The 72,089-nt window shown below is 34.1% G+C and overlaps 2 protein-coding genes and 1 non-coding gene across 4 annotated transcripts; 2 read left to right on the forward strand and 1 right to left on the reverse strand.

Moving 5' to 3' along the window:
- Window positions 1–12,667: 12,667 nt before the first annotated feature.
- On the reverse strand, window positions 12,668–13,285 carry LOC102664845 (uncharacterized). Its single transcript, XM_006579246.1, has one exon. It carries the CDS (start codon window positions 13,283–13,285, stop codon window positions 12,668–12,670), a length of 618 nt encoding a protein of 205 aa, XP_006579309.1.
- Window positions 13,286–52,192: 38,907 nt separating this feature from the next.
- Window positions 52,193–52,314, forward strand: MIR10416 (microRNA MIR10416). Its single transcript, NR_161681.1, has one exon. It is a non-coding gene; the product is annotated as a microRNA MIR10416 (primary transcript).
- A 2,384-nt stretch (window positions 52,315–54,698) lies between these two features.
- On the forward strand, window positions 54,699–60,692 carry LOC100793554 (boron transporter 1). 2 transcript variants are annotated; one of them, XM_003523034.5, is made up of 12 exons: window positions 54,699–56,110; window positions 56,457–56,539; window positions 56,628–56,820; window positions 56,924–57,062; window positions 57,199–57,370; window positions 57,576–57,742; window positions 57,857–58,030; window positions 58,163–58,258; window positions 58,761–58,898; window positions 58,980–59,299; window positions 59,540–59,810; window positions 60,217–60,692. In XM_003523034.5, exons 1-12 carry the CDS (start codon window positions 56,007–56,009, stop codon window positions 60,520–60,522), a joined length of 2,163 nt encoding a protein of 720 aa, XP_003523082.1. In that variant the 5' UTR covers window positions 54,699–56,006; the 3' UTR covers window positions 60,523–60,692. The 2 variants fall into 2 exon arrangements, with proteins under 2 accessions (XP_003523082.1, XP_014630277.1); XM_014774791.3 differs by lacking the exon at window positions 56,457–56,539 and having other exon boundaries at window positions 55,978–56,110.
- Window positions 60,693–72,089: the final 11,397 nt, after the last annotated feature.

Consider the following 72,089-nt stretch of genomic DNA (forward strand, 5'->3'; position numbering starts at 1 on the left):
GAAATTAATGCATGGAAACTCTAATATAGAAAGCTTGTCTGTCAAACTGTAGAATAGAAGAATGCGGAAACATAAATTAAAATAAAATAAAAAAGAGAAAAAGAAACATGACCATAGCTAAATATAGCTCTCCTAAGAGAGTCACTCCTAATTTTCCTAGTTTAAGGCTTTTAGCTTCTACCAGTTACATGTTCCATAATGAAATGACCTTCAATACACATCTACTGGCAACAACAATTTCAATGTCTCTTATATCCTCAAAAGTGGGAGACTTTGAACAGATACAACCAAAAAAGGAATGTCTCTAATATACTCAGATAGAACCATCCACAAATTGAAAGGCAACACTCAATCAGAAGCACTTATGGATCATATCAAATCTCAAAATCAAGGCCCTCTACTTGGTTATATCATTGCTTCATTTCCAGTCTTCTAAAATAAAGGCTCACAATCTCAGATAAAAACACAGCTTTCTATTAAAGATGAGAGAGACCCAGTCGAGCTATGGTCTGCTCCGCTTTAAGCCTAAAAGTATTTTAAATATGATTTCAACAGAAGCCAGGGGATGCGGTCATTAGAAGGACATACCTGTGGATGTTCTACAGTAAATGAGTACAAAGACTAGCAAATTGTACCCAGAAGATATTGTGCCGATAAGCTCAAAAAATGGCAGTACCCAAGACATGGAGGAGCATGATAGCAGAGTGGGTTTGCAAGAAGAGCAGTGACAACAGTACTCTAGACACGACGGTGAGTGTGACTTCCGGTGAGCACGAAGGTGGACACAGGGTTGGAGAAGCGCAATGACAGCAGAGTGGGTTTGCGAGATTGAGCATAAGCAGAAAAGGGTTTTGGGCTTTTAATTTAAGTAAAACACAACATCGGTTTTTTGACAAAACCGATGTTAACATGCCCTCGTTAACATCGGTTTTTCAAAAAACCAATGTTAACATTCCCTCGTTAACATCGGTTTTGACAAAATCAATGTTAATAAACTCATTTTATTTACAAGAATGCCACCATATTTTTGTTAACATCGGTTTTGGATACCACCACATTTTTGTTAACATAGGTTTTATCCAAAACCGATGTTAATGTAGCGATGTTAAAACCTTATTTTCTAGTAGTGTGTCACATTACATGTCCGTAACTAATAGCCTACTATTATATGGTTAAAGAATGGTCATAGTTATTAACTATATTTTTATTATTGTTCATGATGAAACCTATTTGCTCTATATCTAAAAGTAATGGCCGACCTTGGGGATTGATTTGTGGTACAATCACCCATGATGGGACTTCTTCCTGCACCATCCAAACTTCTTATGCACCCAACATGTTAAGTGAAGTGGCGAAATTGCCATTCACTTAAAATTTTAAAACGAGTCTCCTCCTCCCTACACCTAACCCATCTTGTGCATGTGTTGCTGTTTCAATCTTCATTTTTCCTACTATTGCCGTTACCATGAGTCCCTTTGTCTGAGTTTATTTTCTCTATGTTGATAGAAAATGGAAATCCATAACAACCTTATGGATTGTCAATCCATAAAATTCATACGGATTTTCAATCTATATAATTGTTTTTTATTTTATTTTTAATAATAAATTATTATTTGAATTAATTTATTTATTTAAAAATAAATTTGTAATTTTTTGTTATTTTTATTATTTTATAATTTATTTTAAAAATTTATCTATCTAATTATTTATATTTTTTATTTAAGTTGTTTTTAATAATTAATTAATTTAATAAATAATTTATTTATGAATTTTGTTTATTTAAAAATCAATGAATAAATTTTATCGTTATTTAATTATTTTCAAAATAACTAATTTAATTCATTTTTATATTTAAAATAGTTATTTATAAAACTGTGAAATAAAAAAAATTCATTTTTTTATAACAATATATTGTAGAATTTAGTTAAACAAGAAAAGATAATATTGCATATGACAAATGTTTTTTTATTGATATACTCGTATCAATATTATTACACTAGTAGTATTAAATATTTATATAAATAGTGTTTGAAAGTAAAAATAAAGAATTTCTTCATTTATTTATAAATATTTACAAGTATTAAAATACTTATTTGTAAAATAATGAAGTAGTTATTTGTTAGAAATAAAAAAGAAAATTGTACTTAGATTTTGATGACATATTTTTGTTTACTAGAATTAGTGATGTGCAATATAAAAATTTAAAAAAGAATTTCTATATTGATTTATGAATATATAAAAGTATTAAAATAGTTATTTAAAAAATATTAAAATATGTATTTATGAATTATTAAATAGTATTATATAAAAAAATTAAATTAAATTGTAGTTTTATTTTCATGATATATTTTAGTTTGTTACATTAATAATTTAATGTTAATTTAAATGTTGTTATTACCTTTGTTAAAATATACTACATTGTATAATATAATAGGGTTTTACAAGATTTACTAATCAATTTGTTAGTTAGTTTTTTTTATTAATATAATGAAAAAATTTCTACCAAAAGTCAATTATTATTTGGATGACGACATTAATTGTTAGTACTGTTTAAATTTGTAGATTATGGTTAGAACTAGAGGATTACATCGGGCCTTAGACAAAGTTTTAGGAAGAGCATTAACCATGGTGAGCAATCAATTTCAAACTGCATAAGGTAGTCATTGAACTCTTGCTCAGAAGGACAATTCACCAGACTCTCCCATGCTTCCATGACATAATCCTATGCATTTCTTTTACCCACAAGGGTTTTAAATTTTGCCTTCACATTCTTATCAATGTGAAACTGACACAACAAATTGGTTAACTCGGGGAAACAGTTTTTACTGCATTTAGGTAACAATAACTTTAGGGAGTGCATCTCATCTTAGAAAAATATCTCAAAACTGTTCCAGAGTCCAAACAACATTGTTTATAAGTTCTCCCTCCAAATAGGGAAATACAGTTGAAAATGTCATCCCAGTTGGTGTCATACCAACAATTTCAAGTAATGTCAGTTTGTATATGTTTGTTTTATAGATACTATCTACAAGAAATACCATATTACAAGCATTGGTTAATTTAACTGCATCAGGATGACTCCAAAATATATCACGTACAACATCTTCATCCTTCAATCTATGCCAGTGAATATACTAATCCCTTCAAGAAGTTTCATTAGTTGTTGCATTTCAATATTATTGTCTCTTATAGAAAAATGGTATGTACATCTTGCATTGTATACTTACTTCATTGTTGTAGAACTGTTGGCATTGTGCTCCTTCAATGTTAGAAGAATATTTTTTGGTTTGACCATTGACTTTGTCATATCACCAATAATAATCTTCTCATCCTTAGTTAGTCAACCAACATATGGATATCCAACTAATGACTTAGCCAATGCATGATTATGACTCCCACATATTAACTTCACCATCTATCTTTCACCTCCCACCACTGATTTTCCCTCGCAGCTTAAGAGGACACCCACATTTTTTACTGTCAGTAACTTGTTAGAGCTACTCTCTCTGTGATGCTATTCGACAAGTGCACTAAGTCGCGCAAGTAATATAAAATGGTAAGAACCGAGTATCGTATCCACAGGGAATTTGTTTCACCCAGAAAATGTATGTTCAGTGAGCAAACATTTGTACACAATCAAAAACAAAATAAATATCAAGTTGGGTTTTTGTGTGAAAATCTAGTTAACTATAAACTAAATATCTACGGTTTGAGAAGTAAAAATAGTCAAGTTAGAAAGTGTTGCGTCATTCTACTGAATCTACCTTGATGTTGCTATATATTTCTCTATTTAATGTTATCCTAGTGTTCTTATGCTGAGAAATTACCCAAACCAAGATCCCTCGAGTGAATGGGCCTAACTTTATTTAAACCTCATCCTTGATCCCTCAACAAACTCAGCCTAAAAGAGTTGCATTAAGTCTATAACATAATATGGACTAGATAGCTGTACTTCATTCCTAGACATACAGTTTTCTAGCTTGCTTTATCAAGTTTTAAGGCTTTAAAACACTTCCCAATGCTAAAAATCCTAACTATACGTACAAATGGGTGATCAAGCCACAAACATATAAAAATAAGCATGTATAGAAGCAATGAACACATAAAAACAACATTAAATAGATAGTGAAAGAATATTACATCAAAGGTTCAGTAGAACTTCCCAACCAAGAGGTTTAGCCTTCCATTACAAGTAATGAGCTTTCAATACAAATGACAAATTTTGAGGGAAGAAAATGGCTAAGAATGGTTGAGGATGTCTCCTTTAACCTCTATAACCCTAATCTCACCCCTTTTACCTAGACTCTCTTGGTTGCTTCATTTCTATCGCTCTAGCTTATCCCTTGGCTTTGTTTTTCGACTCCTCTCTCTAGTTTCTGCCAACTTCAGTGTTTTAAAGGCCCCTTGACGTTTCTGTTGGATCGAGTGGTCTCAGAATAATTAAGAATAGGGGTTGAATTAATTATTCCTAAACCTTTACTAATTAAAAATTTACTCTTCTAAGGATTTTACTATGTTGTTAAGTGAATAAGGAGTAGAAGAGAAACTTAACCAAAAGTAAAAGCAGAAATTAAATGCACAGCGGAAATTAAAAGAGTAGGGAAGAATGAGATAAACACACAAGAGTTTTTATACTGGTTCGGCAACAACCCGTGCCTACATCCAGTCCCCAAGCGACTTGCGGTCCTTGAGATTTCTTTCAACCTTGTAAAAATCCTTTTACAAGCAAAGATCCACATGGGATGTACCCTCCCTTGTTCTCTTTGAAACCCTAGTGGATGTACCCTCCACTAGAACTGATCCACAAGAAGTGTACCCTCTCTTGTTCTCAGTCAAACCCAAGTAGATGTACCCTCTACTTGTACCACAAAGGATGTACCCTCCAATGTGTTAAGACAAAGATCTCAGGCTGTTAAACCTTTGATACTTTGTGAATGGGGATACAAAAGAATTCTCAGGCGGTTAGTCCTTTGAACACTTTTATATTAGGGAAAGGGAAGAATCAAAAGTATTCTCAGATTGTGTCGTTTTGAATTCTTTGACAAGGGAGAAGGGAGACACAAAAGAATTCAGGCGGTTAGTCCTTTGTTCTTTTGGAAAATGGAGAAGAGAGACACAAAAAGAATTTAGGCGGTTAGTCCTTGGCGAATTCTTTTTGGCAGAGGGAGAAGAGAATGAAAAGATGAATAGCACAAGTTTTCAAGGTTTAGACAACCAGATAACTTTGGAAAGCTTTTGGTACAAAGAAGAAGAAGAAGTTCAAAGAGATTCAAGGCTTGTAAAGGATTGTATGAATAAGTGTTCAAGATACTTGAAATGCAAAACAAAGCCTTACTTTTATAGACTCTTCATGTCTGGTCAAGACAACCATTAGAAGAGTTATGACTTTTAGAAAAACTTAAAAACCAATTTGAAAAAGTCAAAAACTGTTTGAAGAGTTACATCTTTTGATTTATTCAGAAACAATCACTGGTAATCGATTACCAAATTAGTGTAATCGATTACACAAGGCTTTTATGTGAAAGGATGTGACTCTTCACATTTAAATTTGAATTTCAACGTTCAAATGCACTGGTAATCAATTACCAAAACATTGTAATCGATTACAACTTTTTGAAATTAATTAGAACGTTGTAAATTCAATTTGAAAACTTTTTCAAAAACATTTTGCTACTGGTAATCGATTACAACAATCTGATAATCGATTACCAGAGAGTAAAAACTCTTTGGTAAACATGTTTTTGTGAAAAATCCATGTGCTACTCAGTTTTTGAAAAATCCTTTTCATACTTATCTTGATTAAGTCTTCTCTTGATTCTTGAATCTTGAATCTTGATCTTGATTCTTGAAGCTTGATCCTTGAATCTTGATTCTTGAATTCATCCTTCTTCTTGAATCTTGAAGTGTTCTTCAACTTTTCCTCTTGAGTCTTGAATTTGCTCTTGATTTCTTCTTGAATATCTTGAACTCATCCTTTGATTGACCTTTGAGCTTTTTGTCATCACCTTTGTCATCATCTTTTGTTATCATCATTTTTATCATCAAAACATCTTTGAATCACTTTTGATTCACCATGAAGCTTTGCTTCTACAGTTTCAAATTCTGAAGGCTCGCTAAGCGAAAGTAAGTGAATTTTGGCTTAGCGAGCTGGGCGCACTGAGTGTGGGAAGAGATAAATGACTCGCTGGGTGAGCTTGCGGCGCACTGAGTGAGGACATCTCTGACTAATCCTCTTCTAGGATTTCTCAGCATGCTAAGCGAGCTGCATGCCTCGCTTAACGGATGTCACTCGCTAAGCGCATATGCCTCGCTTAGCGAGACAACAACTGCTTGAACCGTCTCTTCTTTTAGCCTGAAATTGAAGTGGTTTCAACATTAATTTACAAAATGGAAGTATTCACTATATAAAATCAAACTAAACATGAGAATATGTACATCATACAAAAAGAACCATAAATTGGGGGAAAGAGGTTAATTTTATGTAACTATTCAATACAAAAGTTAGTCGTAAATAACGACTAACAAACTCCCCCAAATTTACAATTTTGCTTGTCCTCAAACAAAGAAATAACAGTTTACTTGTCCTCAAGTGACAGAGTTCACAGTGGTTAATCAAAAGATGTGTTTGTTCCAAAACTTTCAATCACATGATATAAGCGGCAAGCAATACTTCAACCAACAACTCTTCTTAAAGATATGCAGAATTTCAAAGTTATGAACATGATCATTAAGTAGCACAAGTGGAATAAGCTAGCAAGCAAGACAATTATCAAGGAAGGTTCATCAAGCCTAATCCTCACGGTCACTATTTCTCTCATAAGCACAAGTGTTTAAGGTAATTCTTAAAATTAACAACCAACACAAGTCTCAACTTTTGCATTTCATCTCATGCCATACAATCACAAACAGACAAATTGAATCTGAAGGACTTTCTTGGCTTGTAATAAGGCTGGGCTACAAACAATTCATGGTTTTTCTAGGATGCAAAATTTAGGTTCTAGGAGAGCATTCATCCTTAGATCAACTCTTTCCCTTTTATTCATAGCTTCTATTGAAATGCCCCAATCATAAGGCACTTAGCTTAAGCAACAACACACACAAACTTGCTTATTCTTGAAACTTTTTTTTATTATTTTATTTTAGCAGTTTTTACTTACTACTTCTTTACATAATTTTCCTGTGTGGCTGTTACTTGTCTTACCATAATTATCATCACCCAATATCTTCCCCCCAATTTGGGACAAATTTTCTTTGAACCATGATGCTCTCCTAAACCTAAAGAAAGGTAGATGGAGATTATAATTCAATTGGCTTAGGGTTCAACTCAATAAATCATATCTAAGCTCAACATGGGTGCAAAGAATTCATTATTCATGAACAGGGTAAGCTGTTTGGCTAAGTGGTTAATTCAATCAATCACGGCCTTCATCATTTCCAAAATCATGCATTCATTCAATATTCAAAGATTCATGCAAAAATCGGTACTCAATGCTAGTCATTCTCTCACAATTAAGGTTCATACAACTCACCGGGTTATGGTTAATGATTACCTTCACAATTTACCTGTCAAACAAACTAACATTTTCACTCACGCCCTTAATTCATGTTCTTTCTCTTCTAATTACCACATACTTATTCAAAGCACGTGATCTAACATCACAATTCACTCAAGTCATGCAATCAACCAATTCCAACATCAATCACAAACACCAGAATTTTAAAACCAAAACAAACCACTGCATAAGATTTAAAAACTGTAAACTGTTCAAAAAGATGTAAATTTTGCTAAATATGTAAATAAACTAAAACTAAAATTTAAAAACTGTATCTAAAAAGTAGAAAATAAATAAAGTCTTGTCTTTAGCCCTCCTATGTTGGTGTCAGCTCATCATGAGGTGAGGAGGGAGCATCCTAGGCTGGCAAAGATGTATTTGGTGCTGGAGTGGGCCAGGGATCCTAGGAACTCTATGCCGCCGCCATATCAGCTGCATAATCTGTGTCCTCAGTAGGTGTGGCAGCAGGATTATCCTCCGGTGTCTCCTCTGGTGTGGCCTCGAGTGTCGCCTCCGGCTCTAGCAGCGGCTCTTGGGCTGTAGGAGCCTCACCTCCCCCCAAAGAAGAAGGCTGGACTCCTGGCCAGGCCACCTGAGCCCTGAAATCCTCCATGCTAATGATGGGCCGATGTTGAGCCAGGTCGTGTATACTCTGCATCACCAGGCATAAGGCATGGTGAAGGCTCTCCAGCATCAACATGATTGCATCTGAGCTCTGAGCGGAGGTGCCGAAGGGTGCTGGAGGTGATGGTGGTGATGGAGCTGGAGCAGGTGGAGCAGAAGAAGAAACAGGAGTGTCTGAGGGTCCCCGAGTTAATGGCATGGATCAAAGACTCGAAAGTTAGAGAATCTGGAACAACTCCCTGTGTGATGCATAAGGCAATGATAAGCGCTGGAAATTCGAGCCTGGAGGAGTTGGACTGGGCTATCTGCGAGATTTGACCTAAAATGAATGAGCCCACATCCATGTCCATCTTCTTCACAAGTCCATAAACCAACCTCGCACTATCCATATTAAGATCAAACGTATGAGAGGTGGGGGCGAGGTTAGAGTAGGAAAAGACACTCCAGGTCTGAGCCAGAGTAGTCAAATCCTTCCTCAGGAGCTTCCAGGGCACTCCCTCAGTATTTAAAACAAAACCACACCCTGGGATACAGAGCTTGGAAGCAAGCTCCTGAGAATCTGGGTGCGTGTGGCAGAACCTGGAGTAGGTGGTGTAATGTTCCCCTGGCTCCAAAACCACGGGGGTCTCCAGGAAAGCATTCAACGATTCTCCATTAAACTTTATCAGCTTGCCCCAAACTCTGACTTGCCTTGGGGACTTATCGTCAAGATCATATAGATTGGCATAAAACTCCTTGACCAGGGCCACATCAATGCGACCATCAGGCTGCCTGGTCAAGGCTTTATGCCACCGCCTCCTCTCGAACTCCCGGCGGAACTCTTCGTACTCTGTGACATATAAAGTGATGTTCCTCACCGGAAGGATGTTTCGGGAGTGAACGTTCTGCTCGTAACACTCCCAAGCGACCTCATAAATAAATCTGGTCATGTCATATGGTTCCCGAAGTCGAGAGGCGGTTGCTTTCCTTTTTCTAGAGGCCATCTACATCAAAAGAATCACATGAAATGAAATTAGACAGGTTTTATTCAAAATTGAAAGTAGAAAAATAAAACAGAAAAATTGACTAGGCGCTTAGTGAGATGGCTCGCTTAGCGCGCCTTCAGAAAATAACAAGATACGCTAAGCACACAGGACGCGCTTAGCGCGACTACAGAAAAATAAACACTCTGGCTAAGCGAGACATCCTCGCTTAGCTGACACAGTCGCAACCAGCAAGTGTATCAGATTGCACAAGTAGTATAAAACGGTAAGAATCGAGTATCGAACTCTCAGGGAACTTGTGTTATCTGGCAAGCTATTTCGATAAATAGGCGTCTGGTATGGAAATATGACTGTGGTTATGAACAGGTATTTAAACTATCTAGGCAAAAAAGAAAGAAAATCACGCAAGAGAAATACTGTGTAAAAACAAGTAGAGAATGCGTTGGTCTTCCTCATAGGTTCCTGATGCTAAAAAGGATGTTCTCTATCTAACAATGCTCATGCATTCTTATATTGTCTCCTCGACTGCTAGACCCCGATTGCTCATGATAGCCTAGCCTAATCTTGATTAAGCCTCGTTCGCAAATTCCTCTTGTAAGACTAAACTCAACCAAGACCGCATTAAGACACACATACACAACTAAGTTCTTGTACCCCGATTCCTCATGATAGCACAATAACTTAGTCCTGTACTATCAAGGACTTTAGAATCAGACCAGTTCCCACTGTTGAATGACCCTAACAAAGCATGCATCTACGTGATCAAGGTAAAAGAACATTGGAATGAAAAGCAGATAGCACAGAGAACACACAAAACATCATTACATTGATAGAAATATATTTACATCAGGTACCTACAGGGAAGATCCAACAGAGGATTTAGCTTTCCATAGTCCGAAAACCTCCTTTACAACAAAAAGAAAAACAAGATGAAAGACTACAAAAACACAAGTGGTGAGGATGTCTCCTTCACCTCTAGGATCTCACAATCACTCACAAACTCATCTCAAGCTCTCAGAACGGCTTCCGCTTCGAACTCGCGTCTCTGCAGATCTTCACACAGCAAAATCTCTCAGAACTCTCTGGAACATGGACCTTTCTCTCTCTAGAACCTTCGTGCATGCAGAGCTTCTCAAGAAAAGTGCCAAACTCCCTTTGCAAATCTGATTTCAGACTTAAATAGGTGGCCTTGTTTGTGCTCATGCGCTTAGCACATATCTGGATCGCTTAGCGCACATAAGTGAATTTTGGCTTAGCGCGCTTATTTCGCTTAGTGGATGAGCTGAAGCAGTGCACTTGATGACCTGGAGCAGTGCACTTAGCGAACTTGACAACTCATCTTCTTCTAGAGTCTTCCTCGCGTTTAGCCATTGAAGGTTGCGCTTAGCGAATTCTCGCTAAGCCAACAGCTTGGCTTAGCGAAAGAGTGAAAAATAGCACTTTGCCAAAGTTGCCTATTTAACCTGAAATTGAGAGAAATTGATTATTAAATGCACAAAAAAAAAAGTATAAATAATCTATTACCTATATTTAACAAAAAGTACTTATAGTATTACAAAACAACCATAAATTGGGAAAGTTTGATACAATATACATAGGTTTTATACATAAAAGTTAGTTGTATTCATCGACTAACACACAACATAATGGCTAAGCGAGCATGGCTCGCTAAGTCTTATTCCCCAACAAAGAGCTAATTGTGCTTAGCGAGACAGCCTCGCTTAGCACGACACACAACACAGGCTTAGCGCTAGCAGGCGCTTAGCCCAACTTGACCACTGAAACATAATTGGCTTAACGAGCAGGCTCACTAAGCCATATTCGAAAATAGAGAAGAAATTGTGCTTAGCGAGTGGGACTCGCTTAGCGCATGAACAAAATTCCAGAACACTAAATTGACTTGGGCTTAGCGAGACTGACTCGCTGAGCCCAGGCTTATTCAAACATAAGAGGCATGGTGGCTTAGTGAGTGTGGCTCGCTTAGACGTAAATAGAATACCAAAAGCCTCATAGACTCTGACCCAAGTAAACTAACTTGCTTAGCGCAACATGTCGGCTTAGCGAGTTCATACAAACTCAGAAATTAAAACTGGAAATTTAAATGCTCGCTAAGCCTATGCGCAGTGGCTTAGCGAGTTCATACATATAAGCATAAATTTAAACAAAAATGACGAATGCGCTTAGCGGGATGGGCCGGCTTAGCAAGTTCATCAGAAAACCCAGAAATTCATCCAAAAATTGATGAACTCAATTAGCGAGTACATCAAAATTTCCAGAAAAATTGGGGCTTCGAAGCCTCAACTTTCCAGCCCCTATCAAGCCTAACAACTCTAATCAAAACACATCAAATGGACTTACATTATATGCGAAATTAAAGCCCTAACAACATATAATCAAACAACTAAGCAATGCACAACAAGATCAACAGGAAATTGCAATTCACAGAGCAAACAAAATGTCTTCTATCCTAGGGTTCAAAAACAGAAATTAAAAAGTGAAGTAAGAGGTACTTACTTGGATTGCAAAGGTTGGTGAGTAAAAATGAGAGCAAAAGAAGCAGAAGATGCAATGTATTGTGAGTATAGTGCAGATGGTGAGTAAGAAGTGTCAATGATGAAGATGGAGGAAGTTATAGTTTGCACAAAGTAACTGCCCAAGGCAGTTAAGTGTTATTTTTGGCTATTTCGACTGTCTCGCTTATCGTGAGTGACTCGCTAAGCGAGCACTCAGTGACTTTTGAATTTTCAAATTTTAAATTCACACGCTTAGCGGGACAGACTCGCTTAGCCCAATTCGAGAATTAGAAAACCCGAGAAGGATTTGGGCTTAGCGCACAGATGCGTGCTTAGCGAGTTCTACAACTCTGATTGGTTTGTAACTTTTGCTAAGCGGGACATGACTGGCTTAGCGAATTAAATGCCTCAAGATGTAGTAATGGGGTTGCGCTTAGCGAGATGGTCTCGCTTAGCATAATTCCATTCTAGAGAGATAATTAGGCTTAGTTGGTATGACCTACTTAGCCCAATTGGCATGCGGGTCTAAACAGAGAATTATTTGCACTTAGTGCATGGATGCGCTTAGCGAGACTATGTGTTGGGCTTAGCGAGCGAACTCGCGTAGCCCAATTCCAATAAATGAAATTCCAGAGAAGTTTTTGGGCTTGGTGCAGCTGTCTCGCTTAGCGAGACCCTTTCAGCCAATGGGTAGGGGTTAGCGCGCTTAGCACGAGTGAGTACTTTCTCAGCGCATGAAGGATGATTCACTTAGCACACAGGTCGCGCTGAGCGAGTGGATGACTGAAATTTTTTTCTAAGTTATTTCTCATCCACAACTTCAAAGAAGCTTAAGCAACCTCTTTTCTCATACAAAACATGTTGATGTTTTACTCTAGCAATCACAAACAAGTTGAAACCTAACTATATGCAATGATTAAGAAAACAAAGAAAAAGAGCTGGGTTGCCTCCTAGTAAGCGCTTCTTTAACGTCACTAGCTTGACGCATGTTACCTCAAGGGTCTAGACCAAGCTTGGCTCTAGCCATCAAAACCATCTCATTCTTAACTTCATCCATCTTTGAACAAATATTCAGATCAAGTGAGTGCTTTTCGGCATCAAACAAATCAAATGTGATCTTCTGATAATCTATTCCTATTTGCAGATTACCTTTCCCCATATCCACCACACAATTGGTGGTTAACATGAAGGGAGGGCCCAAGATCAATGGGACTTCAGCATCCTCTTCAATATCCATGATCACGAAGTCTGCAGGGAAGGTGAATTGTCGCACCTTGACCAAAACATCTTCAACTACACCATAAGGCCTTGTGATAGATCGATCTGCCAGCTGCAATGTCATTCTTGTTGGCATAATTTCCAGCTCTCCAATCCTTCTACACATGGAGAGAGACATCAAATTTATGTTGGCCCCCAAATCAATGAGGGATTTCCCAACAGACACCACACCAATAGAGTAAGGGATTGTGACACTCCCTGGATCCTTGTATTTAGGGGGAATGATTCTTTGGATAACAGCACTGCAGTTTCCCTCCACCACAATATTATCACTATGGATATATTTTCCCTTCTTGGTTAGCATATCTTTCAGAAACTTGGAGTAGAGTGGCATTTGTTGCAAGGCTTCTCCAAATAGGATAGTTATCTCCAATTTCTTGAAGATATCAAGGAAACGAGCAAAGTGTCGTTCCTTGTCTTTCTTGAAACTTGCATGAATTGAGCTAAAGTCTCATCCAACTTGGTGGTCCTCTCATAAAGGCTAGGCCCTTGAGTTAGAGGCCTATTGGATGGTCCTCCTTGTTCTTTATTGAATTGGTTTCCAGGATGAGATCTCCACTGCCCTTGATTTTGATTAAAATGGCCACCTTACTGGTAACATGCAAATCCACCTGTATTAAACCCTGGTCTGTGCTGATTTCCCATATAATTCACCTCATTTGCATCATCATCAAGGGGTATACAGCAGCCAGACTCATGCGATCCTCCACATATACTACAACCTCCAACCTGCAAAACTGCTAAATGTGAAGGTTGAGTCGCTTGCAATTGGGTTGGCAGCTTACTATGTATCTCCGTCAATGATTCTAGCTACTTAGCTAGCAGCTTTTTCTTGCCAACAGTGCATCTTATGAAGAAAGCTCTAACAGGCTTCTCTTTGTAGGTACATGAGTCCGATCACGCAAAATAGCATGATCACTAGCAGCCATATTTTCAATAAGTTCCATTGCTTCTTCAGGAGTTTTCAACTTAATTTTTCCTCCATCAGAAGCATCCAATAACTAATTGGACTGTGGTCTCAAACCATTTATAAAAATATTCAACTGAATCAGCTCGGAGAATCCATGAGTTGGTGTCTTCCGCAACAAGCTACGAAATCTCTCAAGTGCTTCACTCAGGGATTCATCTAGAAATTGATGGAATGAGGAGATAGCTGCCTTGCCTTCAGCTGTCTTAGACTCAGGAAAATATTTCTTCAAAAACTTCTCTACAACCTCCTCCCAAGTTTTCAAACTGTTTCCCTTGAATGAGTGCAGCCGCCTCTTGGCTTCTCCAGCCAAGGAAAATGAGAACAAACTAAGCCTCACTGCATCCTCCGGCACACATGCAATTTTCATAGTATTGTAGATTTCTATATAAGTAGCAAGGTGTGCGTAAGGGTCTTCTTTTGGAAAACCATGAAACAAATTTCCTCGAATCATCTGAATCAAGGAATGAGGATATGTGATGTTGTGAGCTTGAACTTCCGGTCGTGCGATGGTTGTAAAGAATTGGAGCACGATCGAGCTAGAATAGTCTTCAAGAGTCACCCTCCGTGGTTGATCTTCAGGCATGATGTGAGCTTCGGATGCACCTACTTCAGAGTCTCTTAACTCTAGGAGTGCTGAAGATGATTCAGATGATTAAGCTTCCTTCGAACTTGGTTGTGTTGTCCTTTCCTGCAAAATTTTTCTCTTTCTCTCTGCGTTATTTCTCCTGCAAGTGGCTTCTATCTCCAAATCTAATGGAGCTAAATTCCCTGCTGAAGAGTTACCTCACATACAAGAAGTACTAAACATAGCAACAATTAACCAAATCAAGAGAAACTTAAATCCTAACTAACTATTCACAAAATCAATCAAAGAATAAAGGTCTACAAACTGAACTATACTATCTAAGTGGAAAGAAATTCCCCGGCAACGACGCCAAAAACTTGTTAGCTACTCTCTCTGCGATGCTATTCAGCAAGTGCACCGAGTCGCGCAAGTAATATAAAATGGTAAGAACCGAGTATCGTATCCATAGGGAATTTTGTTTCACCCAGAAAATGTATATTCAGTGAGCAAACATTTGTACACAACCAAAAGCAAAATAAATATCAAGTTTGGTTTTTGTGTGAAAATCTAGTTAACTATAAACTAAATATCTATGGTTTGAGAAGTAAAAACAATCAAGTGAGAAAGCGTTGGGTCGTTCTACTGAATCTACCTTGATGTTGCTATATATTTTTCTCTATTTGATGTTATCCTAGTGTTTTTATGCTGAAAAATTATCCAAACCAAGATCCCTCGAGTGAATGGGCCCAACTCTCTTTAAACCTCGTCCTTGATCCCTCAACAAACTCAGCCTAAAAGAGTTGCATTAAGTCTACAACATAATATGGACTAGATCGCTGCACTACATTCCTAGACATATAGTTTTCTAGCTTGCTCTATCAAGTTCTAAGGCTTTAAAGAACTTACCAATGCTAAAAATCCTAACTATACGTACAAATGGGTGATCAAGCCACAAACACGTAAAAATAAGCATGGACAGAAGCAATGAACACATAAAACAACATTAAATAGATAATGAAAGAATATTACATCAAAGGTTTAGCAGAACTTCCCAACCAAGAGGTTTAGCCTTCCATTACAAGTAATGAGCTTTCAATACAAAGGACACATTTTGAGGGAAGAAAATGGCTAAGAATGGTTGAGGATGTCTCCTTCAACCTCTACAACCCTAATCTCACTCCTTTAAGCTAGACTCTCTTGGTTGCTTAGTTTCTGTCGCTCTAGCTTCTCCCTTGGCTTTATTTTTCGACTCCTCTGTCTAGTTTCCGCCAACTTCAGTGTTTTAAAGGCTCCTTGATGTTTCAGATTCTGAAGGCTCACTTAGCGAGATTGGTTTGCTAAGCGAGAGTAAGTGAATTTTGGCTTAGCGAGTTGGGCGCGCTGAGCGCGGGAAGAGACAAATGACTCGCTGGGCGAGCTTGCGACGCACTGAGCGAGCACATCTCTGACTGAATTCTCTTCTAGGGTTTCTCAGCACGCTAAGCGAGCTGCATGCCTCACTTAGCGGATGTCACTCACTAAGCGCATATGCTTCGCTTAGCGAGACAATAGCTGCTTGAACCTTCTCTTCTTTTAGCCTGAAATTGAAGTAGTTTCAACATTAATTCACAAAATGGGAGTATTCACTATATAAAATCAAACTAAACATGAGAATATGTACAATTCCTACAAAAAGAACCATAAATTGAGGAAAAAGGGTTAATTTTATGTAACTATTCAATACAAAAGTTAGTCGTAAATAACAACTAACGGTATGCCCTATATTTTCCACTCCTTTTACAACCAATTAAAACATATGAAGTGCTTCCTCTATTTCCAGTATCTGTGTTTGACCTCATAATCACCATCACAAAACTAATATCATATGCAACAAAGCGAGCCCAATGCAAAACATCATCATGGCTAACAAACACCTACAAAAGGGATAATGCATCTTTAGTCTTCAAGGGACATTCATTTACTTACTTTAACAAAATACAAAATCATATCAATACATGAGAAATATTGAAGACATCAAAACAATCAATATTTTGAAACAAACCAAGTTCCTCTCTATTTTCTTCATGTGTATTAACTTATTTAGACATTATGTTATCATATATTCACCGATCTTTGTCCATCTTAACAAAACATTCAATGACAACCTAACGACCCCATACATAATTCTAATTATTTATAAATAAATATATTTATTTTTAAAAACTTTCATGTTAATTTTTTTGTCTTCTACACTACATAAGTATGTCGATATATCAATAAATATGTTTTTTTAACATATACTATCACACAATTTTATTATGTTTTACTTTCATAAAGTAGTTGACATAATAATATTTACACAAATATTATAAAGGTTTAATTACTCATCTGGTCCTTGCTACAAAAATATATATAAAAAAATAATTAGCTACAAATTAGTTAAAAAATAACTCTTTTTTATTACAAATTATGTTGCGATAAATTATTTATGAATTACTTGTTAATATTTTTGTAGTTAATTTTAATTCATAATATTAATCGTATTTTGATTAATATGACTAAAAGGGAATCAAAATATAAACTATAGGAAGAAAAATCCCTCTTTTAAACTATAAAGACTAAAAGACAATCAAAATACAAATTATAAGGACTAAAAAAACCACTTTTAAATAAAAATGACTAAAATAAAATTAAAATGTAAATTATAGGGACTACAAATACCACTTTCAAACTATAAGGAATAAAAGGTATAAATTATGAAATTATAGGTATTTAAACATATTATAAATAATATACTAAATTTATAAAAAAAAATTAAAATATTTTTTTTTAAAAATTAAAATATTTTTAGGTGATACGGATTGACAATCTGTATAAGTTATATGGATTGACAATCCATATAACACTTACGGATTAGCAATCCACATGATTCATATGAATGTAAGTTTCATATGGATTGACAATCCGTAAGAACCATACGGATTGTTAATCTGTAAGAGTCATACGGATTACAAATCCATAAGAACCATACAAATTGTTAATCTGTAAGAATCATATGGATTGCAAATTCGCAAGTTTTTTATAGATTCTAAATTCGTAGGAAACATGTGGAATGCTAATTTGTAAGAATCATACGGATTACAAATCCATAAGTTTTATACAGATTGCAAATATGTATGAATAAAGATCAAAGTTGAAAAAAAAATAGGTTTACCTCCACCGTTACACCATAACACCAACCACCATTACAATCACCACTTGCCAACGAACCACCATAACAATGCGCCTCGGCCAAACTAGACATAACAACGAAAGAGGAGCTTGGCCACGACTCACGACAATGAATGGTTATGAAGAAAAAATGAATGGTGTATGAAGAGGAAAAAAGGAAGAAGAAGAAGAACTTAGGAGGGTTAGTTTGGGAATTTAGATAAAAGCATTGGGTGTAGAAAAAAAAAATTGGTGGAGGAAGAAAGTCCCGCCCATGATTCAAACAACTATGGTGTGAGGAGGGAATAAAATCAATGCCTTTTAGGAACAATTTCATTTTGTTAGCTTTTCTAAAACTTTTTTAATTCCTAAATTTTAACTTTTAAGTTCAAGCATTAAAGTTAACAAAATTTCAGTTTCTACAAAAAAAAAAATTATGTGCATGTAATATTTTATATTTGTAGGTATTTATGAGTAGAAAAAATATTTTATACGTAATAAAATATATTACTTTTAAGGTTAAATTATTATTTTGGTTTTCTTAATTTCTCAAATCCATAATTTTTTGGTCTTCCTGATTTTTAATTGTAACATTTGATCCTCCTTGCTTTGCAAATTGGTGATTTCGGTCCCCTTTGTAGATTATTAACCAATAATTTTGATTAATAGACTTATTAAGTTAATTATAAAGTAATTAAAAATATATTTAATTAAAAACCAAAATTTATATAAACTAGTATGTTAAGGATGCACTTTTTCATATTGACAGCATTTTCTTACATTGATTTGTTGGTTTAATAGGTCCAATCCTTAATACTTTAACCTAATATATATATATATATATATATATAAAAAAAACAAAAAAAAGGCCCTCATGCAACATACAAGGAGATTTATTGAGATTTGATGTTATCAGAACACATGCTCACAATTTAAAAATGAAGAGATAAAATTAAAAGACAAAGTGAGACTTTCAAGCATACATGAATGCATGACATATTCACAAAGAATGCATTACAGTTATACCATGACAAGTTCACATGGGTAAGTTGTTATAATAAGCAACAAAAGCATGACATTTTGAGATTTAATTTTACATTCTTGTCATTCTTAAACTTTTTTTTTAGTTTATCTTTTAAAACATTTTTTTTTGTTTTTGCATATTCAAATGAATTTTATGATCAAATTCATACTATAAATTATTATGGGATAGAATTGATTGAATAAACACTTAATCTATTTATTAGTATTTTGTACAATTTAAATAAAACTTATATCTAACAAAAGCAACAAAAATAGGCATAATTCCATCCTAATGTAAAATCAGGATCTCGCCCCAACATCCTTTATTAGGTACAACCTCCATGAAAACTCTTCATTTAACCAACAAGCTACATAGGTAAGTTGAGTGAGGATACTTAGGTAAGTTGAGTGATGCACAATGTATTATGATTCATGTAATCAGATCTATTATAGTGAAAATATTTTAAAATAGGTTGATGGACGTAAACAAGAGATATCGAATCATATTAATTATTGTGTGTTTCTTCTACGATCTCTGGGGCATGTGGTTGAACTACAATTTTTTTTTCAACAAAATACAAACATGATATCCAAACTAAAAACATGTTTATTGTTTTAGCAATCCAATCTTGCATACATGAATTATAGTGACACCAATATCTCATCTTTTGTTTGATCAATGAATTTGCTGTGTTAGAGTCAAAAACTTTTGTTTGATAAAATTTTAAGCTGATAGGCATTCACTTTGTTTACTATAGTACTTAGCTTTTGAGCTATTTTATTTAATTATTTAAACGTTAATAATTTGTAAATAGGAAAACTGAAATGTTTAGAAATGCAATCGTTATCTTCCTTTCGTCGTTGTACCTTGGGTATAACTGTCTAAACTCAGTCAACTCCTACCATACTAGTTATATCTACTCTACATATCTATTTCACAAAGTGAGTAGTAAGAATTGACAAAAAATGTGCATCAACAATACATTTACCAATGTAATCTTAATTAAGTACCTTCAAAGAATTTTGTTGCTAAAAACAAAAAAAATATTATTACAAAGGTTGTCTTAATCTTAGCATGCATGTATAAGAAACAAAGTTGATAAATAATACATTAGTTGACATAAGCAAGCCTAAAACTTACGTAGTTTTATATAAGTGGGTGGAATAAAAATTCATATGTATTCAAAAGACAAATAATTTCATGTGCCCAAAACCTTGAACACGATTTCCAGGTGTTTAGGTAAACCATTCTTAGCCTCCACGAACATAGAAAAAATGATCATACTAGTTACCGAATTTCAATAGTTCAAGTAAATAGTATATTTGGATAATGTATTATGTAGCTTTTGTGCTTGTGATAATTCATTTTATTTTAGGTTAGTTTATTTGAAGTCACCAAAAAAGTGTAAAATTTTGATGTTTGGACTAAAAAAAAACAACAACCAGCAAGAGCCAACTTTTGATTAGTGGGAGTCAGAATTGAAGATTTTATTTTTCTTTTTTGGCTGAATGTTTTATCTTTCTTTTAAGTCATGCTTTATTTATTTTAGGTTATCACTTGAATTTGGAAATAAACTTCTCAAACAATATTCTACGATTCAAAACAAGGAGCAGCGCGAAAGTTAGGGTGATTTGAGTTGTTTTCAACCGTTGAATTAGAGCAGCATGTAGGATTTTGATAGTATCCTCTTATATATCTTATAATATACAATGTAAGGATACTTTTGACATCTCTAGCCCTTGCTATTTTTACACTTGTCAAATCTAAGAATACTTTTGACATTTATCTAGATTTTTATCCTTTTTCAGTTTTTGTCTTTTTTCATTTTTTATTTCTTTTTTTCTTTTCATGTCTTATTCTCTCTTTTTCTTATGTTTTTTTAGATGTTTAACATTTTTTATTTTTTTATTCTTTAAAAGTTGTATTCTTTTTATATATTTTTTTTCTTTCTTTTAATATTTTTATATATTTTTTTATTTTTATGTGTGAATTAGCATATGGGAGTCTCAAAAATAAAATGTCAGTAAATTTTAACAGAAGCATATTATCTGAAGTGTTTCTATCTTTTCTCTCTCATTCTCTCTCTTATTTTTTTTTATTTATTTCTTATTTTGTCTTCTTTTTACTATATAAAACGTGAAAAATTATTTAATTAATAAATTGTAATTTTAATGTTTAATTTACAAATAATTTACTATATAAAAAATAAAATGTTTTTAAACTTCAATAATAATATTATTATTAAACCTAGAGGGTTGGTGCAAATTCATAACTGATAATTGTCGTAAAGGATTTTGTATTGTAATCTTTCGTACTATTTAGCACTGTTGTTTTATTAATAATAGACACCCTATTAAGAAAATTAAATATTGTAACTTTCTGATTATAATAATTGCATTATTTGATTTATAAAAAAAACTGTGAAAAGTCATCGCTAATATTTCAAACATTTTTGTGTTGGATGTTGCTAAATATACAATAAGTTATTGGGCCCAAGCTGACCCTTAATACGAGTGTAGATGGACTGTACTTACTTTCATCCGGCAATTGCTTTATGCACCATCATTTTTCTTGTGCACCCAGAAATTTCTAAAATTCCAAAAATACCCCCTGCTAACTTCTTTTTCTTCCATTCCTTCTTCATGCACCATTCATTCTATTGTTTTTTTTTTTTGCATTCATTCTCGTGAGAGGTGGTCGTTCGTTGTTGCATTCGTTTTGGTCGAGGTGCATTGGTTACGGTGGTTCGTTGGCAAGTGGTGGTTAGTGTGGTTGTTAACGACGGAGATATGTTGATTTTCTTTTGCAACTTTGATATAGTTTTATACGGATTTGCAATCCATATAAAATTTATGAATTTATAACCCATAAATTTTATATAACTTATGGATTATCAATCCATATGATTGTTACGGATTGACAATCCGTATATTTCTTACGAATTGACAATCCGTAAGAACCATACGGATTGTCAATCTTTAAGTTTCTTATGGATTGTCAATCCATAAGAACTTTTTTTTATTTTTAAATTTTTTTTTATCGTTTTCTTTACTATAATTAGTTTTATTATTTAAAATATTTTAAATATGTATAGTTTCATAATTTATACATTTTAGTTTTAATAGTTTGAAAGTGGTATTTATTTTAAAATAATTTAGACTTTTATTTTATTTTAGTCGTTATATTTTAAAACTATTTTTTTAGTCCTTATAATTTTATGAATTACAATTAACTACAAAAATATTAGCAATACATTTGTAAGTAATTTATCGCAATATAATTTGTAATAAATAAAAAATTGATATTTATAACTAATTTACAGGTAATTTTATATATATATATATATATATATATATATATATATATATATATTATAGCAAGGAATAAAAGGTAAGTCCCTAAAAAAGTTGATATTTTTTTTTTGGTAGCTAGTATTGGATGAGTATTTAAATATTTATAATATTTGTGTAAATATTATTAAGTTAACTACTTTATAGAAGTAAAAAAATAATTATATTGCATCATATATTAGTTTATGCAAGTCTAAATTTTAATATATATGGTTATCAATTTTAATGCATTATATTATTAAATGTAGTAAAAAAATTAAAAAATTACGTGATAGCCTATGTATGGTATTGTTAGGGTCGTTTGTTTATCATTGAATTTTTTTCAATGTTTTGTTAAGGTGGATGAAGATCGGTGAATGTATGATAATATAATGTCTCAAGAAGTTGTTGATATGAATGAAGAAAATGAAAAAGAACCTGGTGTGCATCAACATGTTTATTCTTCTAATGCCTTCAATACTTCTCAGGTATTAATATGATTTTTTTGTTAAAGTAAGTAAATGAATGTCCCTTGCATTGAGCTCGATTTGTTTCGTATGATATTGGTTTTGTGGGGGTGATTATGAGATCAGACACAGGTACTAGAACTAGAGGAAGGACCTCATTTGTTTTAATTGGCTGTGAATGGAGTGAAAAATATAGGATCAGGAAGAAAGATTTAGTACGAACAGTTACTAGCAGCAGTAGAAAATGCGGGTGTCCCTTTAAACTGTGAGCGACACCAATGGTGGGAGGTGAAAGATGGATGATGAAGTTAGTATGTGGGAGACATAATCATGCATTGGTCAAGTCATTACTGGACATCCATATGTTGGTTAACTCATTAAGGATGAGAAGATTATTATTGGTGATATGACAAAGTCAATGGTCAAACCAAGAAATATTCTTCTAACATTGAAGAAGCATAATGTCAATAGTTATATAACAATGAAGCAAGTATACAATGCAAGATATGCATACCGTTCTTTCATAAGAGACAATAATAATGAAATGCAACAACTAATGAAGCTTCTTGAACGAGATCAGTATATTCATTGACATAGATTGAAGGATGAAAATGTTGTACGTGATATATTTTGGAGTCATCCTGATGTAGTCAAATTATCCAATGCATGTAATTTGGTATTTCTCATAGATAGTACTTATAAAACAAACAGGTATAGGTTGTCATTACTTGACATTGTTGGTCTGACACCAACATGGATGACATTTTCAACTGCTTTTGCCTATTTGGAATGTTGTTTAGGCTCTAGACCGGTTTCGAGGTATTTTTCTGAGATGTGATGCACTCCCTGGAGTTATTATTACCGACAGAGATTTAGCATTGATGAATGTAGTGAAAACTATTTTCCCTGAGTCTACCAATTTGTTTTTTCGGTTTCACATTGATACGAATGTAAAGGAAAAATGTAAAATCCTTGTTGCTCAAAAAAATACATGAGATTATGTCATGAAAGCCTGAGGAAGTCTGGTGGATTGTCCTTCTAAATAAGAGTTTGATGACTGCCTTATGAAGTTTGAAATTGCTTGCTCATTATGACCAATGTTTGTTGACTACGTGAAGCAAACATGGTTGATTCCCCATAAAGAATAAGGTGATGCATTTAGGAAACACAACAACTGACAGGTATGAAAATTGTAAATATATTTTGGTGTTAGGGTTTAGGGTCTAATTAAGGCATGTAATGTTTGAAAAGTCATGAACAACATGATCACACTGCAACATACTAAAATTAAGACATCTTTTTAGACAAGTACACATGTGGTTGGACATGTTTTTAAAGTTACCTTATACATGAAACTACTTGACATGCTATCAAGATATGCTTTAAACCAAATTGTTGTTGAGTTTGAGCGTGTACATTATGCTGACAAAAACCCTTCTTATTGTGGATGTATAATGAGAACTACTCACAGTCTTCCATGTACATGTGAGCTAGTTAGATATGTTGTTGATACCATACCACTTGACACAATTCATATGTTTTGGCGGAGGCTAAGTTTTACATACCAAGGTTTATCTGAGCCTAAAGTCAGCATAATCGAAGAGATGAAAACCATATCCAAGCAGTTTAAAGAGTTTGATGTATGTGGCAAAGTTACTATAAAGAGTAAACTTCGGGAAATTGCCTACCCTTATGTAAATTCTATGTTTGCTCTTTCAGAAAAGGTAAAAACAAATGGTGCTCGAAACCAATGACCAAACATCAAAGATCAACAAAGCGTGATTCGTCTTATTGGGAGTATGTGGATGCTCAAATTGATACGGTCATGTGATTGAGTGTGTGTCAATTGCCTTTACAGAAAGAAAATAATGTTATGCATGTTGGCTAGCTGGGTACGGGGTCTTGCTGTAAAATATGCCAGAAGAAATTGCTACTACTCTTTATTTTTTTTAAAGGGAAACTTCTGAAAAGGGTGGGTATACTTTTCTTTTATTTAGTTTTTAGTTTGAGGAATATAACTTTAGTTCAATTCTTTCATATTTTGCACATTCAATTGATTGATTATTTCGTCTCCTATTGGTTGGACACTTCATAGCCTCTAACACCAAGACAAAAACCTCATCATTTTCACTAAGAACTCTATGGATTTGTGTTCTGTTTTACCTTAACTCCTTTGGATTTCATTTATATTTTTTGAATATTTATACATTGCTTACTATGGTAGAGCTTTATTTTCAATATACATGACTACAATAGTATAGCACATGCTAAGTTCAAATGAGTAACGGGTTCGGGCTTTTAGATTGGTATCAAGGGGCTAGATGTACAAGTTTATATAGCTTACCATGTTGTTCTGTAATGTAGCAATGAGTTTATCAAATTTTGTTCTTTTTCTATTTTAATTTATAGCAATTTTTGAATTTTGAGAGATCATGTTTTTCTTTTGATTCAGGCTGAGAAAAGGTGGCACCCGAACAAGTGGGCTTAAAATCCTACAATTGATGAAGAAGGAAAGCAACAATTTCCACATATTGGTGGAGAAACTTACTTAGGTTAAGTTGCACTATCATTATAATTATTATTATTATTTTTATTGTTGTAAAATTTGATTAATTAGTAGTGATGATTTGAATTGATGTGGTAACACTTCTGGACAAATTTTTGGTGTTGTTAAATTAGTATATTAATTCCCTATCAAGAGAGGATTCTGAAAATTATTATAAATCGAGTTTATGCGACTTAAAATATGTTATGGTATAAGGATAGAATAAAAAGTAGTTGGGATTAGTTAAATACAAATGCAAGATCATTCATGATACTATTAGATGCGCTTCAGGAAAGATTGCTTGCATGTCTTAAAAATTGTTCAAAGCAATTTTGTGTTGAAAAGCAATTGCTTGATTGAATGTTATTTTCTATGTTGCTTGATGCACAATTGCTATCTTTCAAAGTTACCAATTTAAGGTTTATAGAAATTTAACATTGGCTGGCATATTTATTTTGAGGTATCATGTTAGTGCATATGGATTAAATAGAATGATTATTCTTATGTCTTAAAAATTATTCAAAGCAATTTTGTGTTGAAAAGCAATTGCTTGATTGAATGTTGTTTTCTATGTTGCTTGTTGCACAATTGTTATCTTTCAAAGTTACCAATTTAAGGTTTGTAGAAATTTAACATTGGCTGATATTTATTTTGAGGTCGCTATATCATGTTAGTTTATATGGATTAAATAGAATGATTATTCTTTTTGACTCATTTAATTTTCCCAATGCAATTTATGGTGCACATAAAAGCTTATTAATATATGATTAATATAATTAAAAATATTTAGTAAAATTAGCTGATAAATTAGTTGATAAATGTTAATAGCATAAAAAGACATATTTAATTATTTAATTATATATGTATGTATTTAATTTGTTTCTAATAACGTGTTATCATAAAAACTAGGGCAATAATTTTTTTAATTTGTATTATAAAACTAGAAAATGTTTGAATTGTATAAAGCATGATCTCTACTAACTTTTCTCTTTTTTGAACCCTTAATTTTTTTTGTTGATATTTTTGTAAAATTAGGGAGCTACATACTTTTAATTGTATTTCCTTCTTAACGTGAATTATCTTTATATGCATGGCTCTTTTTTCATTGACTGCGATTATAATTTTAAAGATGTGTGTGCACAAATGACATATATGATAGTAAGTTACTGGGCTTTGTTAAATTTTATACCTGAATTCCATACTTAACATCGATCAATGACTGCTAATAACCTTAGAAAGTGTCTCCAAGTTATTGTCATTGTTTTGCTTCAACTCATTACTGTTGGAAGCCCACGTTCACGTTCCACGCGCTTCTATTTTTCTTTTATTATTTTTTTGAAAATTTTGTTATTTTTGAATCTGGTTCATTTTTCATCAACATTCAACTCATATCTTTGCAACATATTTGCAACCACCTTCAGTAACAAATCAGTATCTATCCTTTATTTCACATACTGATAACTTCTTCTGATATTACTCTCAGTTTTGTATCACCAAACTCACTTCTCTATCCAGAAAAATACATCATCTATTCAGAGGGAATAAGGGTCTGGAAGAACAAAACTGCCTTTCAGGTTCGTGTGTGCGCCACTTCGTGTTCGATTTGTAATGGCTGGAAATACGCTCATAATATTTAATTTCCACTGTTTGATCTGGATATGCCATTTAAATTAATTTGCGTGTTTAGATGAGTATATGTATATTTTACCATTACAATTGTGTTTAATATATCTTATTTTATTTTCCTGTTTTGAATTTTTTTTACGCACATTGTTGTATTACTAACTGGATTTATGAAGTTGTAGGTATTGTTTGTCAGGAAAATCATTTTATTCCCCTATTAAGAAAGGTAGCCTTTAGGTGAGTGATTGGAAAACTGACATGAAACCAATGGATTTTTACCAACAAGGTATTTTAAGCATTTTCCCCCACTGGACTTACTTTTTAACTTTTATTATATAAACCCTATTGTTACAATGCCTTTATTCACCAAAGAGTCTAAACTAAATTATAGTTCAATGAAGGATATGGTATAATTCTCCCACCAGCTGGGGTGAAAATGGCAACAAAAAACATATTGATTCCAACCAAGAAGAGTGAATGGAGAAATATATATCGACTACAAGAAGAAAATTAATCTAAGCATCTCACTTAGAATGTGGTTGTGTTTGTATCAAATGCAAAGCTGAAAGACCAATTTAAGTCAAATAGATCTAGGCTATTTTGATTTTTTTTTCTTTCTGGTTTACTTGCTTGATCCTATTAGGTTATTTCATTTGTCATTTGTCTGATTGTTTTGTGGTAAATTGAAGGCAAAAACCAAGAAGAGTGGAATGAGTCACTTAATTTTCCATATCCGGCAAAGATGACACAGCCCTCTGCTCAATTGTGATGCATATGAAAAGCTTTCATTATTCTCTTTTATTCTGCTTTTAGTTCTATATAAAGCACTAAATTTAGATTACATGTTTATTGCTTCATTTATTAAAATTTAGTGTCAAGCTTAGATCAATATACCATCTGAATTGATATTCTTATGTAAAAGGATGGTTTTATTTTCTCTTAAACCTCACAAACTAATCTCTTTATTTGTATTTCTTTTATATTGTTATAGCAGATTTGTTAGCTTTGCCAAAGCTGCACAAATGATGTTGATGTCAAATTTGCATAAATCAGTAGAAGGGGTTCAGAGTACTCATTATTGTAGGGGTCTTTGGGGGACTTAAGCATGTTATGGCCATACCATATTGACATCTTGGGCAGTGCTAATATAACTGATATATATTTACCCCTTAAGATTTTTATGGCTGGAGAATTGTGTGTTGGTGAGTATGTGTTGTTATCTAGAGGTAGAGAATGGTTGTATGTTATGATTTTGAATTGATATAATTAAATCCCCTGATCAATCTGTTGTTGATGTGGAACACTTTTTCTGACAATATGTTGTCATTGTCTGCAAAAGGAGCTTCATTTAAGTAAAAATAGAGCCATGCCAATGAGTATAATTACATCAACTTAAAAGATATTTAGTTAATCAATCTACATTGAAATAGGAGGATAAAAAACAAGATTAAGCCTATTTTGAGTTTATCTTGCTTTTTCTTTTAATTTTTTTTTTGCATCTCAAGTATAAAATTGTTTTAATCCTTATTTTGATTTTTCTCATAGGAATTTTGCTTCGTAAATTTGATTGGAAAAATATGGATATTTTTTATTGCTAGAATTTGATATAGATGTGTTCATTTTTGTGTCAAAATAGCTTATTTTAGAAACTTATTTTATAAAATAAGAATTGATGCTTAGCTTATGAACATGGGATTCACCTCAATTTTTAAATTATCAATACAGCTTATTGCATAAATATGTTCTTTCTTTGATAATGTTAGCCCTTTATGTCTTAAGAACTTACGAACTTAGTGCAGTCAGTGCTTTGCTTGTTGTTCAGTAATTGCTCTTGGAAAGGCTTTAACAACCTATGAACTTAGTATAGTCAGTGTTTGATCATTTGCCTTTGTGCAGTAATTGCTCCTCACATACTGGCATTTGGCATCGATCCTGATTGAACTAAATTGTTTGATCATTTGCTTGCACATAACTCATTTCTATTGCAACTATTGGCTGATATAAATTCCAAAACTCAAGTTTGGTAAGTTGCATATCCAATTATTTTAGATTTCCATAAATATTGGCCCCTGCTTCTTCAGTTTTAGTTCATATAATATGTTTGGAATGGATTCATATTTTTCATATACGAGAGAGGAAAAAATTAGGAGACTCACTATTATTTTTGTAAGGTTTGTTACTTTTAAACAAGAGTTGACTAGTTCACAAATAATTATCAGATTTAAAGATTAAGAGAAAATCTATTCTGAGAATGAAGAATCATTGCGAAAAGATAGAGAATTATGCTATGTTCTATGGGTGATTTTTACAAAAGGATATGAGTGAGATTGTGTCTATTGATACAAGGAGAATAAGTGAGTGTTGTTTGTGTGAATTTCCTTTGTACGTGTAGTGTATGTACCTGTTGGTTGTCATTGAGTGCTGAGTGGATTTAATGAGAAAAGAGTGATTATTATATTTTTTTTATCCGTCAATAGTGATTATTGTATATATTTTTTATTTTTGTCATTTTTATGTCTCATCATGAGTGTGTGTCAATTGTTATTGTAAGAGAAAAAATGACTTTAAGAATAGGAGAAGAAAGATGAATCATAATCTGACTTATTCTTAATCTAATCTACTAAAACAAAATAAAACGAAATATAACAGCCGTACCAGAGTGATCCGTGTGTATGCACGAATTCAGGCTAGTTAAACAAAACGAATTTGACAATAACAAAAGGGTGCTACGTGGAAAGAAAGCTTATAAGGATAGTTTAACATAAAGAATTGAATTTCAATTAAGGTAATACAAAGATGTAGATATTGAAAAGCAATTTAGGATTAATTGGAATAAAACTTAGTGTAAATAAAATGAATGTGATATAATGATGTGTTGTCAAATAAATTTGGATACAAAGATAGTTTAAAATATGTGGAATAGCTATAACAATTTTAGAGGATAAAACTAATAGGACAGACAATAGAAATTGCTATAGCAACATTTGGTGTCTTGAAATTTAATTTAGATCTAAAGGGGTACATGAATAAACTTTAAAGATTATTGAGATTGTATAAATATCTCAATATGATCATTTTAGAGCTTGAATCATTAATTTTAGAAAATATAAATTGTGCTATTTAATTAATAAATATTAGTGATTATGAAATCACTAATTTCATATGCACGTCACTAAAACTTAGACTACTCTATGTTTATGAATATTATTTTTTTATAGCTACAAACTAACATAATTACAAATATAAAATATACCATCTATTTATAAACACACCAACAAACGCTTAAGCACATATACTAATTACATAATAACAATTAATAAACTAGTTCCTGAAAATATGATGTTACATCGGGCACTCACTTATGTTCCCTCCTCAACCTCCCACCCCAACTCTAACCCACCTACAACATTGTCGACATCGGAGAAAATAGAAATATGTGAAAGTGAGTGTCGACAACGACGATTTTTGGTGACACGGATTTGAATTATTTGGGTTCGAGGAAGGTAGATTGGGGTTGTTTGGGTCGTGTTTGGTGGATCGGGATGAACATGGTGGAGGTGGAGGTACGCACAATGATGTGGTGGATGGTGGTAACTGGGTTGCTGCTATTGTGCACGCATAGAGGTGGATTAGGGTGATCATTTAATATTTTAAAATAAAATTTTTAGAATTTAATGTACTAAAACCAAATGAATGTAAAACATAAAGGATTAAAAATGACATTAAATATTTTTTTATTTCTAAAATTTCTAATTGGATTATTTATTTTTTAAAATGTCTCAATGAAGTTTTTTACTTTTTTAAATGTTTCAATATGATATCCTTGTGTCCAATCGAGTCTGGCAACTTTAAGTTGTAAATTTTGGTAGAAAAGATCATATTGATACATTAAAACAAAAACCAAAATATCATGTTGAGACATTAGAGAATCACATTGAGACATTTTAAAATATAAAGGACTTAATTCGAAAATAGAAGAATTTATTGAACATTTTAAATAAATAATAGGATCAAATTAATAATTAAGTATTTTAATAATATCTGTCTGGGAAAAAGATATTATTCCGAAGATGCTTTCTCTAACTAGAGAATCACATCCTGCCATGGCTTTTTTTAATTACGACATCTCTGCAAATTCATTTATGGTTTTCCTTTTTAAGGTCCCCCACTCTAGTGCTCTTCAATTCATTTGAAAGCTCTCATATACAATTAAAGGTCTACATTTATCGCGTAAAATTATTGTATGATTTGACATCATCGCATGTTCGTGATCCTCATTATTTTTCACATATTAAATGTTATTAACAATTTATTATAATTTATAAATTTTGGCTACATATTACTTAGAATTTTGTCAAAACAATAAACATGTAATGACTTGATATCATATAATAATTTCTCGTTTAACACATGCATATAGTCGATATCCCCACTATCTCCTTATCTTTGCCACCCCCGAATTTTATGTTAACTTATCGAAATATACGTCTGAGCATCGTGTCAGTTACCAGTGCATTATTGATTGGTATATATCTCATAGCAAAATTGCAACTATAGCCTAGCTATTGCTATATCTATAGCTTTTATATCTCACTCTTTATATATATATATATATATATATATATATATATATATATATATATATATATATCAAAAAGAAAAATATTTTTTAAAAATAAAATTTATTTTTTTCCTATTTTCACTTTAATTCAAATTTTAAAATTTTCTTTTGAAATCATTTCCTTTCTCTCAAACCAAACCTAAGGTAAATGAATGACAAGAGGGAAAAAATGAAAGTGGCTTATAAGCACAGAAATTTTAAACAAAATAACGAAAAATATGACTTACAGATAATTAATATAGGTTACTAGGTTAGATTTTTATTTATTTTTAATCTACACAGGTATCTGCGTAGCTGTGAGATATTAATTCCTTGATTTGATATTTTATTGTACATAATGTCTTCTGCGTGGAGCGCGATAATTCTATGATTTACACTCCAAAAAAAATTAATATATATATATATATATATATATATATATATATATATATATATATATATATATATATATATAATATTTTATTATGTGTTGTTATTATCTGTAAAAGAGGTGCCTGAAGTTATAGAAATTAGACAATGAACTCTGAAGTGGAGATTAAACAATTCTTGATGTGGTAGGTGCTACTTGTTGAATAAAGTTTCGCTTATTATTATTTTATAAATGATGATGTGGCTGTGTTGAGCTTTCTTAATTAATGAATGAAAACATATCAACATAAAATAACTCCTTTCTTTTCTTGTCATCACGCCTCCTATAATTTTGACTAATCATGATTTATCTGCAAAATAAATAAATAAAAATCTGGTGGTCGATCATTTATTAGTGATTTTCTAATAGAAAAAAGCTAATCATGAAAGTTCCGTACATGTGTGGGGTATGATATGTTTATTTTTTTATTTAGTATCATATATATATAATTATTTTCTTCAAGTGTGTGGAAATATGGGCACCTCTCGTTATTATTTTCCACCGACTCCCATCCTATCATCACAATATAATATTTGCTTTTCGGGTTACGACAAAAGGCTTACAACTTTGTTAACGTTGCTTAGCAGAATCAACGTAGTATTGCTTGCAGACAGAATGGGTTCCTCAAAGAATTAATTAGAAGTTGTTTGATTTTTTTCATACTTTTTGAATTTTAAAAATTACTTTTTAAAAATAATTTTGCATCACTTAATAATTAATAATTTGTTTCTTATCTTAAATTTATAAGTTTTAATTTTTTAAATAATATTTTTAAAAAAAGAAACAATCGAGAGATTTTTTTTATCTTTTCTTGCTAAAAATAAACCTTTACACTATAATTGGATATTACTATAAAAAAATCTTTATATCCAATTGATCCAAACAATTTGTTTGTAATCAGATTGGTTTGAGTTTAGTTTCACACAAAAATTTCACAAATTCAACTCAATTTAATATGAATAATTTTGATTTGATTACGTCATGAAATTAATCAAATTAAACCCAATTAAGCCTATAAGCATCCTAAAAAATCTTGTGAATTTGTGAAACTAGTCATTCATTCTAAAAGCAGTTTGGCATCACAATTTAACTTAAATTTATAATAACAAAATCAAATAAAATATAAGCTTTCGTTGATAATAAAATGAATTTTTACCAGTATTTGCTACAATTATCGTTAGAGTAAATTACATCCCCTAATAATTTTCAAATTATCTCCAATTTTATACATTTACAACAACATCCCTAAGGATATGTAACATTTTTTAAACAATTAAGATGAGTTAGTATAATAGAATTAATAAAACCAAACCAATTTGCATTAATTATATAAGGGAATTTGAAACATATCCCGGGGAAATGATTTATGGGTAAGTTATTTATTTAGTAATTAAATTTTCGTGAATACCTCCTTTTTTTTAATTCCAGTTAAATCCCTTGTTACATTCACAAATATACATAAAGGGGAAGTTCTTTTAGAAACTTGCCTTTCCTCTTTCTTTTTTTTTTTTTTTTACCAAAAATGGATGAAGTTTCTCATATAATTTAGGTGTTAAAAAGATTACCATATATAACATAAAACTTCTTCGCCAATTCTTTCTCATTGAGCCTCTCGGTCTGTCATTATATCTCTAGAAGTTGAAAGAATTATAATTCTCATGCCCCTAAAATTTGAGAGATTGGTTGATAATTAGAATATATTCGTAGATCGGATGTATTGATCAGTTTTAAATTTAAAAAACTTTTATATGATTCTTTTGTATTTTTTCTATACCGTAGAGTTAAAACTAAAAAATATTTATCATTTTTTCTGTTTTTTGACGTTTTCAGCAAAACCCTCTCGTAAAAGTATTTTTACAATGTTTTTCAAACAATTAAAAGAATTGATGTAATAACTAGGAAAAGAAAAAAAAAAGAAAAATATCATTTATAATTCAAAAAATCTTTTTAAAGAGTATTTATATAATTTACTCTAACATTAAGACGTCTACTAACTCTGGAATGGGCTGACCATTATTTATTGTTTATTGTTTTTTAACTAATTTATTTTTTAGTTAAAAAACACAATAATTATTCGTAAAACGTTGACTTTTTGTTTAGTGTTACATTATTACATTTTATACAAATTCATCTATATTATATAAACAAGACAAACTCTAATCATTGACCTAATCTTTGCTTCCTGGGCAATTTTATAAATTTTCTGTTTAAATAATTACATATAGTTGATTTATTAGACAATACGTCATTAACAAAGCTAATAAATTCACCGTATCATTGTTATGATGAAAAAAAAGACAAAATAGCATTGCTTATATTAAATATTAATAAAAAAGGAAAAGAATATGTAGGCTTCCCAGCTAAAGTAACTGCCGCAAAACTGTGAACTTTAACCTAAATTCCCGACCCAATACATACAACATAACTCTCAATTGATGCAAAAAGATCTGCATATTATGTGCAGAACCGGCAACCCCATTAACCAATTTGGCAATTCATCAGTTTCAAAAAACATGGCTTGTATATACATACACTTGGCGACATGTCTTGTGTTTATTGGAATACTAACATCTTTTCAGCAATAAAAAATAGTATATGTTTGCATTTGCATTCACTAATTTCATTCTCATATATGCATGCATGTATACTGAAGCAAATGAAGCAAGCTAGCGGGTATAAATCATTAAACAGTGATCTAAAAAGCTAGGAGGGCGTGGTACAGTGAATTTTCCACTTGTGCACGTGAGGACAACGTAGCTGATGACACGCGCACTCTTCTGATTTTCTTTTTCACACGTGTCCTTTAAATAATTTGCATATTTTGCATGAATACGTAGCCGATTATTTTCCTCCACTCAGGGTAAATATTGATGCTAAGATTACTATAAAACCGACCTTCGAAAATATTATCATGTAAAATCAAAGTCAAACCGGTAAGATAACATTCCCTTCTTTTATTATGGTGATAATAAACTTTTAACCCGCTATTAAAGACTTTGATTATTAACCATTATTAAAACTACCAATATCAAAAGTATCAACGGTAATATCAATTTTAAAAAATTTGATGTTAAATTAAACTATACAATATCGATTTATTAAAAAGCGATGTCGTATAGTAAAAAATAACAAAAAAATATATAAAATATGTATAAATCAACATCGTCTTTTTAGAAAAATTGATATTGTGGTTGACTGACAACATCGATTTTCTTAAAAATTGATTTTGTGAATTGATGACAACATCGATTTTTTTCTAAAAATTGATGTTATTTTTGTACAACATCGATTTTTGTAAAAATCAATGTTTTTTGGAATTTTTTAATATCTTGCTTGTTTTTTTTTTAATTATCTCAAACTAGGCTGCAAATTGAAAAAACAGGATCAATCCAAAAAACTTTTAGATATTTTTTATCAGGCAGTTCAAATTTTATCCATAATAATTGAATATTTACCATCAATTAAAAGAAATATTTAAAGTAATGAAAGTCAATACATAAAATCAATTGTAACCTAGCTAGTCTAACTTAACATAACTCTACAATTCTAAAATTACTTAAACATTTAGTGTTTCATTTTTAACTTTTAGATAATATCTTATCCATTGAATGAGAATTACCTTCATGGTCTTTGGTTCCAATGGTCTTGGATCAATAAAATACTGCTTGATATAATAAAACATAAGTTTATAAGTATAAATAATAGCAATTATAACAAATTGAATTAGTTTTGAGATAAATAATTACTATGTCTTAATTATCCTTGAAATCTCCTAGGACTATCGTTGACATCCAATGCATTACGCGGTACCCACACTTAGAGCTTCCTTTTTGCTTATTACACTAAATTGAATAGGATATTTAGATATTCAAAGTTAACCAAAGATTAGTGTATAGAGTAATAAAATTTAATTTTTAAGGCAACAAACATTGTTTAAATGACTTACTTTAACTACAATCCATCTAGTAGTAGTCTTGGATTTACTTCATTGATTATCGATCGTTGAATCCTTTCAAAGCATTGATTAAGAGAAACATGCAAGCGTATTGTACAATTAAAATATTAATGTCAAATACTAATCATAAAGTAAATGTATTACAAAATACAACTGACCTATTAATAATTCCTTTCAAGTAGCTGTCGGGTCTATTGTGCAAGGAACAAAACCAGATGACAACATTGTCCTTAGGACAGATAACGACCATTTTCCAATGTTCACTTTATTGGAAAACATTAAGTTATTATAGTGCATACATTATTTAAATTGATCTATTCAATTTAACTTACCAATTCAAGTAAGCTCCTAGGTAGACATCTCTCTGTGAATTCTGCATCAATTTCTTAATATAATCTTTTGATTCAAATTGCGATTGCCTAGATCTCTATATGGATTGTGGCTCGGGGAATTCATACACAGAGGCATTCCTCGCTTGCATACTTGTCTTAGTCATATACCTATTGTTGTTAAAATAAAGTAAATTATGTATGAATTTAAAACAATTAGTTAGCTGATATACAATAATGTAAAGTGACTTATAGAATCCACAATTGTATAACAAAGATGTTGAGACATTGACCACCATGTGCTATTTTAGAAAGATCTTCATACTCTATGTACAAGGGGAAATTATCATTATACACCCCAAACACGATAGCATCCCACAACACCTGCAAAGGCTTAAGGAAAAGTTGTGGGATGATCAATGTCATTAGGTATAAGGAATCGACATCAGGATCTGATCTATTTGTATGTTTCGCCGATCCCTCAACTCCATGTTTATTCTACACAGTTAATAAAAATAAGTGACTGACAATCAACACTTTATTTGTAACAAATCCTTTTTTAATAGTTCTTAAAAACATGAAAAGGAAATACATATTATGAAAAATGCTTGACAAGATGTATCGGCCAAACAAAGAAGGTGTTAAGTGTCTGCCCCACTAACTGAACCTCTTGAGTGAGTATAGGAATGCGAGCATCAACATCTCAAACTTCCTCAACATCGACTTTGACTTGATCATGGCCTAAAGGAACGTTGTTGACGGTCGTTGACCCCTCATTTCTCTAAGGACAACCAGGCAAGGATGACTTTCATCAACATACAACCCACATTTCTCTAAGTCACCAGTATCTGGGTCCTGCCTTGAGGGATCGACATAACTTGCTTTTGTGCTAACACGAGTAGCAGAAGGACCAACCTCAGGCTCAAGAGGTAGTGCGAGCCCCAGTGATTGCATCTGCAACTGCAATTAGGACTGCATCTAGTTGAAGGAAAACATTGATTGTCGAGTCATTTTTTCTGTTATCAACTCCTCCAGCTAGTCCTTGATTTTTTGTGTCAGTTGCTCTAGGTCTTCGGGAGCCATGGACATAGACCGTGCAGAAGCTCCTTGAAGTCGGTCCAAAGTATTGTTTGATCGTAACACCTGCTCTAGAATCACGAACATGACTAGGGTGCTTTGGTTGCCCAATGGAAACAAGCAATACATCCTGATGCCCATGGGCAATAAAGATTCCCTATGAGGGTTGCTTTTCCAGGGAATTCTGTAGTCAATAGATGAAACAAATTTGGTTTACTGATCCAAGAATTATTATAAAAAATGACCACTGACAAATGAAAGTTACTTACAATCCTATATGCAATTTCCTTTATTGCCTTAGACGTCATTTGACTAGATTTTTTCGTGCGGATCATTTTCCACTTCACATGTCGTCTAATGGGAGATGGAGGATCAACAATTATCATGACCCCAAATAAAATGACAGCAAGCCCTATCAACCTCTTTTTAAAGAGACTTGGGAAACAGGGAAGTTTGCATGACATACATTGGTAAAGCTTGTAAAATAGATTTAGTTAGTCACTCTACTTGCAAAAGAGAGAGTTCTAGCTTTCTAGGAACTTAGACGTTGATGAACTTTGTTTAAGATAAATTGAAAAGTATTCCTAGAAGCTATCTTATGAAAGATAGACACTCCAAGGTACTTTCCAAGATCCTTAGTCCAAGCAATACCCATTTCTCCACTTAGTTGATCCTTGACTTGAGTCTCCACATTTTTGGAAAAGAACATTCAAGATTTCTCCAAGCTAATTTTCTGCTTAGAACTCTTGCAAAATAAATTCAAAATATTCTTGATAGAATGGACCTGCTCCACTAAAGCCTTCATAAATAAAATAAGGTCGTATGCAAAGGCTAAGTGAGATATAAGTGGACCATGTCTAAAAAGACGAATAGGGCACCACACTCTTTGGTCCACAACAACAGAGATCAATTGAAACAAATGTTCAAAGCATAAAACAAATAAATAGGAGAAATATGATCTCCTTTTCGAATGCCTTTGGTTAGAGAAAATTCTTAATAGGGCCTCACCATTCCACAATAATCTTATAGAAGGAGTAAAGATACAACTCCAAATAATATCAACAATATTATTAGGAATACCAATGTCTTGCAGGGTATCCTTGACAAAATTCTACTTTAATCTATCATATGTTTTCTCCAAGTCAATCTTAACAACTATCCAACCTCTCTTTCCTGCTTTAGTCTTCATAGAATGGAAAATTTCTTGCACCACAACAATGTTGTCCCAACTTTGTCTAGAGGACACAAAACTCGTTTGGAAAGGACCAATCAATTATTAAGGAACGCAGCCCCTGAGAAATTTGATGGGTAATGGCTTTATATACAATGTTGCAAAGCCCAATCGATCTAAAATCCTTCATCATACTAACCTCATCCTTTTTGGGAATAAGGCTAATAAAAGTTTGATTCACTTCCACAACCTTATCGAGACAATGAAAAACCTTCTTTACAAATCTGCAAAAATCAACACCAACCACATCCCAATTCTTCTCAAAGAATAAGGCTTGATACCCATTAGGCCTAGGCGCTTTGAGGCTCCCTATGAATTTAACTGTTTGAAATATCTCAGTTGAAGTGGGATTTCTTTTTAAATCATCAATAACATCATCTCCTAGCTTCAGAAAATCCTTTGAAATAGGAAAAAGGCTAATGCATGTTATCATCAATAAACAAATTCCTATAAAACTTTATACCATATGCTCCAACTCATGAGGATTAGACACCCAATCACCACTATCATCCTTAAGTATATCATATTTATTTTTTCTGCGATGGATAATTGTAACGCCATCAAAGTATCTAGTGTTATGATCTCCCAACAATGACCACTTGACCCTAGACTTTTGGAACCAATGAATCTCCTCCTCTGCAAGAACTTGGTCATACTCCCTCCAAGTGCTCTTGTATTAAGCATCTAGAACTGGACCAAATGAATAACATCTTCTACTATCTAGTCTATCCAATCTCTTTTTAAGAAGCTTTTTTCATTTATGAATACAACCGAAAATCTCATAATTCCATCTCTTCAAATCATTAGTAAAGTTAAATTATTAGATCCAAAATGAGTCACCTAATCTTTCCCCCAATAAGATATCACAAAACCCCAAAAATTACTTTAAAAAGTCTATGCAACCTCAAACCCAAATGAATGCATATGTTGATTTTGACTCCGAATTCCTTCCAGCTTGAGAAGTAATGGATGATGATCAGATTTTGACCACCCCAGATGAATAAGAGATGCTTCTTGAAATCTCAAACGCCACCCAAGATTTTCCAAACAACGATCTAGAGAAACTCCATTTTTACATTTCACCAAGTGGTGGAATCCTATTGGAATCCTAAATCAAGCAAATTACCTTCATTAAGGACATTCTGAAAGGGTTCCATATCATGATGCCCCGTATCATTAGCTTCCCTTAGCCTTTATTTTGTAGATAAAGTGCAGTTGAAATCACCAATCATGACCCACTCTCCATCTATACCTCCACTAATGTCAATCAAAGCATCCCATAAAGCCTAACTTCTAGCTACTTGGGGGGCACCATACACAACTGTAAGATACTTAGAAAGTTTACTACGCTACCTTATGTAACACCCCATTTTTCATAAAATAAACAAAAAGAGTTTTATTTAAAAATTAATAGAGTTTCTAGAAATTAAATAAATGAGAGGAAAGTGTTTTTGTTAATTAAAATAAGGGTTTCATAGTATTAGAAAATAAATAAAGTAAAATTATATTTTAGAAAATAAAGGGATGTTTTAATTGGTTATTTATTTAATGAAATAGTAAAATATAGTTTCTTTTTATAAAATAATAAAATAAAGAAAAATAGAGTAAATAATAGGCTCAAAGTACCCTAGTTATAAATAAAGAGACCAGTTTTTACAATTACAATACGTCTCTATGCTCTTTCTTCCCCCCAAATTCATTATCCTCTCTTCCTCTCCCAAAACCCTCTCTTTTTCACACATACACCCAAACTTATCCTAGTAAAACTATTATCCCGAACTCGTTAACCGTTGGATTATCCTGAAATTCAGGCACCACCTTCGAAACTCATTTTCACACATTCCCACCGTTGGGATTTGTGAAACCTATTCTATGTAGAGATAGAAATGACCCTCGCATGGAGACAATGAAATTGAGGCTCTAATCCCTTCTCCTTCTCTCTAATAGCAAAGCAACTAGAGGAAAAATTTGAGGAATCAAAGGAAATCACTAGAGATGTCGTTATCATTGCCGAACTACACACGTAAGTGTGCTTAGGGGTAAGAGATGAGTTATTCATGGTTGAAGACTAGTGAGAACATGTGTAGGGATCCATAAAGGATCAATTGGGATATAATAACTGCTAAATATGAGTTATTTTTTATAATAAAAATATATTGAAAATATCTTCAAAAATATTTATTTAGCAGTTATTTTTGGCTTAAATGATAGGAATTGATATTTTTATTATTTATAGCTTGCAAATATGAAAAGGAAGGATTAAAATAAAAAAGATCAAGAAAATATTAAAAATATAAATAAGGAAGATTTTTTGCATCAAGTCCAAGTCCACTCCAACAGCTATAAAAAGGGAGTCAAGTTAAGAAGAAAAGACACACCGAGTCTTAGAGCTCTCTAATACACACCTAAAGTCTGAGAACTCTTCCTTAAGGAATTCTTTCTTCTCTTTCATCATTTTCTATTCCTTTTTTTCATCTCTTCTCCTCCATCAGTTCCTATACCCCTTTTCTAGTGTAAGGCCCCTTATGGCTATGAGAGACTAAACCCTGTTAGGGCCTGACAGACCTAAAAAACCAAAAGATGTATTATACACTTCATATTTATCAGTACAAATAGGTGTTTTTTTTCCTATTATCCTTTCTTACTTTTAATTTCATGCATTATTCATCCTTGCATCATCTTTGGGGGTTAGGTGCTCGATAGAGGGTAATCCTTAATAGAAAAATAAGGAAGGTTTTGCATGCATCTGTTTTAGGAATTAGTCGCTTGACAGAGGATAATTTCTAATAGAACTAAAAGGAAGATGTATCTTAATAAAATCATTGCTAGACATAGAGTGATTGCATTATGCCCATGCATCAAAGCAAACATCTAGAATTAGAACTTCATGCATTTTATCTATTGACTTTTTGCAAAGACATTTGGGAGATAGATAGGTAAAATAGGTTTGTCATTGTGAGAAATCAGGGGCAAGTATTCTAACAGATGTGGGTAGGATAAATTCACCTGATTGATAGAGAAAAATCACAAATAATACATCTTAGGCAAATAAGGCATGCTAGGTCCTAACATTCTCATCCCATTGAATTCCCTATTATTTCTTTTGTTTTCTATTAATAGTTATTATTTTATACTTTGTTCTTTTAACTTTATCTTTTATACCTCATCTTATCTTTTTCTCTTATAAATTGGAAATTATCCAACACAAGTACAAAACAAAGTCCCTGTGGATATCGATACTCGAACTTCCGAGTCTTTATTACTTGGACATTTGGTATATTTGCCAACAAGTTAACAAGATAAGTTTTGGGGTGTTTTTGTAATTTTGATTCTAACTTTACAATTATAACTATGAATTATATATATTTGACGGACCAATTGATGTCCCGATATGAAATTACTGTGAAATTGATGTGTTTTTATGTTGAGTGAGAATCCTAGAAATTGGGTTTTTTTTTTCTTTCTAATTAGTGTGAATTGATGAAACTGAATGACTAATATGATCTCTTTACTATTTAATTTCCGTTATGAGTTTATATTTGAATCTAGCATATTGTGATAAAGAATGAATGTTCAAAAGAAAAAAAAATCTCTGTGTTTGTTTTGTATATTGCGGTAGATTGAAAAAGGTAACGTCATGTTATATTAAAATAAAATTTCAAATCAAACCAAAATTGCACACAACTTTTTATGTGCTATACCACAACACTTTTGATATTTGACACCACGCACATCAATTGCACTTTATTAAAGAACGTGAATTGTACTCTAAATAATCTTCTCTTTAGTTATTTTATTTTATTTTATACAAATTATTGGCTTGTTCTGTATCTTCCTACGATGATGATCAACATGTTATATATACATTGTAATAATAAAATAATAAATTAAAGAAAGTTGTAAAGTTAATGCTTACTAGTAATTTCTTTTGATACAATTTTAATTTGATTGTTGTAGAAACTCTTTTTAATTGAAAATAATATAGTTTGATTTAATATATATATATATATATATATATATATATATATATATATATATATATATATATATATATATATATATATATATATATATATATATATATATATATATATATATATATATATATATATATATATACATACACAGAGACATACATATATATATATATATATATATATATATATATATATATATATATATATATATATATATATATATATATATATATATATATATATATATATATATATGTGTGTGTGTTTCGTGCCATGCAAATATTACAATTGTGTGATATGCATATGATTCATAAGGCGTGATAAATTATTATATTGAGATTATGAAATTGTGATTGAGATTGTGTGTAAGTGATAAATTGAGTATGTGTTGAGTTGTAAGATACATGTGTATTGAGATATTATACGCATTGAATTGTGAGCTATGAACAATACAATCACACAATTGTAAGACCCTTTAAGGGTGTAACAACTTAAAGTTTACAAAAGAAATTTTGTTAAATCAGTGAGGTAAAATAAAATAAAATAACATCATGCAATTAAAGTAAAACTCATCCCCAATGTCACATTCTATTAGAGTATTGTGTCCCAGCGTCCTCTAGCACGAGATTTTTTAAAATCATCCACCTAGTCATCTGTTCCCACGAACACAAGGTTCGAGATTATCATAGGATCCAAACACAAATAGCACACTGGGAGTGAGCTATCACATTTCTAAAAAAAATACAAATAAACAAAGACATGATCAAAATAAATTATAGAAGTATTTATAACATAGTTCAACTTAATATAATTCACGTCACTTCACCACTTTATCATTTAAAATTCATTTTTCAATCATCAATCACAATACACATGAATCATACACTCGGGTCAAGACGTAATAACACTCATCAATTTTATAATAACAATTAGTAGGCGTTATACAACAATTATATTAAAACTCAAGCCTATATACAATGTGGTACCATGTCAGTGAAAAACCATACTCAGACACTTAGGAGTACATAATAAGACACACCACACAATGAGTATGTCAGGTCACTCTCACTAAGTAAAATCATAAGGTGACCAGTCAGAGTCACTTTGTTTTGCGAGAATGCTCCAACCATATGGGATTAACATAGGCTTAAAGGAGCACTCAAACCGAGTTTCTTTACCCCCAAGGCTTAAACTCTGAAGAATCCGTTAGGGTCTCACCTTCTTGATTCAGGTTCAACCCCTAAAACAATTTTGCACGCAGACACTGCTCATGAATTATACAATACCTACGACTTTACATTTGTGTTTCAAACACATTTAACACATTGCGCTACAATTTAACACTTTAGGTTCCTAACTAGGAATCCTACATTTTCCCTTTAACACTGTGCATAAACACTTTTCTCAAGGTAAACACCAGTCAAGTTATTGTATAATTCACAGCTCACAACACAAGTATTGCCACATCAAGTGTTAACCACACACTTATTCACAACCAAATCTCATCTTCATAATTTAACATCTCATAATGTCATAATCCACCATCACATGTTTACGTGTATCTCACAAATTAACACATGTTCAACTTTGTACTTATACTCAATCTAAATAACAATATTATGATCACAATGCAACATGTTATCTCACAATTCATCACATATTCAATTTATCACTTACACACAATTTTAATGATCCCAATATAATAATCTCGCAATTATAATCATACATGAAGAATTACAATAAACAACCTAAAATAAACCCCAATTTGATCCCCTAAGGATCCCTACATATGTTCATTCTAACCCCAATTGTGATAAACTCATCTCTTACCTCTAAGTGGGCTCACGTGTGTAGTCCAAAAGTGATAGCAGCGTCTCTAGCAGTTCCCTAAAATTCCTCAAGTTTTCCCTCTGTTTGCTTTGTTAGGGTTTCCAAGCGTTAGAGAGAAGGAGAAGAGATTGTAGCCTCTATTTTACTGTCAAGGTGCGAGACTAATTACTCTATACGAAAACATTATTTAGTAAATCCCAACGGTTAGAATGTAAATAAATGAGTTCCGAAGCTGGTGTCTAAATTTCGTGATGATCCAACGGTTGATGAGTCCTGGATCATAGTTTTACTGTGATAGGTTTTGAGTGTATAAGAGAAAAGAGAAAGCTCAGTGCGAGGGACACTGCTTCTACCACAGACATTTTTCTAAAACTCTATTTATTTTTAAATAAATAATCATTTTTAATTTATTTACGAAAAATGAGGTGTTACAAAGGCCGCCGAGTTAATGCGCGACAAGTATTGTGATGCGATCCATTGTGCGAATCCAACGAGTTGAATCACTTTGAGACGTGACGAGTTAATATAAAAAGATTTTAAAAACAATTGACTAATTTTGTGTATTGTATAGTTCATAGGTAAAGCCTATGTTTGTGCCATGTATATATTAATACTATGTGATGTGTATATGATTCATAAGGTGTGATAACATGTTGCTTTTGGATTATAATATTGTGATTGTGATTGAGTGTATGTGATAAGTTGAGTATGTGTTAAATTTTGAGATCACACATGCATTGAGATGTTATATGCATTGAGTTGTGAGCTATGAACCATACAATCACATAATTGTAAGACCTTTTAAGAGTGATGAGTTAATGCGTGATGAGTATTGTGATGGGGTCTACTGTTGGAACCCGACTAGTTGAATCACTTTGAGATGTGACGAGTTAAAATGATTTTGAGAACAATTGAGGAATTGTGTGTTTTGTATAGATAAAGTCTGTGTGTTAAAATGTTTTTTGGGTTGAACCTGAATCAGGAGGGAGGGGCCCTAACGGACTCTTCGGAGTCTAGGCCTTGGGGGTAAATACACCCGATTTGAGTGTTCCTTTAAGCCTATGCCGATCCCACATGGTTGGAGTATTCTCGCAAAACAGCGTGACCCTGACTAGTCTTCCTATGATTTTACTTAGTGACAATGACTTGACTTACAAGTGTGTGATTTGTCTTATCATGTACTCCTAAGCGGATGATGAAGTTTTTCACTAACATGGTACCATATTACATATAGGATTGAGTCTTAGTGTATCTGTTGCATAATGTTTGTGTAATGATCATTGTAATTTATTATGTGAAATGAATTGTGTGAGTGTGAGATGTTGTATTGTACTTGAGATGTGTTATTCTAAACACGTGATTAATGAAAAAGTGTGAAAGTGATTTTTGATTAAATCCTTAGGACAAATGATGTTATGCAATAAGTGGTAAAATGATGCAAATTGTGCTAAGTTGAGCTTATTATTATTATTATTATTATTATATATATATATATATATATATATATATATATATAGATGTTTTCATTTATCTCTACTTATTTAGGAATGTGATAACTGACTTCCTATTTGTTATTTGTGTTTGGATCTTGTGATGATCTCAAACCTTATGTTCATGGAGCAAATAATTATGTGAATGACTTTAAAAAACATCGTGCTAGAGATAAGATGTGTTGTTTTTGTATTAATTTTGTAAAATTTTAGATATGTAGTTTTTATAATTTTTTGTTTCACATGCTGGATCTTTAGTTCATTCTCTGAAATTTTAGATGGTCTTATTTTGAGTAAAAAATGTTTTCATTTCCTTAATTAATATGTTTTTAATTTGGTGATTAATATAAATGTGAATTTTTTTATTGAATAAAATTATTTTATGTAATTTTATATTTTTAAATATTTTATTATATAAATATATATATATCGAAATTGAGAGTGTTACAACTTACCTTCTTCACAAACTGACTTGAATTATTAAGAACATCTACCTGCCAATCTTTCGGATTCCACATGAACCAAATCCCCCCGACATGACCAATCACATCCTGGACAAAGAAATTAAGTCCAATTCTGTGAATAATACTTCTAGCACAATCCCCACTACTAGTACGAGTCTCCATAAGAACCAAGAAAGAGGAATCAAATTGACGCATATCATATCCTTCATAATTAAGCACACTAAATCCTTTGTTGATTGTGCCCCTATAATTCCAATTGATCACATTCATTGGGCACACTTAGGTTGGGTTGACATACCAATGCTAGGGGTTTCCTGAGTTCTCTCCTCCTCCATAGCTGCCACACCTGAATAGTCCATGACAGATTCTTGCACACTATTATGCACCTTTGAAGCCACCTCTAATTGTCTTTGGCTATTCACAAACTCTATCGCCTCCTTATCAACATGCGATTTCACCATAAATGATGGTAATTGAATATTTGGATTCGTGAATTGGCTCATCTTTAAGAGGTTTAAACTCTCCTCGTACATAGCATCCCTCTTCTTGACACCCACTAGCACATTTTTGGCTATCTGCTTAGCTAATTCCTTATTGACTTGTGTTTTGTTCTTCCTCAACACACTGTTATTTTTCTTAAAGGGAATCTTTCCTCCAATATGCAAATCACCACCTTTAATTTTCCTCCTTGTGGGTTTTTAATTACCGTCCCACCATATTTCGGACATGTGCTTGTTTAACTGGTTCCTTAGAACTGCTTGCATAAGTCAACTTTTGACTACTCATGGAGAGTACAATACTCTTATTTAATTCAGGAACATGCACGACTCTCACGTGATTGCCATTAACCTTAGTAGGACCAACACGACTTTTATTAACCTCATCATTATTATTTGCTGCTCCATCAACATTGGAGTTTTTTGTTGCGTCACCTTCAGCTCCTATAACCAACTCCCCATTATCCCTCACAGATAGCACTCCAAAACGTGATCCAATATCAACAGATATTGATCCAGATTTCTTGCCATTATTAGAATTATTCTCAGCTACCCCTTTATTATTCTTCCCCATAATAACACCTTCCTTTTTTGCAACGTTCAATTTCATTTTCCTATAATTTCGCTTGGCAATCAACCATTCACCATGAATAGAATCTGTATCATTAATGACATGATTATGAGATTTTGTAACTTGCAAATTATGCTTAGGGTTGATGTTAGCATTGGACCCTCCATGTATGTTCGAAAGATTATTCACCGCCGTCTGAGTCTCCAAAATATTCACCGATTTCGAGGCCTCTTCCGTTTGACTCACCGTTTGCTTCACTGCATCAGCCCCTATGAATTGAGTACAATTGTCCTTCTTATGTCCTACTTGTCCACATCGGAAGCACATTGACTGCAATCCTTTATCCTCCAACAACAATTTATAACCTCCAACATATATGAGTGGTTAAAGGTTTATCAAGATCGAACCCAACACAGATACGTGTGAACTTTCCACAAGAATGAATGGATGTCAATCTGTCAACCTTCAACAATTTTCCCAAACTACCCTTTGAAGGAAGGTGCCATTGTAAAGCTCGATCGGAAGACGTTGAATACATAACCAAACTGCTACTTTCTTTGTAGATTCCACATTCATTAAAAAGAAGGGTCTGAATCGCTGGACAATAAGATAGTGATCTGCCACCATCCAAGGGGCTTCATATAAGTCAAAATTATAATCTTCATGACTACTAAACATGACTTGATAAAATCCATCATGAAGATCGATAATCGTACCATTCTCAGTCCAGCTTCATTGTAATTTCGCTTCTATCATTCTAAAGTTAACCCTCCTCCCCATAACTTTAACAACTAATATGTTAAACCGTGGAGTTGCCTAATTCATCAGTTCCAGATCCGAAACTGAGATAACAGGTCCATCAAGACTTCAATCACCCTTTCCTCCATTCTCCTTTGGAACTTCATTCAGCACATCAATAACCATGTGTTAAGATTTGACTGTTGGAACTGCCTAACAAATTATAGTAGATAAGATTTTTATGCTATTTTTTAGAAAAAATAAAAGTCATGTTGACTCATAGGATAAAACAGTTTTGATCTTATTCTCTAGGCATGATTTGTTAGTAGTGTTATCTTTCTGTTAGTGATGTTATCTTTTTGTTAGCAGTTACTATCTTTTCCATGCTTTTAAATACGTTGCTTCATATCAGAATAAAGTAAGTCTTTGCAGTCTCAATTTCTTTCTTTATGCTCCCTTTTATTGTTTAATATTTCTGCCTACTCTTATTAAAAAAAACAACAAATTGGTATCAGAGCTCTTATCTTTAAGGGATCCGTGAGTTGAGAGAAATCACAATGGAGGGAGAAACATCATACACAGCAGGTTCACCACCAATTTTTTATGGTGAGGAGTACGAATTATGGGCTGCAAGGATGACTGCTCATCTTGAAGCTTTGGATCTTTGGGAGGCAGTAGAAGAAAACTATGATGTTCCTGAACTACCTTTAGATCCAACGGTGGCTCAGATGAAGAATCACAGAGAAAGGAAGACCAAAAAGGCTAAGGCTAAAAATTGTCTTTTCTCTGTTGTGTCAAAAATTATTTTTACAAGAATTATGAACTTCAAGTCTGCCAAACAGATTTGGGATTATCTCAGATCAGAATATCAAGGCTGTGAAAGAACCAAAGGCATGCAAGTACTCAACTTGGGCAGAGAATTCGAGATGCAGAGCATGAAAAAGACTGAAACAATTAAAGGCTACGCTGACCGGCTGTTAGGCATAGCAAATAGAGTGAGGCTTCTTGGGAAGGACTTTCCTGATGAAAGAATAGTGCAAAAAATCCTGGTCACTATACCCGAGAAGTATGAATCGAAGATATCAGCATTGGAGGAGTCTAAAGACCTGTCAACCATCACCTTGGGAGAACTCATAAATGCTCTACAAGCCCAGGAGCAGAGAAGAATGATGAGACAAGAGGAGGTGGTACAAGGTGCGTTTCATACGAAAGCACAAAATTCAAGAGGTGGCAAAGACAAGAAGAACAACAAATGGAGGAACAAAAAACCAGAAGGCTCCAACAAGCAGCAAGGTGAGACCTTTTCTCCTTGTCCACATTGCAAAAAGACAAATCATCCTGAAAGAAAATGTTGGTGGAAGCCAGATGTCAAGTGCAGAAAGTGTGGCAATATGGGACATGTAGAGCGAATATGCAAGACCAAATCAGAGGAAGCAAATGTTGGTGAGCAACTCTTTGTTGCAACATGCTTTGCCACAAGCAATAGTTCCAGTGATTCATGGTTAATAGACAGTGGCTGCACAAACCATATGACCAATAACCTGAACCTCTTTAAAAAACTTGACAAAACCATTGTTTCCAAAGTAAAAATTGGAAATGGTGATTTCATCTCAGTCAAGGGAAAAGGGACTGTTGCTATTGAAAGCTTGATAGGTTTGAAATATATCTCTAATGTCTTATATGTGCCTGACATTGATCAAAATCTACTTAGTGTTGCTTAGCTTGTAGAGAAAGGCTTCAAAGTTATATTTGAAGAAAATTGGTGCTTGATCAAAGATGCAAAAGGAAAAGACGTATTCAAGGTGAAAATGAGGGCTAAAAGCTATGCTTTAAATCTAATGGAGGAGAAGCAAATAGCTTTTTCAAGCATGGCCACCAATGTTGAACTATGGCACAAAAGGCTCGGACACTTCCATCTTGCTGGACTTTTATACATGCAAAAACATGCCTTGGTGAAAGGTGTGTCAATGCTTGAAGACAAGTTAGCCGATTGCGTGGCTTGCCAATATGGTAAGCTAGTCAGAAAACCATTTCCTCAATCAACTTGGATAGCAACTCAAAAGCTGCAATTAGTTCACACAGATGTTGGGGGACCTCAGAGAGTATCATCTTTAAATGGTAATAAATACTATATTACATTTATTGATGATTATACTAGATTTTGTTGGATTTATTTCTTTAAATCCAAGACTGAGGTTGCTAATATTTTCTGGAAATTTAAAGCATTGGTGGAGAATCAAAGTGATTGCAGGTTGCAAACAATAAGGTCTGACAATGGGAAGGAATACAAAAATGATGTTTTTGATAAATTTTGTGAAGAAGCTGGCATTGAGCACCAACTCACCGTACCTTACACCCCACAACAAAATGGTGTGAGTGAGAGAAAAATAGAAGTATCATGGAAATGACAAGGTGTGTGCTGCATGAAAAGGAGTTGCCAAAGGAGCTATGGGCGGAGGCTGCAAACACGGCAATATTTTTGCTGAATAGACTACCTACAAGAGTTCTGCACAAAAAAAACTCCATTTGAAGGCTGGTTTGGTTACAAACCAGATTTACAAAATCTAAAAATCTTTGGTTGTGTTTGTTTCTCTTATGTTCCACAGGTTAAAAGGGACAAACTTGATAAAAAGGCAGAACCCGGAGTTTTCATTGGATACAACAACACCTCCAAAACTTACAGAATTTTCCAACCTCAAAATGGGAAAATTCTTGTGAGTAGAGATGTCAAATTTATGGAAGATCAACAATGGAGTTGGGATGAGCCAATAAGGAAGCAGTTGCCAGAAATCCCACAGTTCCTTGATGATGATGAAGATGACATTCCTGTCAGAGGTATAAGATCTTTATCTGAGATTTATCAAAAGAGTAATGTAGCTGTCCTAGAACCTGCAGAATTTGAAGAAGCTGAAAAGGATGACAAGTGGATAAATGCTATGAAGGAAGAGTTGAAGATGATAGAAAAAAATGACACGTGGGAGCTAGTGGACAGACCTCAACACAAACAACCTATAGGGGTAAAATGGGTTTATAGAACCAAACTTAATCAAGATGGTTCTGTAAATAAATACAAGGCCAGGTTGGTGGTGAAAGGCTATGCTCAGGTGTTTGGAGTGGATTTTTCAGAAACCTTTGCTCCAGTTGCACGTCTTGATACAATTAGAATGCTACTTGCCTTGACTGCACATAAAAGGTGGAAAGTTTATCATTTAGATGTAAAATCTGCCTTTCTAAATGGTTAATTGTAGGAGGAGATTTATGTAGAGCAACTTGAGGGGTTTCAAATCAAAGGAGAGGAGCATAAAGTTTACAAGTTGAAAAAAGCATTATATGGTCTTAAACAGGCTCCTAGGGCCTGGTACAGCAGGATAGATGATCATCTTCAAGATCTTGGATTTGTCAAAAGTCCAAGTGAAGCTGCATTATATGTGAAATTGGTAGATGCAAATTTAATCATTATTGCTGTCTATGTTGATGATTTACTTGTGACAGGAAGTGATGAGAAACTCATAAAGGAGTTTAAAGTTGAAATGTTTAAAGCATTTGAAATGACAGATCTTGGCTTGATGAGTTTCTTTTTGGGAATGGAGGTGAAACAAGATCATGGTGGAATCCTCATTCACCAAAAGAAGTACGCAAGGGAAATACTCAAGAAGTTTCATATGGAGGACTGCAAAAGCACTACATCTCCAATGAACCAAAAGGAAAAATTTAGCAAGGATGATGGAGCTGATAAAGTTGACAAAATGCATTACAGAAGCTTGATTGGTTGTTTAATATATCTTACTGCAACCAGACCTGACATTTTGTTTGCAGTAAGTATACTTTCAAGGTTCATGCATTGTGCTAGTGAAGTTCATCTTCAAGCTGCCAAACGAGTTATTAGATATGTTAAAGGCATTTTAGACTATGGTATAATGTACTCTCATTCTCATAATTTTAAGCTCCACGGATATTCTGATAATGACTAGGCAGGTTGTATTGATGACATGAGAAGCACCTCTGGTTATTGTTTTTCCTTTGGTTCTGGAGTCTTTTCTTGGTGTTCTAAAAAGCAAGAAGTTGTAGCTCAATCAGTTGCAGAAGCAGAGTATGTAGCTGCTGTTGCTGCAGTGAATCAAGCTCTTTGGATCAGGAAAATTATGATAGATTTGCATATGAAACAAGAAGAAAGCACACAGATTTTTGTGGACAACCAGGTTGCAATCTCAATTGCTAATGATCCAGTGTTTCATGGCAAAACTAAGCATTTCAAGATAAAGCTTTTCCTTCTAAGAGAAGTTCAAAGGGAAGGAGAAGTGAAGTTACTGTATTGCAAAACAGAGAATCAAAGTGCTGACATTCTGACCAAGGCACTTCCAAAAGCCAAATTTGAATACTTGAGACAAAAGCTTGGAGTTTGCAATTCCAAAGTCAAGGAGGAGTGTTAAGATTTGACTGTTGGAACTGCCTAACAAATTATACTAGATAAAATTTTTATGCTATTTTTTAGGAAAAATAAAAGTCATGTTGACTGATAGGATAAAGCAGTTTTGATCTTATTCTCTAGGCATGATTTGTTAGTGGTGTTATCTTTCTGTGATGCTATCTTTTTGTTAGCAGTTACTATCTTTTCCATGCTTTTAAATACGTTGTTTCATATCAGAATAAAGTAAGCCTTTGCGGTCTCAATTTCTTTCTTTATGCTCCCTTTTATTGTTTAATATTTCTGCCTACTCTTATTAAAAAAACAACACCATGCATGGCATTCTCTCCTTCAGCATGAGCAATCTCTACTCCAACAAGCTTCGGTAATTGATCAACATATGAAGAGGCCTCCCCTTCCATAATCACTTTATTACCATCCTTAACCTTTTTGGTACTGCATAGGAGAAGGTCCTCCTCCTGACGAGTAAACCCTTGATCACCGCTCTCAAAAATCCTAGCAGAGCTCACCATATATATTTTTTTTGTGGTTGACTGGGTTGATTTCAATCCTAGTAAATATGTTTCTGGCTCTCTCTTAGTTTCGTATTCTTCTAAAACACTTTGTAAAGTTATTGTTTCTTCAATTAATATGATAAACAGAATTAAACATATATAATCATAAAAAGTTTCCGGCCATTTATGTCCCCCGGGTCAAGAGGATTTTTTGTTTGAAGGTAAAGACGTCGCAATAAAATAGAAAGTGTTTTTCAGAAATATCGAGCATACTTGTAACCAAATTAAGTTAAAAAATTTCCGACTTTTTGTTTTAAAATTTAAATAGCTTTTTAAGCCTCCAAATTCAAAGAATATATTAGAACTCACATTTTAATTTCGAGTTCGTTAATGAAAGCGAACGTAAATCAAAGATGCCTTGGGTCATCTAAATTATTGAAGTTTAACACATTCTGTTTGGAACAGACCGCAACATTCGAAAGTAATGTTATACCAACCCAGCATAGACATTACATATATTATGGTCCTTTATTTGTTTGTTAGGTAAGTATTGAGTACTTCTGATATATAACAATAAGAGACTTAATTAAAGCTCATGGGTTTACTCATAAAAAAAATTGAAGCTCGTGGATTTAATTCCGTTTCATGTTTCTTTATTGGTTTGTTAGGTATGCTTGTATCTTTCTCTCTGGCAAACTGATTCAAAAATAAATAAGGGCATGTGTTGAGTTTTTTGTTTTAACTTTATTAATAGATTCTAAGTGGAACACTGGAACTGTTTAGTTTTAGATAAAACCTTCCAAAAACATGGAGGCCAAAGTAACAGTTATATATTTAAAAAAAATTAAGCATATATCCTTAAGTTTGATAAGTTAGTGGGTTTCTCTCGAGAATCCTTGAGTTAAATGATAGATGATTCAAATCTTAAAAAGAAGGGTGAGAAAATAACCTTAAAATTAGCTCAATAACAAAAGAAGTAAATATATTATTAGCTTTTCCAATTGACTCTAAAGGCTTAGGAATTTTCAGATGATTTAGATAATTAACTCTAAAGATGAAAATGGGAAAATTATTGAAGTTTCACGTATCAGCAAACATACCATAATGTGAAAAAAATAAAGAAAGAAAAATGAAGAATTACAAGAATCATAAGGGTATACTCTAAAGAAAATACTTCCCAAAAATATAAAATACTCTCCGATCTCAACTGTAAGCAAAAAAATTAATTTATATTAAATAAAAAAGTTAGTTAATCATATTTAATTACATCAATTTTAATTAAAAATTAACTTTTTCTTGACTTATTTTTCATTGAAACTTGGTACAATAAATAAAAAAATATGAAAACTAAGATTTTAATTGATGAATGATATTTTAGAGATAATAATATTAAATGAAGTAAAATTAGTTAAAAAATTATATTTAAGATCAAGAAAAGACTATTTTTTCTTATATTTAAAATCAAAGAAATAATATGTTATAAACTTATAATGTAAGCATCCTGGTCACCATATTGTCCAAAAAAAAAAAAGAACACAGACAATTTTGAAAGAAAAACAAAATGAACTTCAGTTAAAGTTATTAAAGAAACAATCCACTTAAAAGAAACGATGAGGATTATGTTGATCAAGGTAAATTTTCGAGATCCAAGTCAATTAAAGACAAACAGGTCATGATGTACTTTTCCACAAAGGCAAAACTACAAAATCATACAAATTTTGGGGTTGAAATGATAACACAAAATGAATTTTTAACGTCTCTATTAAAATATTTTTAACACGCAACTATCATTTTCCTAAACGGTTTACCGAAAAGTACGAAACTACTTGTTCATATGTTTCTTAATTGTGTTCGTTTTAACTACTTTGTCTCTTGTGTATCTATAGTCTATGACACTATTATTTTTAATTTTTTTATCAGTATGTCACACTATTATTTACTACTACTAAGTTCGTTGCACAACCTTACCCCTACCACTAAATTCTTGCTAATTTTCCTTTAATCCCATTCCTACTGATTCAAAGTTTTTATATATATATATATATATAAATAAACTATTGGTCTCAGCATAACAACACTGTCACACAAAAATCCTCTCGCAGCAGTATTTGCAATTGTCTTGTTTTCCTACCCTCGAAATTTGTCAGTTCTTCTGTTTTGCCTTGTGTGTTTCTTTCAATCTTGTCTAAGATAGTGTCCACTGTTTGTGTATCTCAGTGATTAAATGTAACTGCAATCTCTTCTTCTTCTTTGTTGGTTTACTTCAGTCTGTTTCTGTTCCTTTTTCAAGGTTCCTTGCAGAAAAATGTAATTTTGGTTTCAGATTAAGATACCCTTTTTGCTTTTTAGTCAATGCCCAAATCCTTAAAAGTCCTCTGAACATTCCCATCATGTTCTCGGTCATGGAATCTCGTTAATCTATATGCCAGATTCCCATCTGGGTCCAACTACCTCATCTTTGACCTTTCTGTTCTGTTGATGAACATTCTTCTCAGTGCTTCTAAATTGTAGCAAATGCAGATTGTGATGATGGGTTTCCGTTAGTTGTGTTGGATTGCCCTCCATAGCTATACATTCAAAACTGAATTTTGATTAACCTTAGTTTTGAGTGTATTAACTGTACCATGTAACTGAATGCTGCCAATCTGCTTCTACTGTATTGTTTCTGGGAGTTAGTTTGGCCTCTATAGATAGCATATGGAGGGTAAAGTAGAGAAAGGGGTGGTTTTGGATCTAGGATTTGTCATGAGTGAGCGCTAGCCTTCATTTTCAGCTTTGTGGAGAGTGTCTACTCTTCTCTAAGTGTTGACTTTAGCATAAATTCTGTAATATTCTTTGAGTTTCTCTTGAATATGTAAACCAAGTTCTTTTTGTTCAATTATTGACTTCTTTTGTTACTCATAACAATACACCCAAAAGTTGTTCATAAATTCTTTGAAATGTAAATTCTTCCACTGGATTCATTTATTCAATTTTCTTCATTAAGGGCCTGATGTACTAAAAAATCAAAAAATGAGTATACCTTGTTCCACCTTTCTTGTTTTGGATGATATGTAGGATTCTGGTATCCCTGCCCGGAGTTTTATAGTGATATTTTCCTATATGCAGCTTTGATCACTGTGTGAACCTCTAGAGCTCCTTTCAAGTACATGTTTTTTGTTTCTTGTTCCTTTCTGTTACCCTTTAGATCAAGATTTAAGATCAATATCAGTTCCTTTGTATTGCAAGACTTTCATGGAAGAAACATTTGTTCCCTTACGTGGCATTAAGAACGACCTCAAAGCAAGAATTCCGTGCTATAGACAAGATTGGACTAGTGGATTCCAAGCTGGAATCAGGTTTGTGCGATAAGTTATATTGCAGTTATCATCAAGGTTTTAAATTGTGGTCATAGTTTTGTCTTGATCATTGATATTGCTGCGGAAAATTGCAAATAAATGCAGTCGTGTTGCAGTCATGGAGAAACCAAAAACGTCCATGTTGCCACCGAAATTATGGTGGTGGATCATTTTTAAAACCTTAGTCATAATATGATTTGTTGTAATTAGTTTTCAACCAAAAAGTCTCCCCCTCCCTCTCCTGAAACTTAATCATTCCTATTGCGTGCAAAGTTAATTTTTTTTCCTTTTGGAACAACAGCAAGAAAGTTTGTCAATGAATTAATTTTTATGTTGTCTTATATAGGATCCTTGCCCCAACTACATACATATTTTTTGCTTCTGCAATTCCTGTTATTTCTTTTGGGGAGCAACTGGAGAGAAATACTGGTACAGGAACATTTTTTTCATGTTCAGTCTCCTTTTGGTATTTCAGTCATTGTTTGCTAAGTAATGTTTCTTTGGTTATATTAAACAGATGGAAGTCTCACTGCTGTGCAGACTCTTGCATCAACCGCACTATGCGGTATTATCCACTCAATCATTGGAGGGCAGCCTCTCCTCATACTAGGTGTAGCTGAGCCAACAGTCCTGATGTATACATTCATGTATAACTTTGCTAAGGATCGCCAAGATTTGGGACACAAACTATTCCTACCTTGGACTGGATGGTATCTTTGGAGCTCCTCGAGTGGCTTACTTTTTGTTTAGGGAAATTACTGGTGAACTGTAGTAACTTGTCAATAATTTATTTATTTAATTTTATAAATCTAGGGTCTGTGTTTGGACTGCCCTGTTGCTGTTCTTGCTGGCCGTTCTTGGTGCATGCTCAATAATCAATAGATTCACACGCCTTGCTGGTGAATTATTTGGTCTGCTAATTGCAATGCTCTTTATGCAGCAGGCTATAAAGGTGAGTAACTTAGCATGCATTAACCATGAACCATTTTTCTTTAGCAATCTGCAACTTGCATGTGTTTCCCTAACGGAAACCTTCCATTGACAATTACCTAAAATGAAACTTATGTTTAAGAATCTATATTTTAAAGGGTCTTGTGGAAGAGTTTGGTGCACCCAAGAACCAGAGAGAAGGTACCAATCAGATTGCACTTCAATCATCTTGGCTATTTGGCAATGGAATGTTTGCTTTAGTTTTGTCATTTGGTCTTCTTTTTACTGGTCTTCAAAGCCGCAAGGCTAGATCCTGGCGTTATGGCTCAGGTATTGATTATACTTCTGAATTATGCCCTGAAAATTCAGTAGGGAGTTTAAGCTACATTACAAGATTGACCACATGTTTGGGATTACTTTAGATAAACTGGTTATATGTTCTCAAGTGTTAATTCTTATAGTGCATTCTTCTGAATTATTTTTGCAGTAACATAACTTGTCTTATCAAGATTTTCATTCTTCTACAATATTTTAGGTTGGCTACGAGGATTCATAGCTGATTATGGAGTCCCACTAATGGTCCTCATATGGACTGCCGTGTCTTACATACCAGTCAATGAGGTTCCAAGGGGAATCCCTAGGCGACTTTTCAGTCCAAACCCATGGTCTCCTGGTGCATACTCAAATTGGACTGTTGTCAAGGTGATTCTGATTCTGATTATTTAATGTGCATATTATTCTCATAGTACACAGTGGATAATGTCTCTATACAGTAAACAAGCATGGCTGGTTGCTCATTTTTATTACATTTTGCAGGAAATGTTGAATGTGCCCCCCTTATATATTGTTGGAGCATTTATACCAGCAACTATGATTGCTGTGCTTTACTACTTTGATCACAGTGTTGCATCACAACTTGCTCAGCAAAAGGAGTTCAATCTAAGAAAACCCTCATCTTATCATTATGACTTGCTGCTCTTAGGATTTTTGGTATGTAATTCATTAAAATTAAAATACTTGCCCATTCAATTGTAATACCAGTGCAGTCAATGGCAATACATAACCTGTTTCTACTGCATCTACCAAATATTTCCTTTCTAATTCTTATTCATTGCTGACCAGACCATATTGTGTGGACTTATTGGAATCCCTCCTTCCAATGGTGTGATTCCACAATCTCCAATGCATACGAAGAGCTTGGCTACTCTAAAACATCAGGTAATATAATTCTTACTGACCTTTAAATACAATATATCTCAACTGTTAATCATGGATCCTTCTTTCCTACTCTTTTTTTTTTTTAGTTTGAAAGAAAATGGTTTATTTTTCAGATTTCCCAGAATCTAACCATCTCATAGTTCTGCTTTGACTTCATTCAGATTTGTTAATTAATGATTATGTCTATCTTCAGTATTGTTTTTGTATCTTTACCTTGTCTGATTATACATGCCCCTAGTGGACAGTTATGTTTGGATGGAAGTGTTTGGAGGGGAACAGAGGAAAGTTGTAATTTTTCATTTTCAAATAAAGATAATCATAAAATGTTTATAAAAATAAATAAGGAGTGATTGGAAGGTTACATATAATCTCTTATTTTATTATCATGTTATAAAATTCTGAAATGACATTTTGCTATCTATAGTCAGACCATCCATTTTGTTTAGTCTTGTCTATTGCTAAGCTAATTGACTATCATATACATTTGTTTTGTTTGGAATAGCTTTTACGGAATAAGCTTGTATCTACTGCACGAAAAAGCATGCGGAGAAATGTTAATTTGAGCCAGTTATACCAAAATATGAAAGAAGCATATGATGAAATTCAGACTCCATTGGTTCCCCAAATGCCAACTACATTGGTAAATGTGCTCCCATGATTTCCAATTGTTTTGAAATTTGTGATCTTCTTTCTCCTTATCCTTGGTTTGTTCATCAAGCAGGGGCTGAAAGAACTGAAGGAATCTACTATTGAACTGGCTTCAAGTCAAGGATATATTGATGCCCCTGTTGATGAGGTTGTCTTTGATGTGAATAAGGATGTGGATGACCTTTTGCCAGTTGAAGTTAAAGAACAGCGCCTCAGCAATCTACTGCAGGCATTGATGGTTGCGGCTTGTGTTGCTGCTATGCCCGTTTTGAAGAAGATACCAACTTCAGTGCTTTGGGGCTACTTTGCCTTCATGGCCATTGAAAGCTTGCCAGGAAATCAATTTTGGGAGAGAATATTGTATCTTTTCACTGCTCCAAGTCGAAGATACATGTATATGAAAGTTGAAAGTTCATTGTCAATTTTGTCATTGCCATAGTTCTAAGATTCCTAGATTTAAATACTATCTATGTCCAAGAATTCTTCCTCTGTCTGTTTCTTAATTCTAGTGCACAAACAGCATGCATCATTTGTCTTTTGCTACTGATTTTTTGTCAAAATTTGTGGATGTTAAGTTGGTTATTGATTTCAATTAAGCATGTGATGACCCTTTTTGCTTTCCTACTTTTCTAGACTGTTGGAGGAATACCATGCCACCTTTGTTGAGACCGTGCCCTTCAAAACAATTGCCATGTTTACTGTGTTCCAGACAGTGTACTTGCTTCTCTGCTTCGGCATAACCTGGATACCAATTGCTGGGGTTCTTTTCCCATTGTTAATCATGCTTCTTGTCCCTGTACGGCAATATTTTCTTCCAAAGTTTTTCAAAGGTGCCCATCTTCAAGAGCTGGATGCAGCAGCATACGAGGAAGCACCTGCTATTGCTTTCAACATGTCCTTTGAAGTAAGTAGTTTGAACCATACTAGTTTAACTTTAACCAATATCAGATTGAGAAATGCTACTAACACACACTTTCCAACACACACACTCCTATTGGTTAACATTTATAGCAAACTGCAACAGGAGTGGGATCAATTTTTTGATTTCCATCACATTTCAACCCATAGTAGAGTGTTAAGAAGTGTATTACTAACATTTCTCATATCAGATTAGTATAAAAATGAGGAAGCATGCAGTCTTTTTGACTTATTTCAGTAAGGTCATTTTATTAAGCCTCAAAATCAAGCTTATTACTAAGTTTACATTCGATAAGAGCTCATTGAATAAGTTGCAAACAACACCTTTGAATACTTGTATCACATATCTGGCAAAGCTCATGTTCACTGTTTAATGCCTATAAACTTGTCAGGGTCCAAGTAGCCAGGCACCAACAATCAATATCAGCGGTGGGGAAATTCTTGATGAAGTTATTACGAGGAGTCGTGGTGAGTTTCGCCGCACTCAAAGCCCCAAAACAACAAGTTCAACTCCAACTTCAACAGGAGATATAAGACCAGCCAATAGCCCTCAGTTAGCAAGGAGGATTCCCAGCCCTCGAGTAACTGAATTGAGAGGGGAAAGCAGCCTCAGACCAACCGGGAAGGAGATCAAGTTAATGCAAACACCTAGTCCACGGTCACCAGGTCTTGGAAAAGTTACCAAAGATTTGCCTTGAACCTATTGTTAGAATTGAACTAAGTGGTGCTCTAGAGGTCATGAACTTGGTTTTATGATAAATTGTTGTATTCTCAATGTCTCCCTTTTCTTTATACCAGTGTTTGTTGTTTGATTGCAACATTCTTAGCAATATAAAATGGGCAGGGATACTATTGGATGTTGTAGTAATGTTGCTGTCTTGAATTTTGGTTTGATGTGGTTCAGGTGCTCTTATAAAATCAATAAAGCGGTTTGCAAACTGGAAAAAGATCCTCTAAAGTAATTTTTTTACTAAAAGAAATTAAGTATGGATATATCTATCTACCTTTAAATTTTAGTGGGTTGAAATCATGATGCACTATACATTATATATGTTTGATTGGATATAGTTGATTTTGGTTACAAGTGAGATTGAGTGAATTGGTTAATGTTTAGAAACATTTGGAAGGATACAACTTTATATGTTGGGTTAGATATAATAAATTAGTGCAGGAAATCTTGTACTAGATAGATTTGCGCAAAGACTGGCTATCTCTCTCTTGTGCCACAACTTGTATAATATACTTACTAAACAGACACTTTAACTATCAACCCAACGAAAGCTGCAGCACAAAGTATGAATACTAGAGAATGAATATGAATGTGTGATGTTAGTTGTTTCCTCCTTATATAGTTGAGCCTAGTATCCTACCTTTTCATGAAGTGTGCAAAGTAATGGGTTTTCTGTTTGGACAGTGTTTCCTCTCTAGTATTGACCAAGTTTAATTGGAGAGAGATAAACACAAACCCAATAAAGAAGTGCTAATTTTATTTTTTTTTTGTTTTTTAAAAGAGAGATGAGTTCGTGTGTATCTCTTTTCAATTGGAGTTGTTCAATATTAGAGAGAATACACTTTTTATTATGTATCCTTAGCGTTAAGAGTAATCTCTCAACAGGTGGGGACCATGATAAAGTTTTCATGAGGCTTGTTTGGGTAGTATTGGATTAAGGGTTTGTCTAGAAAAATTCTACTTATAAATACACAAACAAACTACTTCATTTTACTCATTACAAAAACATTAAAATGTTGCTATTTTTTTTTTCCCTTTAGGTTCAAGTTTAAAGTTAAATTTGATTTTTGGCCTAAAAATGTTATTATGTCACTTATTCAAAAAAATAATGCTTTTCATTTCATAAATGTATAGTTGTGTCAAGGGAGTGAATCAAAAACTTGTCAAGTGCAAATTATTGTCAAATTTAATGTATATGACATGTGACACATACATAATCCAAAGTGCAAAGATCATTTTAATTTTAAAAGGGCCTAATTTTTGTTTCTTTCATTACATTCTTCTACAAATAGCTAGGATGAAATTGGGATCTGGTGGTTCATAGCTTAAAGCACACATTTATGTCAAGAGGAATCTAACTTGGTTGGTTGAACCGAATGCGTGAATTATTATAAATCTTACACCATTTTTAATTCCCATTGATAAAAAAAATACATATTTATCCATTGAGAGTTAAATTAATTTGTTAATGAGAAAATAAACTATGCATGGTCAATGTTTTACATTATTATATGATTACAAACTATCATATCATATATGATAATTTGTCTAATTATGACGGAACCTTAACTTAGGAACTGAATAAAGAATAACTTATAAATTTGGAAATCTAATTACAACATTTTCAAGTATAAAAATTTATTTTAATTTATTTTAAAGTAATTCAAGAACTAATTTAACCTCTATTTTTTACTGTATCTATTGGAAGTAGTAGCGGTAACATCAATGCCTATGTACACATGCATTGGATTTATTGTACATTTACTTGTGCAAAAAATTTCCCTGAAGTACTGATTTCATTTTCAATATAATGGCGATAAAGGCATACGCAAATGCCATGATATGATGTGTTAGCTAGACATTTGGTTTTCCTGCCTAGAGAACAAAAGTCATGATATTTATGAGTGTGAGAACTGACTGACTGGTCCTACATCTTTCTTTCGTTTTTTTTTTTTTTTTAAGATAAGTGTAAGTGAATTAGACATAGAGAGTTTGCAACAGGCAGAGCAAACTTTAAGACTGCATATGGTTCTCAGCTTTATAATAACCAGATTTAAAGTCAAATTCTTATAATGGAGTCTAATTTAATTAATTAATTAATATGTGAGTTATTATAAATATTTTAATATATGATTTTAATTTTTTTAAGAAAAAGAAAACACAAATTCAGGTCCTTAAGATATGTCTAATCCTTATTAATCTGACCAGTTGGCGGCCCTACATGTTTCATCTCAACGTAAAACACTCCCTAATAAGCACTAAGAAGTTCAAATCAGAGACACTTGCATCTTTTCTGCTTTTCAATAATGGCTTGAGGATGGTACGTGAAACGTTGAAAGGGGAACCCCCGGCACCCTTCTAGTGCATGTGTTTTTAGTAATGTGTTTACAACGAATTAATCACGGGGCGCAAATGATGGTTTATTCTTTTTACAATTGGATAAAAGTAATGATTTATAGCTTATTGATTTAATTAATTATAATTAATTGTAGTTAAAACATAAGCCGTGTAATGGTATATTAATGTCCTACTCAAATTTGATAAGTCTTTACTCGGTAGTGGTAGTTCATCACTCAGACTCCAAAGGGTATTGTATCCAACATTCAATTAAGTCCATAACTTAAAGAAAAGTCTAACAAGGTTTTAAATATGGAAAAAAGGAAAAACAATATATGAGTTAAAAGATTACAAATAATCTCTAAATCTAAGAGATATACATTATTGTTATCATTTATAAAAAGATAAGATAAAGAAGATGATCAAAGTCCATGTATTCATTCTCATTCTAATCCATATACTTTTCTACCTATATATCTCTATGCTTCTGACTTGAGCATCAAAGTGTCGTTCCAGGTATCTCATTTATGTTCATGGAGGAGCTCACGGAGGATCACTACCATGAGAAGGTTCTACCAAACTTAGTAAGAATATTTGGCACCCACCGTGAGATGAGGGTAAACTTCTCCTTCGGCCACCATCAATGGTCGCAAACAGCGATAGAACACTAATAATCTAGTCAGAAAAACCACCACAAGGGAAGGCGTTCGCCATACTTGGAACCCCTGTCATGGGGACCCTTGGAAATGGGAGTCCTGCATCTGTGGTGGACCTTCTGTGCCAGGTGCCTGGTGTTCATACTTTGATCGTTGCCTTGCAAAGGGAGATGGACATACTCAAATAGAAGAACATACAAGAGATGGAAAACTTCTGAAAAGAAAATGTTGACCTAAGAGAATAATATTTGAAGCTTCAACACGATCATCAGATGCATTCAGTCTTTGTAACTGTTATGCATCACAATCACGAAGGTGAAATTGATGGTGCCAATAGAATGTGGAGAGAAGGAATGTCCTCGGTTACACAATCAGGTACAAAACAGCAAACACAGGGAGTCGAATGCACCCTTTCATCGATGGAATCATGAAAGTACATTTACCACCCAGATGGAAGACGCTGAACATAGACCGTTATGATGGGCTATCAGACCCAGACGAGCATGTAGGCGCATTCATGATGCAGATGAATTTATTCACCAATGAGGATGCTCTTATGTGTTGAGTGTTCCCTACCACATTGAAAGGTGCAACACTCCATTGGTATAATTGCCTACCAAAAAACTCAATAGACTTTTTTGCGACGCTCATTGCGAAATTTGAAGCACAATATGCGATGAGTAGACCACACCACCTTACTGTAGTAGCTCTAGCCAATATTTGGTAGGAAGAAAACAAATCTCTTCACAACTTCATAGAGAGATTCTTTTCATTCTTGGTTTGGATTAGGGGACTAAGTCCAGAAGTAGCCTGTAGTCAATGATCATAGGCTTAAAGTCAAGACCTTTCTTGGACTGCCTTTGCAAAAAAAAAAACCATCCACAATGCTAGACGAATTAAGGGTGAGGGTTGTCGGCTTCATACAAATGGAAAAGATGACTGCATTCAATGAGCAAATGCATGGAGAATCCTCAAAGAAGCAATCGGAAAGGAAGGAGAAAACTGAGAATGGACAAGATCAGGGAAGATCCAAAAGTGATAGGCCACCACCTCGGCCTAGATAAAGTAATTACACTCTATTAACAGAGAGCTGAAGCCGGGTGTTGGAAGAAGCTTGTTGCATAGAGTTGATCCACTTGCCAACTAAAAACCAACCTCCCCTAAGAGCAAACAAATCTAAATATTGTCGCTATCACCGAGTGGTGAGTCACAACACTGAAGAATGCAATACACTGAAGGATAAGATAGAATTACTCATCCAAAAAGGACATCTTCAAAAGTTTGTGAAAGACAAAGACTGTTTGTGTAACCATGAACAAGAGAGGGGGAAAAGCTAAGAATGCAACTGGCCCTGAGAAACCATTAAAGCACGCGAAGGGAACACATTTGAAACTCGACTCCAAGGTGTGATTAACATAATAAAAGGAGGATTATCAGGAGGCAGAAGTTCGAATGTGATACAAAAGTGGTATGTGTGTAGCCTCAAAATGCTCAACTCAATAGAAATAGAAAAGAAGGCCACCAAAAGCATGCCACCCATCACCTTTATGGATGAAGACTTTAGAGATATCGATCGATGTCATAATGACCCCATGGTTGTCAAAATAGAGGCATCCAACTTCTTGGTATGTAAAGTCTTACTCGACAATGGAAGCTCGGCAGATGTCCTCTACTGGTCAAAATTCCAACAGTTAGGCACACTAAAAAGCAAAATAGAGCCATTCCCAAAATAAATTATCGGTTTCTCGGAAGAAACATAGACATCATAGGATACGCCCACTTGCTGACCATTTTCAAGGATAAGAAAGGATCAAAATCCATCATGATCAAGTACCTCACAGTCAGTGTACGCACATCATATAATGCACTCATAGGGCGTCCTTCCCTTAATGAACTAGGAGTTATCATCTCAACACCTCACCTCACGATGAAGTTCCCAAGTAAGAATGGAAGGATCATTGTCGTCTGGGCTGATCAGATAACAACACGAGAGTGTTACGCTACAAGCCTTAGAGTCGGCAAAGAGAAGAAAGGAATCAAACCCAAGGCATAGCTGGTGGCATGCACCTCCCTCAATAATCAAAGGGATATCGAACTGGACCCAAGAGAAGTAGAAGGAAGAGCAAAGCCGATAGAAGATGTCAAGTCTTAGAGAAACATCCCAGTGCATCAAGCTCGGGTGTTAGATGACCATGGACGTAGAAAAAGTTGTTAATCGAGTACTAGAAGCAAATGCAGACCTATTTGCATGGTCCATGTCAGACATGCCCGAAATCGACCCCGAATTCCACTGGCACAAGCTAGCATTATTCCCGGAAGCTAGACCTTTTGTGCAAAGGAAAAGGAAGCTCGACCCTGAAAGAGGGAAAGTTGTGGACGAGGAAGCAAGAAAATTGTTAAGTGTAGGGTTCATTAGAGAAGTCTAATGGAAAGTGGAAAATATGCACTGACTACACAGATTTAAACAAGGTGTTCCCCAAAGATTCGTATCCACGATCGCTTGGTTGATGAAGCTTCTATATTCCTTATCTTATGTTTCTTGGATGCATATTCTGGATAAAAACTAGATCCCCATGTTCAAGCAAAACGAAGAGAAAATCATGCTCATGATCGACATAACTAATTACTGTTATTCAGTTATGTCATTCAAACTTAAGAATGTCAGAGCCATTTACCAAAGGCTAATGGACAAGATATTCATCAATTAGTTGGGGAAGAACTTGGAGCTTTATGTGGATGACATGGTGGTCAAAAGCGAAAATGTATATTCAGAGAAAACACAACCTGAGGTTAAATCTAAAAAAATGTATATTCAGAGTCCAGGGTGGAAAGTTCTTAGGCTTTATGCTGACTCACAGAGGAATTGAAGCTAACCCAGAGAAGTGCACATCCATCATTGCAATGAGAAGTCTAAACACATTAAAAGAGCTGCAAAGACTCACTACCCAACTAGCAGCCCTACCTAGATTTCTACCAAGGGCACTAGATATAGCCAAACCATTATTCAAACTATTAAAAAAGTAGGAGGAAACAAAATGGAATGAGGAATGTGAATCCTACTTCCAGAAACTCAAGGAGTTCCTTGCTTTGCCTCTCACCATGAGTAAACCATAACCCGGTAAAGATTTGATTTTATGCCTAGCGGTATCTGAACATGCTATAAGTTTGATGATTATGGTAGAAAAAAGGAAATAATTAAAACCCTATTTATTACACCAACCAAATATTAAAAAATACAGAAACAAGTTATCAAATGATCAAGAAGCTAGCCTTGGCTCTAGTCCCAACCACTAGAAGACTAAGATTGTACTTTCAAAGCCATCGGATTGTGGTTCGAACCAACCACCCCATACAAACGGTCTTGAAAAAACCAAAACTCACAGGGTGAATGATAGTCTGGTCGATCGAGTTGTCAAAATTCAAAATCAAATACCAAACAAAGGATCTCGTGAAGGCACAATGCCTAAATGACTTTGTAGCCGAACTATCAACCAACACAGAACCAAAATCCAAGTGGTGGAGGCTATATGTAAATGGTTTGTCCAATGAAAAAGGGAGTGGGGCTGGAGTCATTCGGGAAAGCCTAGACAAAGTTATCCTAGAGCAATCTCTAAGGTTCAAATTTGAAACCACAAATAACCAAGCCGAGTATGAAGCTCTGTTAGCTAAACTAAGATTTGCCAAGGAAGTAAGGCCAAATATTTAAGGTGTTGGAGAGATTCCAAACTTGTCACTAGTAAGTTAAATGAAGAATATCAAACCAAAGATTCATAGATGAAAAAATACTACCTCATAGCTACTTAACTCAAAGAGACCTTTGTTAAATTTGAAATTCAGCATATTGCCCAAGAAAACAATGAGCAAGCTGACTTACTATCAAAGCTTGCTAGTACGAAGAAGAAAGGACAACATAGGATGGTTATAAAAGAAACCATCTTAGAACAGAGCTTAGTAGTGGCTAGTATGACTCCTTCCAATCAAGAATGAGTGACTGAAATTTGGGACTTACTGGAGAAAGGCTCATTCTCGGATAATCCAATGCAATAAAAAACTCAAAAGAAATGTCAGCTACTACGTAATAAAGGGCAGAGACTTATACATAAGAGTTTTCATGGCACCCGTATTGAAGTTCCTAATTAGAGACCAATCTGAATATGTGATAGAACAAATGCATAAAAGAATGCATGGAATGCACTTAGGGTCGTGATCATTTGCAACCCGAGTCCTTAGGGTCGAATACTACTAGCCGACAATGAGAAAAAGACTGCACAGAATATGTGAAGAAGTGTGAAGAATGCCAGAAATTTGGCAACGTCTCCCACTTGATTTGCGAAGAATTACACAACATAATAGCACCATGGCCCTTTTCCATTTGGGGAGTATCCATACTCGGTCCTTTCCACCTATCAAAAGGACAAGTGAAATACCTTCTAGTGGGTATTGATCACTTCACCAAGCGGATAAAGGACGAGAGCCCATCGCCACTATCTCGACAACCAATGTCTGAAAGTTCATTTGGAAGAACATTGTATGCTGATTTGGAATCCCCAACACTTTGATCTTAGACAACAGAACATAATTTATGGACAAGGGTTGAAAAATTCCTCAAGAGCCTGGGGATTAAACATAGAGCACCCTCTGTAGAGCACCTACAAAGTAATGGACAGACTGAGGCAGCCAATAAAGTCATACTCAGAGAACTGAATAAGAGAGTCAAAAAGGCTAAAGGTAACTTGGCCGAAGAATTACCTACCATCTTATGGGCCTATTGCTGCTCCCCACAGTCAACAATAGGAGAAACCCCTTTTGCATATCATACGGATCAAATGCAATGATAACAATAGAAGTGGGTGAACCGTCCCTTCAAAATGTGCACTTCATAGAAGAAAAAAACAACAAGATGCTAAAGGAAGCTTTGGATCTAGCTAAAGAAACCATCAAAGAAGTCCATATGAGAGCCGAGTTATACAAGAGAAGGGAGGAAAAAAGATACAACAACAAAGTCAAACTAAGAAGCTTCCTTAAAGGTGACTTGGTACTAAGAAAAAGTAGAGAAGCCTAGAAAGATCCTAGAGAAGGCAAATTAGTTGTGAAATGGGAAGGACCCTTCAAGAATTGGGCATACCAACTAGAACACTTATCCAGCAAAGCAGTTCCAAGAACTTGGAATATCACTCATCTCAACTTCATTGACTAAATCCCCTTGACAAGTAATGTTGTTGTCAACATTAAAAAGGAACATGTCAGCATCTTTGAAAAAATACTTAACCTGACGAATAGCCTTATTGAATCCAACCTCATGAGTCTTTAGAATCTTGACTTCAACTTCATTAAGATCGATCTTCATTTTTTCCTTCATCTTCTCAGCAGCAACCTTGGAAAGAGCAAACTCTTTTTTAAGAAGCTCAACCTCTTCTTGAAGAGCTTTAACCGAGTTGTCAACAGTAGTGAGCTTGATCTTTAGCGCCTCCTCTCACGACTTAGACTCCTTTAATTTGGTCTTAGCATGAGCAAGAGATTGTCATCAACAAAGTCTCATTGGCACATGCGGCCTCTACTAGAGCTTGTTCAACCTAGCATAATCGGCTTGGGCCTTTTAGGACTTGACTTTGGCCTTTTTGAACTTGTCACCCTAAAATTTGACGATGCCCTAAGACCTTACAGCAAAACGAGCAATGGGATCCATTGATGCAGAAGGACCAACCTTCCTTAGCATATCCCTATCGGATTGGCTAAGCATAGAGGCTTGAATGAGAGCCTTGGGGTTAGAGTCCTTCCCCCACAAAGAAGAAACCTCCTCCTTCATTAGTAAAAAGCAAGGTGGCTCTCTATGGCGGAAAGTACAACCACCGGCATTGGCTTCAACCTCTGCCTCTTTGAAGGACCCCCATCGGAAGGCCCATACTTGTCCTGGATGATGACACCAACAACAATGGAAGGAGGAGGATGAGTGTTAGTTGTTATTCATGAGTTAGTATTATATTGAAAATTTGCTAGTTGCAATTCATGAGTTAGTATTATATTGAAAATTTGCACGAAAATAGCAATATGCCTCCAATTTATGGTTCTTTTGTGGAAATTGTATATATTCTTTTTCTTGTGTGATTTTTTAGAGTAGAAAATCCATTTTTTGTGACTTAATGTTGAATTCAACTCAGTTTCTAGGCCAAAGAAGAGAAGGTGCAAAAAGTTGTTGATGAACTTGCTTAGCGAGACAAATTGGCTAAGAGAGCCTCATCTACTTAGCGAGGCTTCCAACTCACTTAGTGGATGAGAAACCCTAGAAGAGGATAAGTCAGAGATCTGTGCACCTAGCACGCAGCCAACCCGCCCAACAAGGACGTTATCTCTTTTCGCGCTCAACGCGCCCACTCTCACTTAGCATAATTTCACTTACTCTCGCTCAACGAGACATGCTCGCTAAGCGTAATTAGCTCTGTGTCAGAGAATAAGGCTTAGGAGCCATGCTCACTTAGCCACAATGGTGTTTTAGCTAAGCGAGAGTGTCTCACTTAGCCAGTGTCTGCGTTTTTCTGTTGTCGCACTAAGCGCTCCCTACGTGCTAAGCGCTCCCTGCGCGCTAAGCGCATGTTTGTTATTTTTGAAGGCGCGCTAAGCAAGCACGTCTCGCTAAGAACCCAACCCTTTTAACTGCTTGTTTTTCTATTATTTGTTTTTCAATAAAACCTGTCTAACTTGACTCATTTGCTGTGTTTTGGTGCAGATGGTCTCAAGAAAGAGACGCGCTTCCACCTCCAGACCTCAGGAACCCTACGACACATCTCGGTTCATGTTTAAGGTCGCCTGGAAGCGATATGAGAAAAATGTCCATTGCAGGAACATCCTCCCATAAAGGAATGTGGAGTTGGCCTTCTCACAGTATGATGAGTTCCACCAGGAGGAGGTGCAAGTGGCACAGAGCCTTGACCAGGCAACCAGATAATCACATTAACTTAGCCCTAGTCAAGGAGTTCTATGCAAATCTATATGACCCTAAGGACCGCTCCCCGAGACAATGCAAAGTGTGAGGGAAGCTTATTAACTTCGACGCTGCAACACTGAATGAATTCTTGGAGACCTCAGTGGTTTGGGAGCCTAGGGAGAGATACTCAGCTTACTCCAAATTTTGCAGCACTTATCCGGACCCATAGGAGCTTGAAACTAAGCTATGTATTCCTGGGCGAGGATTCGTTCTTAATGCTGAGGGAGCCCCATGGAAGCTCCTTAGGAAGGACTTGACCACTCTAGCTCAGACTTGGAGTGTTTTTTCCTACTCCAACCTCGCCCTTACCTCTCACACCTTCGATCTTAATATGGACAAGGTGAGGTTGGTTTACGAGCTCATGATGAAGATGGACATGGACGTAGGCTCGATCGTTTCTGGACAGATCTCTCAGATGGCCTAGTCCAACTCCTCTAGGCTTGGCTTTCTTGCACTGATCAGAGCATCGTGCATAGCCAGAGGAGTTGTCTCTGACTCACTCACCTTCGAGTCCCTCAGCCCGACCATTAACTTGGCCTAAATTAGGAAGAACTACTAGAACCCAAATGATCCGACGATTATATTTCCTGGGGCCCACAAGGCCAGGGCTAAGGCTCCCTCAGATGCTTCCACCTCAGCTCTTGCACCAGCACCTCCAGCACCTTTAGCACCAGCCGACCCCTTCAGGTAGAGCACAGACGTTCTAGTGCTGATGTCGTAGAGCCTTCACCACGGCCTTTGCCTGGTGATGCAAAGTATTCACAATCTGGCTCAGCAGAGGCCTATCATGAGCATGGAGGCCTTCATGGCTCATGTGACCTGGCCTGGAGTCCAGTCTTCCTTTTTTGGGGGAGGTGAGGCTCTTACAGCCTAGGAACCACAGCCACAGGCACCAGAGGTAGAGGCGGAGGCTGAGGAGACACCTAAGGAGACTCCAGCAGACACGCCTATGAAGGAGCCTGAAGAGGGGGTCGCAGCAGAGACCGGCATTGATGAGGATTATGTAGCAGACGTCACTATGGCGCAGGGGACTTGGGATCCATGGCCCATTCTCACTCAGGATACTTCTATTTCAGCTCAGGATGCACCCACACCGCCTCATGATGACCCAACACCAACTCAGGAGGAGTGATGACATGACTTGATTTATTTATTTTTCTTTTTGGACAGTTTATAACTTTTTAGTTAGTTTTATTTATTTACTTAGTACATTTTTATTGCTTTTTGAATAGTTTACGGGTTTTTAATTGCGCATAGTGGTTTTATGAAACACTTTTTGGTTTTTAATTACTAGTGGTGTTTGTTTGATATGGTTTGAATTGAATTGATTGCATGAATTGAGTGACTTGCGATACTAGATCATATGCCTTGAATAAGTATGTTGTATCTAGAAGAGAAAGAACATGAAAATTAGGGGCTTGAGTGAAAATGTTAGATTATTTGACAGGTAAATAGTGAAGTTAATCAATTGTTGTAACCTGGTGAGATGTGTGAATCCTAAATTGTGAGAGAACAACTAGCATCAAGTACCGATTTTTGCATGAATCTCTGAATACTGAA

This window comes from Glycine max, chromosome 4, assembly GCF_000004515.6.
Source record: "Glycine max cultivar Williams 82 chromosome 4, Glycine_max_v4.0, whole genome shotgun sequence".
In the NCBI taxonomy this organism is placed as follows: domain Eukaryota; kingdom Viridiplantae; phylum Streptophyta; class Magnoliopsida; order Fabales; family Fabaceae; genus Glycine; species Glycine max.

Coding starts and splice junctions, on each gene's coding strand:
- LOC102664845 (XM_006579246.1), bottom strand. CDS start 13,285: ATGCCACTCTACTCCAAGTTTCTGAAAGATATGCTAACCAAGAAGGGA.
- LOC100793554 (XM_003523034.5), top strand. CDS start 56,007: ATGGAAGAAACATTTGTTCCCTTACGTGGCATTAAGAACGACCTCAAA. Junction 56,540..56,627: donor GCAACTGGAGAGAAATACTG/GTACAGGAACAT, acceptor TATATTAAACAG/ATGGAAGTCTCACTGCTGTG. Junction 57,063..57,198: donor TTATGCAGCAGGCTATAAAG/GTGAGTAACTTA, acceptor TATATTTTAAAG/GGTCTTGTGGAAGAGTTTGG.